At 44.9% G+C, this 72,089-nt stretch overlaps 2 protein-coding genes across 2 annotated transcripts; both read left to right on the top strand.

Moving 5' to 3' along the window:
* Positions 1–48,636: 48,636 nt before the first annotated feature.
* Positions 48,637–48,963, top strand: LOC109768779 (uncharacterized). The gene has a single exon (XM_020327502.1). It carries the CDS (start codon positions 48,637–48,639, stop codon positions 48,961–48,963), a length of 327 nt encoding a protein of 108 aa, XP_020183091.1.
* Positions 48,964–51,504: 2,541 nt separating this feature from the next.
* On the top strand, positions 51,505–53,034 carry LOC109768780 (aspartic proteinase nepenthesin-1-like). The gene has a single exon (XM_020327503.2). The coding sequence runs from the start codon at positions 51,554–51,556 to the stop codon at positions 52,907–52,909; it is 1,356 nt and encodes a 451-aa protein (XP_020183092.1). The 5' UTR covers positions 51,505–51,553; the 3' UTR covers positions 52,910–53,034.
* Positions 53,035–72,089: the final 19,055 nt, after the last annotated feature.

Here is a 72,089-nt window from a genome sequence, read left to right as displayed (position 1 = left end):
TTCGATTAGCATGAAACCGGAGAACTTTCATAAATCACTAAGTTACCTCAATGGGGATTTGAATGTCCCCAACAATAAGCATTTCATATTTCTTTTTGACAGTACGTAGAGGTATTTGAAAACTTCCAATAGTGATTGTCGGAGATTTTTCAATAACATTAATACCATTCACTTGGAATTGTTTCTTCGGAAAGTGCACCGTATGCTCATTACCATTGATATGAAAAGTGACCTTGCTTTTATTGCAATCAGTAAGATCCCCTGCAGTATTCAAGAAGGGTCTACCAAGGATAATCGACATGTTGTCGTCCTCGGGCATCTCAAGTATAACAAAGTCAGTCAACATAGTAACATTAGCAACAAAAACGGGCACATCCTCACAGATACCGATAGGTATGGCAGTTGACTTGTCAGCCATTTGCAAAGATATTTCAGTAGGTGTGAGTTTATTCAAGTCAAGTATTTTATATAAAGAGAAAGGCATAACACTAACAACAGCTCCTAAGTCACACAAAGTGGTTTTCACATAATTGTTTTTGATAGAGCAAGGTATAGTTGGTATTCCCGGATCTCCAAGTTTTTTAGGTACTCCATCTTTAAAAGTGTAATTAGCAAGCATAGTGGAGATTTTCAACTTCCGGTATTTTTCTCTTGTTTGTGATGATGTCTTTCGTATACTTTGCATAAGGAGGCATTTTCAAGATATCAGTCAAGTGAGTACGCAAAAAGACTGGTCTCAACATTTCAGCAAAGCGTTAAAATTCTTCATCATCATTCTTTTTAGTTAACTTGGGTGGAAAAGGCATAGGTTTCTGAACCCACGGTTCTCTTTCTTTACCGTGTTTCCTAGCCACAAAGTGTCTTTTATCATATCTTTTATTCTTGGGTTGTGGGTTATCAAGATCAAGAGGTGGTTCTATCTCAACATCATTATCTGGTTCTTTTTCATTATTTGTTTGAGTGTCTTCATGAACCTCATCATTATCTTTTTCATTATCACTAGGTGAGTGTTCATTACCAGATTGAGTTTTAGCATCAGGAAGTTTCATTTTCATTATCAGGAGGTTTTTCTATTTCAAGTTCACAAGAAGTGTACAAAGTCCTATCATTTTTCTTTTTCTTTTTAGAAGGACCAGGTGCACTAGTGTTATTTCTTTGTGAATCTCGTTCAATTATTTTTGGGTGTCCCTCAGGATAAAGTGGTTCCTGAGTCATTTTACCTCCTCTAGTTGCAACTCTAACAGCAAAGTCATGCATATTATGATTCATTTCATCGAGTAATTCTCTTTGTGATTTAGCAACTTGTTCTAGTTGAGTTTTAACCATAGAAGCATGTTTTCCAACACCTCTAACATCATTTCATATTCTAAATAACAAGTCACTCAAGCGAGAAATCATATCAGAATTGTATTTCAATTGTTTCATAACTTTTGCATTTAAGTGATCTTGTTTTCTAATATAGTTTTCAAACTCATAAAGGCATTGGCTAGGATGCATATTGTGAGGATTGTCATTTTCATTGAACTTCATAAGAGAATTTACCTCTACCACCTTAGGCAATGGTGGTGTATTAAGCCCATGTATTTCTTCAATAGGAGGTAAATTTTTAACATCCTCAGCTTTAATACCTTTTTCCTTCATAGATTTCTTTGCCTCTTGCATATCTTCAGGACTGAGATATAATATAACCCTCTTCTTTGGAGTGGATTTAGCCGATGGTTTGGGAAGAGTCCAATCATCATAATTTTTCAATATATTATTCAGTAATTCTTCAGCTTGAGCAATAGTTCGTTCCCTGAAAACACAACCAGCACAACTATCTAGGAAATCCCTAGAAGCATCGGTTAGTCCATTATAGAAGATATCAAGTATTTCATTTTTCTTAAGAGGATGATCAGGCAAAGCATTAAGTAACTGGCAAAGCCTCCCCCAAGCTTGTGGGAGACTCTCTTCTTTTGTTTTCACAAAGTTAAATATTTCCTGTAAGGCATCTTGTTTCTTATGAGCAGGAAACTATTTTTCAAAGAAGTAATAAATCATATCCTGGGGACTACGCACACAACTAAGAGTAAGAGTATTATACCAAGATTTAGCATCACCTTTAATGAGAAAGGAAATAATTTGAGAATAAAGTAATAGCGAGTTTTCTCATCATGAGTAAAAAGGGTGGCTATATCATTCAACTTAGTAAGATGTGCCACAACAGTTTTAGTTTCATAACCATGGAAAGGATCAGATTCAACCACAGTAATTAACTCTGGGTCCACAGAGAATTCATAATCCTTGTCATCAATAAAGATTGGTGCAGTAGCAAACTTAGGATCATACTTCATTTTAGCATTCAGAGATTTTTCTTTATACTTGCATAGTAATTTCTCTAGATCATCTCTATCATTGCAAGCAAGAATATATCTAGTTGCTTCTTCACTCATAACATAACCTTTCGGTACCTTAGGCAACTCATATCTAGGAAGGCTAGTTCTAGCAGGTGTTTCAGGAGTTCCAGTTTCAACCTCATCATCAGATTCAACAACATCATGTTGTATTACTCTAGCAATTTGTGCATCAAGAAAATCACCAAGTGTCACATAATCATTATCAAGCAAGGTACTAGCATCATCATAAGCATTATCCATAGCAGAAGTAGCATCATTGATAACTCGCGACATATCAAAATTAATAGCATGTGGTGGTGTTGCAAGTTTACTTAAAACAGAAGGTGAATCTAAAGCAGAACTGGATGGCAGTTCCTTACCTCCCCTCGTCTTTGAGGGAAGTATCTTAGTCTTTGGATCCTTGAGATTCTTCATAGTGATAATATGATAATAATCCCAAGTGACTCAAAAAATATAGCTATGCTCCCCGCAACGGCGCCAGAAAAAGGTCTTGATAACCCACAAGTATAGGGGATCGTAACAGCTTTCGAGGGTACAATATTCAACCCAAATTTATAGATTCGACACAAGGCGAGCCAAAGAATATTTGAAGGTATTAGCAGCTGAGTTGTCAATTCAACCACACCTGGAGATTAATTATCTGCAACAAAGTGATTAGTAGCAAAGTAGTTTGATAGTTTTGATAATAGTAACAGTAGCAATGGTAACGGTAAAAGTGACAGCAGTAATTTTGTAGCAAGTGTAACAGTGATGATAGCAGTAGTAACTTAGCAAGAACAATATAAGATAAATTCGTAGGGATTGGATCGGTGACTCATTGGATGATATTCATCATGTCACAGTTATAATCTAGGGCGATACAACACTAGCTCCAGTTCATTGATATAATGTAGGCATGTATTCCGTAAGTAGTCATACGTGCTTTATTAAAAGAACTTGCATGACATCTTTTGTCCTACCATCCCGTGGCAGCGGGGTCCATATTGGAAACTAAGGGATATTAAGGCATCCTTTTAATAGAGAACCAGAACAAAGCATTAACACATAGTGAATAAACGAACTCCTCAAATTACGGTCATCACTGGGAGTGGGCCCGGTTGTTGTCACTCCGGGGTTGCCGGATCATAACATGTAGTAGGTGACTATAACTTGCAAGATCGGATCTAAAACATGGATATAATGATGAATTCATAAACGGTTCAGATCTGAGTTCATGGCACCCGGGCCCAAAGTGACAAGCATTAAGCATAGCAAAGTCATAGCAACATCAATCTAAGAACATAGTGGATACTAGGGATCAAGCCCTAACAAAACTAACTCGATTACATGATGAATCTCATCCAACTCCTCACCGACCAGTGAGCCTACGAAGGAATTACTCAATCCCGGTGGGGAGCATCATGGAATTGGCAATGGAGATTGGTTGGTGATGACGAAGAACGAAGATCCCCCTCTCCGAAGCCCCAAACGGACTCCACATCTGCCCTCCCGAGGAAGAACAGGGCTTGGCGGCGGCTCCGTCTCGTGGATCGCGATAATTCTTTCTCCCTGATTTATTTCTGGAAATATGTGATTTTATAGTATCAGTGGGGTCGTCAGCGGGGCCACCAGGTGGGTACAACCCACCTGGGCGCGCCAGGAGAGGGGGCGCGCCCTGGTGGGTTGTGCCCAACCAGGGGCCCCTCTCCGGTGGGTCTTGGCTCTAGAAATTCTTATTATTGATATAAAAAATCCTCGCAAAGTTTCGTTCCATTCCGAGAACTTTTATTTCTGCAGAAAAACAACACCATGGTAGTTCTGCTGAAAACAGCGTCAATCCGGGGTTAGTTTCATTCAAATCATGCAAATTAGAGTCCAAAACAAGAGGAAAAGCGTGAGAAAAATTAGATACGTTGGAGACGTATCAGAGACACCTGTAGAGCATCTTTATAATCACCCAGTTATGTTGTGACGTTTGATAGCACACAAGGTGTTCCTCCGGTATTCGGGAGTTGCATAATCTCATAGTCAGAGGAACATGTATAAGTCATGAAGAAAGCAATAGCAATAAAACTAATTGATCATAATGCTAAGTTAACGGATGGGTCTTGTCCATCACATCATTCTCTAATGATGTGATCTCGTTCACCAAATGACAACGCATGTCTATGGTCAGGAAACTTAACCATCTTTGATTAAAGAGCTAGTCTAGTAGAGGCATACTAGGGACATTCTGTTTGTCTATGTATTCACACATGTACTAAGTTTCCGGTTAATACAATTCTAGCATGAATAATAAACTTTTATCATGATATAAGGAAATATAAATAACAACTTTATTATTGCCTCTAAGGCATATTTCCTTCAGTCCCCCACTTGCACTAGAGTCAATAATCTAGATTACAAAGTAATGATTCTAACACCCATGGAGTCTTCGTGCTGATCATGTTTTGCTCATGGAAGAGGCTTTAGTCAACGGGTCTGTAACATTCTGATCCGTATGTATTTTGCAAATCTCTATGTGTCCCTCCTTGACTTGATCACGGATGGAATTGAAGCGTCTCTTGATGTGTTTGGTTCTCTTGTGAAATCTGGATTCCTTCGCCAAGGCTATTGCTCCAGTATTGTCACAAAAGATTTTCATTGGACCCGATGCACTAGGTATTACACCTAGATCGGATATGAACTCCTTCATCCAGACTCCTTAATTTGCTGCTTCCGAAGCAGCTATGTACTCCGCTTCACACGTAGATCCCGCCACGACGCTCTGTTTGGAACTGCACCAACTGACAGCTCCACCATTCAATATAAATACGTATCCGGATTGTGACTTAGAGTCATCCAGATCAGTGTCAAAGCTTGCATCGACGTAACCATTTACGACGAGCTCTTTGTCACCTCCATAAACGAGAAACATATCCTTAGTCCTTTTCACGTATTTTAGGATGTTCTTGACTGCTGTCCAGTGATCCACTCCTGGATTACTGTGGTACCTCAATGCTAAACTAATAGCAAGGCATACATCAGATCTGGTACACAACATTGCATACATGATAGAACCTATGGCTGAGGCATAGGGAATGACTTTCATTTTCTCTCTATCTTCTGCAGTGGTCAGGCATTGAGTCTGACTCAACTTCACACCTTGTAACACAGGCAAGAACCCTTTCTTTGACTGATCCATTTTGAACTTCTTCAAAACTTTATCAAGGTATGTGCTTTGTGAAAGTCCAATTAAGCGTCTTGATCTATCTCTATAGATCTTGATGGCCAATATATAAGCAGCTTCACCAAGGTCTTCATTGAAAAATTCTTATTCAAGTATCCTTTTATGCTATCTAGAAATTCTATATCATTTCCGATCAATAATATGTCATCCACATATAATATAAAAAATGCTACAGAGCTCCCACTCACTTTCTTGTAAATACAAGCTTCTCCAAAAGTCAGTATAAAACCATATGCTTTGATCACACTATCAAAGCGTATATTCCAACTCTGAGATGCTTGCACCAGTCCATAAATGGATCGCTGGAGCTTGCAGACTTTGTTAGCACCTTTAGGATCAACAAAACCTTCTGGTTGCATCATATACAACTCTTCTTTAAGACAACCATTAAGGAATGCAGTTTTGACATCCATTTGCCAAATTTCATAATCATAAAATGCGGCAATTGCTAACATGATTCGGACAGACTTAAGCATCGCTACAGGTGAGAAGGTCTCATCGTAGTCAACCTGAACTTGTCGAAAACCTTTCGCAACAAGTCGAGCTTTGTAGACAGTAACATTACCGTCAGCGTCAATCTTCTTCTTGAAGATCCATTTATTCTCTATTGCTTGCCGATCATCGGGCAAGTCAACCAAAGTCCACACTTTGTTCTCATACATGGATCCCATCTCAGATTTCATGCCCTCAAGCCATTTCGCGGAATCTGGGCTCATCATCGCTTCCTCATAGTTCGTAGGTTCGTCATGGTCAAGTAACATGACTTCCGGAACAGGATTACCGTACCACTCTGGTGCGGACCGTACTCTGGTTGACCTACGAGGTTCGGTAGTAACTTGATCTAAAGTTTCATGATCATCATCATTAGCTTCCTCATTGATTGGTGTAGGAATCACTGGAACTAATTTCTGTGATGTACTACTTTCCAATTCGGGAGAAGGTATAATTACCTCATCAAGTTCTACTTTCCTCCCAATCACTTCTTTCGAGAGAAACTCCTTCTCTAGAAAGGATCCATTCTTAGCAACAAATATCTTGCCTTCAGATATGTGATAGAAGGTGTACCCAATAGTCTCCTTTCTGTATCCTATGAAGACGCATTTTCCGATTTGGGTTCGAGCTTATTAGGTTGAACCTTTTTCACATAAGCATTGCAGCCCCAAACTTTAAGAAACGACAGCTTAGGTTTCTTGCCAAACCACAGTTCATATGGTGTCATCTCAACGGATTTAGATGGTGCCCTATTTAACGTTAATGCAACTGTGTCTAAGGCATAACCCCAAAACAATAGTGGTAAATCGGTAAGAGACATTATAGATCGCACCATATCTAATAAAGTACTGTTACGATGTTCAGACACACCATTATGCTGTGGTGTTCCAGGTGGCGTGAGTTGCGAAACTATTCCACATTGTTTCAAATGAAGACCAAACTCATAACTCAAATATTCACCTCCACGATCAGATCGTGGAAACTTTATTTTCTTGTTACGATGATTTTCCACTTCACTCTGAAATTCCTTGAACGTTTCAAATGTTTCAGACTTATGTTTCATCAAATAGATATACCCATATCTGCTGAAATCATCTGTGAAGGTCAGAAAATAACGATACCCGCCGCGAGCCTCAACACTCATCGGACCGCATACATCAGTATGTATTATTTCCAATAAGTTTGTTACTCGCTCCGTTGTTCCGGAGAATGGAGTCTTAGTCATCTTGCCCATGAGGCATGGTTCGCAAGCATCAAGTGATTCATAATCAAGTGATTCCAAAAGCCCATCAGCATGGAGTTTCTTCATGCGCTTTACACCAATATGACCTAAACGGCAGTGCCACAAATAAGTTGCACTATCATTATTAACCTTGCATCTTTTGGCTTCAATATTATGAATATGTGTATCACTACAATCAAGATTTAAAAAAAATAGACCACTCATCAAGGGTGCATGACCATAAAAGATATTACTCATGTAAATAGAACAACCATTATTCTCCAATTTAAATGAATAACCGTCTCGCATCAAACAAGATCCAGATATAATGTTCATGCTTAACGCTGGCACCAAATAACAATTATTTAGGTCTAAAGCTAATCCCGAAGGTAGATGTAGAGGTAGCGTGCCAACGGCGATCACATCGACTTTGGAACCATTTCCCACGCGCATCGTCACCTCATCCTTAGCCAACCTTCGTTTAATCCGTAGCCCCTGCTTTGAGTTGCAAATATGAGCAATAGAACTAGTACCAAATACCCAGGCGCTACTACAAGCATTAGTAAGGTACACATCAATAACATGTATATCAAATATACCTTTCACTTTGCCATCCTTCTTATCCGCCAAATACTTGGGGCAGTTCCGCTTCCAGTGACCAGTCCCTTTGTAGTAGAAGCACTTAGTCTTAGGCATAGGTCCAAACTTGGGCTTCTTCACTTGAGCAGCAACTTGCTTGCCGTTCTTCTTGAAGTTCCCCTTCTTCCCTTTGCCCTTTTTCTTTAAACTAGTGGTCTTGTTAACCATCAACACTTGATGCTCCTTCTTGATTTCTACCCCCGTAGCCTTTAGCATCGCGAAGAGGTCGGGAATTGTCTTATCCATCCCTTGCATATTATAGTTCATCACGAAGCTTTTGTAGCTTGGTGGCAGTGATTGTTAGAACTCTGTCAATGACTTATCATCAGGAAGATTAACTCCCAATTGAGTCAAGTGGTTGTGGTACCCAGACATTCTGAGTATATGTTCACTGACAGAACTATTCTCCTCAATTTTGCAGCTGTAGAACTTATTGGAGACTTCATATCTCTCAATCCGGTCATTTGCTTGAAATATTAAATTCAACTCCTGGAACATCTCATATTCTCGATGACGTTCAAAACGTCATTGAAGTCCCGATTTTAAGCCGTAAAGCATGGCACACGGAACTATCGAGTAGTCATCAGCTTTGCTCTGCCAGACGTTCATAACGTCTGGAGTTGCTCCTGCAGCGGGTCTTGCACCTAGCGGTGCTTCCAGGATGTAATTCTTCTGTGCAGCAATGAGGATAATCCTCAAGTTACGGACCCAGTCCGTGTAGTTGCTACCATCATCTTTCAACTTAGCTTTCTCTAGGAACGCATTAAAATTCAAAGGAATGGTAGCACCGGCCATTGATCTACAACAACATAGACATGCAAAAACTATCAGGTAATAAGTTCATGACATATTAAAGTTCAATTAATCATATTACTTAAGAACTCCCACTTAGATAGACATCCCTCTAGTCATCTAAATGATCACGTGATCCATATCAACTAAACCATGTCCGATCATCACGTGAGATGGAGTAGTTTTCAATGGTGAACATCATTATGTTGATCATATCTACTATATGATTCACATTCGACCTTTCGGTCTCAGTGTTCCGAGGCCATATCTGCATATGCTAGGCTCGTCAAGTTTAACCCGAGTATTCTGCATGTGCAAAACTGGCTTGCACCCGTTGTATGTGAACGTAGAGCTTATCACACCCGATCATCATGTGGTGTCTCGGCACGACGAACTGTAGCAACGGTACATACTCAGGGAGAACACTTATACCTTGAAATTTAGTGAGAGATCATCTTATAATGCTACCGTCGTACTAAGCAAAATAAGATGCATAAAAGATAAACATCACATGCAATCAAAATATGTGACATGATATGGCCATCATCATCTTGTGCCTTTGATCTCCATCTCCAAAGCATCGTCATGATCTCCATCGTCACCGGCTTGACACCTTGATCTCCATCGTAGCATCATTGTCGTCTCGCCAACTATTGCTTCTACGACTACCACTACCGCTTAGTGACAAAGTAAAGCAATTACATGGCGATTGCATTTCATACAATAAAGCAACAATCATAAGGCTCCTGTCAGTTGCCGATAACGGTTACAAAACATGATCATATCATACAACAATTTATATCTCATCACGTCTTGACCATATCACATCACAACATGCCCTGCAAAAACAAGTTAGATGTCATCTACTTTGTTGTTGCAAGTTTTAGGTGGCTGCTACAGGCTTCTAGCAAGAACCGTTCTTACCTACGCATCAAAACCACAACGATTTTTCGTCAAGTGTGCTGTTTTAACCTTCAACAAGGACTGGCCGTAGTCAAACTCGATTCAACTAAAGTTGGAGAAACACACACCCGCCAGTCACATGTGTGCGAAGCACGTCGGTAGAGCCAGTCTCATGAACGCGGTCATGTAATGTCGGTCCGGGCCGCTTCATCCAACAATACCGCCGAATCAAAGTAAGACATTGGTGGTAAGCAGTATGACTATTATCACCCACAACTCATTGTGTTCTACTCGTGCATATATCATCTACGCATAGACCTGGCTCGGATGCCACTGTTGGGGAACGCAGTATTTCAAAAAATTTCCTACGATCACACAAGAACTATCTAGAAGATGCATAGCAACGAGACGGGAGAGTGTGTCCACGTACCCTCATAGACCGAAAGCGGAAGCGTTTAGTAACGCAGTTGATGTAGTCGAACGTCTTCACGACCCAACTGATCCAAGTACCGAACGTACGGCACCTCTGTATTCAGCACACGTTCAGTACGATGACGTCCCTCGAACTCTTGATCCAGTTGAGGACGAGGGAGAGTTCCTTCAGAACGACGGCGTGGCGACGGTGATGATAAAGTTACTGGCACAAGGCTTCGCCTAAGCACTACGACAATATGACCGAGGTGTTAAACTGTGGAGGGGGGCACCGCACATGGCTAAGACAATAGATCTTGTGTGTTCTAGGGTGCCCCCTTGCCTCCGTATATAAAGGAGGAGAGGGGGAGGCCACCCGGCCCATGTAGGGCGCGCCAAGAGAGAGGAGTCCTACTAGGACTCCAAGTCCTAGTAGGATTCCACTTGGTGGAAAGGGGAAGAAGGAAGGGAGAGGGAAAGGGGGGCCGCACCCCTCCCCTAGTCCTATTCGGACTCCCCATGGGGGGGCACGCGCCACCTCCTCGTGGTCTGCCCTCTATCTCTCTCTCCTAAGGCCCATGTTGGCCCATTACTTCACCGGGGGGTTCCGGTAACCCCTCCGGCACTCCATTTTTACCCGGTACCTCTCGGAACTCTTCTGGTGTCCGAATAACATCGTCCAATATATCATTCTTTATGTCTCGACCATTTCGAGATTCCTCATCATGTCCGTGACCTCATCTGGGACTCCGAACAACCTTCGGTCATCAAATCACATAACTCATAATACAAATCGTCATCGAACATTAAGCGTGCGGACCCTACGGGTTCGAGAACTATGTAGACATGACCGAGACACATCTCCGGTCAATAACCAATAGAGGAACCTGGATGCTCATATTGGCTCCTACATATTCTACGAAGATCTTTATTGGTCAAACAGCATAACAACATACGTCATTCCCTTTGTCATTGGTATGTTACTTGCCCGAGATTCGATCGTCGGTATCATCATACCTAGTTCAATCTCGTTACCGGCAAATCTCTTTACTCATTCCGTAATGCATCATCCCGTAACTAACTCATTAGTCACATTGCTTGCAAGGCTTATAGTGATGTCCATTAGCGAGAGGGCCCAGAGGTACCTCTCCGATACACGAGTGACAAATCCTAATCTTGATCTATGCCAACTCAACAAACACCTTCGGAGACACCTGTAAAGCATCTTTATAATCACCCAGTTACGTTGTGACGTTTGATAGCACACAAGGTGTTCCTCCGGTATTCGGGAGTTGCATAATCTCATAGTCAGAGGAACATGTATAAGTCATGCGGAAAGCAATAGCAATAAAACCAAACGATCATAATGCTAAGCTAACGGATGGGTCTTGTCCATCACATCATTCTCTAATGATGTGATCCCGTTCATCAAATGACAACACATGTCTATGGTTAGGAAACTTAACCATCTTTCATTAACGAGCTAGTCTAGTAGAGGCATACTAGGGACATTCTATTTGTCTATGTATTCACACATGTACTAAGTTTCCGGTTAATACAATTCTAGCATGAATAATAAACTTTTATCATGATATAAGGAAATATAAATAACAACTTTATTATTGCCTCTAGGGCATATTTCATTCAGTTATACTCGAACATCAATACAGGAAAACATGCTCTAATTTATTTCTCATGTACAAAAACACATGCTCTAATTTAATGTCTCGACTAAAGGGATACAAGAATGCTTACTTGTTAAACACTTCACACGTGTCGTTGAGTAGCATGTCACACTTCGGTAATTCACTAAAATGTGCCCTACACCATGAATGTGGATCAATTGCCTCTAAGTACTTATATGCCTCCAAGTTTAGTTCCTTATCCATGTTTTTTCTCCAATCAATCAAGTTATAAGACCTAGCAATTTCACATAGCTTGTCCTTTAATATCTCTCCCTCTTGTTGCTTGTTGATGTTCTGATAGAGGTGCCTCACACAAAACCTATGCTCCGACTGTGGGAACTCTTAATTCACTGCATCGATCAACCCCTTCTGCCTATCACTCATAATGGTCCAAGGTGATGTATTTTGTTGTATTCTAAGATTTTCAGTTAGTGTTCTAAGAAACCATTTCCATGTTTCCATGTCCTCTACTTCAACATTGGCCATGGCAATAGGAAAAATACAATCATTAGGATCTAAACCCACAATTGGCAACAGCATTGGCTCGTTATTTTGGTTTAAACAACTAAGTTCCTTATGCTTGTTTTCGGTCAGATAGCTCGACCATAGTGGTGATCAAGGTGGTGCTAGAACACCAAGACCACAACTTCTAGCATTCAAAATGATGCCACCTCATGTGTAGGTCTTCAATTTATTTTTCTTGGGGAAATGCCTTATAAATGGATCTTTTGCTGGTAAATCAAAATGAACATTTCCCTCAAACACACTTATCATAGCTTTGATAGTCCTTAGAAAAGGGCTACCGAGAATTATAGGAGCAACTGGATCTTTAGGCATATCTACTATAACAAGACCAATCATGACAGGGCAATCATTAATTCGAACTATAACTCCATGCTTAATGCCTACTGCCTGAGTAAAAGTAGAGTTAGCCATATTCAGTATAATCTCAGTATTAGCATAATGACCAAGATTGAGACTATGATAAACAGATTTGGGGATAGTGGAGACACTTGCCCCTAGGTCACATAAAGCACTGAAGTTATTAAATCATATCTCAATCTCTATAGTAGGTTCGAAAGCATCCTCTTGCTTAGTTCGTAACTTACTGAATAACTTTTTTATTTCTTCATCAAGTTCACGTACCTTGGCTGCAACTTGTTCAACAAATACTTTATATGCCTCATCGTTAGTTACCTTCGATAGTGGATACTTCATGGATATCATCTTGACAAAATCTACAACAGTATAATTATACTCTGGCACATGACTTATGTCAAGTACCTCAGCTTTCTCTTTGTTGCTTCTTGTAATTTTAAGTTCTTCAACCGGGTTAATTAGGCTCCGGTTTACCTCCAAACTTGGCCAAAATCAAGGCTTGGCTCTCTGCTATCTCTGCCACTTGTGCCTCCATATTCTTAGATCTGGCTTCAAGTATCTGCACGTCATTTTTTAGTCCAACGACCTTACCGGCAAATTGACAGAGTAAGTTATCATGGTTCTTCAAGATATTCTTGAAGTTTTCATTCGTCTCAGCCTGGCTAGAAATAGACCGTTTAAGAGTTTCTTCAAGAGTATTCCTATTTCTACCATTAGCTCCATTAAAATTATTTGATGCTCCTCCATTATTAGGATAAGGAAGTTTAGGAGCATAACTAATATTTTTCCAATTAGTGTCCATATTATCTATAGCCCTTTTCCTAGTAGTGTGCCTTGGCCTACAATGCCTTAATCAGATATGGGAGCATAAGATGGCCAACATATTGTGTTTCTGCAATTCTTTTACGAAGAGCCATCTTTACCATGATCATCTGCCTGATCTTATCAAATGCTTGCCACAACAAAATCCATTTCACTGACTTGAAATTTGCATTGAAACACTCAGTGAGGTTATTGGTCACATAGTGTACTTTGCAGATTTCATTGAATTTGCTTCTTGACCACAGCTTTCCATGATGTTCATCCATGTACTCCTTCACCAAAGGATTATGAGCATGCAACACTCTCAAATGGTGCTCATGCTTCCTCAAGCTGCATGTGTATGATGCTGGCCATAGATTCTCATCATAAACTTTGCCTTTGAATTTCTTTTTAAAATTCTGCGCTACGTGTCGCATATATTCCCTGTGTTCCACTCCAGGGATACAATTTCTACTGCAGTTTCTAAACCCTTGCAAGCATCTGTGTGTATAACTAAACCTGAGGGTTTACCTATAATGTTGCGCAACTGCTGTAGAAACCAAACCCAACTCTCCTCACTCTCTACCTCCAGCACACCAAATGCAACTGGGAATAGCCAGTTGTGTCCATCAACTACAGAAGCTGCTGCTAGCTAGCCTCTCCATCTTCCATTCAAAGAAGTCGCATCGACAGCCAAATAGGGCCTACAACCATTTAGAAACCCCTGCCAGCAAGCCTTGAAACAAACAAAAGCCCTCCTGAAGCACTCCTTCTCTATTGCCTTCCCTTTTAATTTGTACTTAACTGTATGCTTGTCAATCTCTACAACACTCCCTGGACTAGCCGTCTCCACTTCAGCTTTGAAGGTGTAAAGCAACTGAAAACTCTCATTCCATGGACCATTAATCCTATCAAGAGCCCTTTCCTTAGCATAGAAAATCTTCATGTATTGTACATTAATCTTGTACTTCTCAAATAGCTTCCCATGGAGTACTGTTGGACCAATTGTTGGTGTTTCCCTCACCCAATCCAAGATTGCATCTGCCACCCACCTAGTCTTTGCATGCTTAGATTTGTCCTTTCCCCCTCCCCCTCCAGGTGGGCAAGTGTGCCCGTGTGGGTTGATTTTTATCTGAAACAAAATGAAAAATGATGTCAAATACAATTAAGAAATAGTACACATTATCTGAATATAGAATGGATAAATAATCTGATAACAATATTCAGTTGTAATACCTGAATCAATTTGCTCTTTCGCATAGTGGATGCATGCAACCTCCACCTACACCTATCATAAGGGCAATGAATAGTGAATCTTCCTGGCTCACTCCTATCAACCTCATAAGAGTTTTCAGTGAGAATGCAATATGTAGTCACTGCATTACGACAGTCCACCATCGATTCGAATACGGTTCCTGGAGTAAGGTCAGGATTCTCCCTGTTCCACTCAATTGTTGGCATGTCCTCACCATCATATTATTGTAAAACTAAGGAGTCGATGTTCTCCTCCCTCTCTTCATCATCAGTGTCATCAAATCTAGCACGGTTGCTAGGCTCCTTTGCATATTGATCTTCCCCTGCCTGTTGACTGACTCTATCTACCATTTCAGGGAATAGAATCTCATCCTCATCATCATGTCGAGGCACTTCCTTGTCAGGCTCTTCATCTGCTTCTACATCAGGTGCAGAAGGGAGAGGAGAAGTGGCAGAATTAGCAGCAGCCGACATGTTGTGGCTTTCAGAACCACTAGGTTTACTTGGTCTCGACCTACAAGGAGTGCGAGGAAGCTCGCTATTAGAAGAGACAGATGATGTCTGAACACCCTTCGGGATACGTTGTTTGCGTGCCTGAAGCACACCGATATGGATTTTACCGAAATGGCTGTCAGCATTCAAACTAAATAGCAATCCCAGATGCTCATCACAAGTTAACGGGAGAAATCTCTGCTCGATACTGTCGAAATATCTCAGTTCAACAGCATCGGCAGCGCTCCATGGATACTCACAACAGAGTGCCTCACGGAAATCTCTGAACGAAACGCTGGTTTCTACCACTTTAGGATAGAAAAATCCAGAAATCACACACGGTTTAGTTCCATGCAGCTTGCTAGTTTCCATTCTAATCGCCAGCCGAAAAGCAAGTGCATGATCAACCCTATTCGATTGAAATAATTTAAAGGGCGCAGTTAGGCTGAAAAATTTCAGATAAATTCCGCTGATTCATGCCAACGGTGGTCAAATACAGCCTAATTTATGGATCTCCTAATCAATTTGAGAGGAAAACGATGCTTACCCAGGTGGAATCCATGAATTATCAGCCTCTAATTTGACCCAATCATCTCCACGGTCGATGGGCCGGACGGGGTGCCCCCCCGACATCGCTTCCTAATCCTAGATGGGGAGAGAGGGTAGATGCGGCGGAGGCGGCACGACTACGCGGAGGCGGCACGACGGCGGCAGAGGCGGCACGACGGCGGCGGAGGGGGCGGCGCGGAAGCGACTGGATCTGATCCAGGTTACCGTGAGTGTTAGTTTCACGGCCCTACTTGTTACCACGTAACGGTCAAAATGTGGACTCCGCCCTACGCGGCCCCACTAGTCAGAGTTAACGGTCAAGCCATTGACCGGACGGCAACGTCCGTTGTGACCAGTTCTGAGGGTTTTGGGCAAGGGAGTGGGGAAAAGTGAGCAAAAGTTAAGAGTGTGGGGATGAATGAGTACAACTAATGAACCAGTGGCACAGAAGTAAAAATCCCTAACAAAATCATCATCTTTCACAATTATTTTTGATTCATTTTCATGAGGCACAACCATAATAGGAGCAACATTATTTGGGAGAGATACCTTTTTACCTCTCTTCTTTCTTCTTTTCTTCTTCTTCACCACATCATGTGTGGGTTCATTAAATCTTTTCAAGCTTCTTATTGATGAGATTGGTTGGATAAGAAGCTCCTCCTCGTTACCTGATTCATCATAATAAACACTAGGAGGGTTTTGGGAAATATTTTCCCTTTCATTAGTACTCTCTTCATATTCTATTTGTTTTCTTGACTTTAGATAGTTGGCAATATAAGGATTATCAATGCAATTTACCGCATAAAACATATAAATTTCTTCTAGATCAAAATCAAGAAATCTCTTGAGATTAAATTTTGGAATATCCTTAGTTATACGTTTCATTTCTTCATACCCCAAGAGAAGACTAAGCTCTTTATGATGCTCAAAGGTAATCAAGTAATCACAATTTTTGGACATGATTTGATCATGAAAGAATTTGCATTGGAGATTTAAATGACCATGTTCATTGCAAAGTTCACAAGGATGGCGGAAAAAATTAAATCTTTCAGCACAATCATCTAGCCTCTCTTGCAACCTTTTTGTTTCTAAATATTTATGCTTCTTACAAAATCTATCTTCCCTTTTTGGTGTGCAAAGGCAGTCCCAATTCATTCCGCAAAAAGTGACATGCTTATAAGAAACATTTTTGTCATGACTTGTGCAATCATCATTAGCATTTTGGATATTCAAAGAATTTATACTAACAACATTGCAATCATGCTCATCATTCAAATATTTTGTGCCAAGCATTTTATTGACTTCTTCTTCTAACAATTGAGCACAATTTTCCGAACCATCATTTTCAAGAAAGATATTATAAAGATGATCAATAATATGATGCAACCTCAATCCCATTTTTTATGTAGTTTTCTTTTATAAACCAAACTAGTGATAAACAAGAAACTAAAAGATTCGATTGCAAGATCTAAAGATATACCTTCATGCACTCACCTCCCCGGCAACGGCGCCAGAAAAGAGCTTGATGTCTACTATGCAACTTTATTCTTGCAGACACGTGTTGGGCCTCCAAGTGCAGAGTTTTGTAGGACAGTAGCAATTTTCCCTCAAGTCGATGACCTAAGGTTTATCAATCCGTGGGAGGCGTAGGATGAAGATGGTCCATCTCAAACGACCTTGCAACCAAATACAAGAAATCTCTTGTGTCCCCAACACACCCAATACAATGGCAAATTGTATAGGTGCACTAGTTCGATGAAGCGATGGTCATAAAAGTGTAATATTGATGGTAGAAATATATTTTTATAATCTGAATAAATAAAAACAGCATGGTAGCAATTAGTAAACGGGCACACAAACGGTATAGAAATGCTTAAAAATGAGGCCTAGGGTCCGTACTTTCGCTAGTGCAACCTCCCAACAATGCTAACATAGTTGGATCATATGATTATCCCCCAAAGTGTAATAAAGAATCACTCCCGAGTTCCTATTAGCGGGGAACAAAAGATAGATATTGTTTGTAGGGTACGAGACCACCTGAAAGCTATTCTTTTCGTTCGATCTATTCAAGAGTTCGTACTAAAATAACACAAGGCTATTTTTTCCATTCGATCTATCCTAGAGTTCGTACTAGAATAATGCCAAAGCAAATTCATATTCGTAATACTCAATCCATCACAAGGAACTACGAGGGGACCCCAAAGTTTCTACCGAAGAAAAACGTGCATCAACCCCTATGCATAGATTACCCCAATATCACCGCGGGAATCCGCGAGTTGAATGCCAAGACACATATCAAGTGAATCAATATGATACCGCAATCGTCACCTCAAGTATTCATACCGCAAGATATATATCATGTGTTCTCATCTCTGAATATTCAATCCGACAAGACAAAACTTCAAAGGGTAAAGATTCAATTCATCATAACAAGAGTATAGAGGGTAGAAACATCATACGATCCATCTATATTAACAAAGCGCATGATATAGATCACGAGAGAGAGAGAGAGAGAGAGAGAGAGAGATTAAACACATAGCTACTGGTACAAACCCTCAGCCCCGAGGGTGGACTATTCCCACCTCATCGTGGTGGCCGCCGGGATGATGAAGATGGCCACCGGAGATGATTCCCCCCTCCGGCAGTGTGCCGGAATGGAGCTAGATTGGTTTTCGGTGGCTACAGAACCTTGCGGCGGCGGAACTTCTGATCTAGGTTAACCCCGAAGGGTTTCGGAATATTTGGGAATTTCTAGTGCAAAGAAGGGGTGCGGGAGGCCACCGAGGTCGGCACAACCCACCTGGGCGCGCCAGGGGGGCCTGGCGCACCCTGGTGGGTTGTGCCCACCTCGGGGCACCCCCAGGTGCTTCTTTGGCCCATCGGGAGTCTTCTAGCCCATAAAAATTCTACGTGGAGTTTCGCGGTGTTTGGACTTCGTTTGATATTAGTTTCCTGCGATGTAAAAAACAAGCAAAAAACAGCAACTGGCACTGGGCACTGGTCAATAGGTTAGTCCCAAAAAATGATATATAGTTGCTATAAAAGGATTGTAAAAGACCCAAGAATGATAAAATAACACCATGAATACTTCATAAATTATAGATACGTTGGAGACGTATCAGTTATCACTAACTCATTGCGGACAGGAGGAGAAGTTTCTAAGGTGAATGATAAGAACATGCTAGTTCTCGAGAAAGCACGTCAATTATTTTCCCATCCTAGGGGGAATAATTTTGCTACACCTCATGTTGGAAATATGCCCTAGAGGCAATAATAAACTGGTTATTATTATATTTCCTTGTTCATGATAATTGTCTATTGTTCATGCTATAATTGTGTTATCCAGAAATCGTAATACATGTGTGAACACATAGACCATAACATGTCCCTAGTGAGCCTCTAGTTGACTGCTTGTTGATCAATAGATGGTTACGATTTCCTAACCATGGACATTGGATGTCATTGATAACGGGATCACATCATTAGGAGAATGATGTGATGGACAAGACCCAATCCTAAGCATAGCACTAGATCGTGTAGTTCGTTTGCTGAAGCTTTTCTAATGTCAAGTATCATTTCCTAAGACCATGAGATCGTGCAACTCCCGGGTACCGTAGGAATGCTTTGGGGGTACCAAACGTCACAACGTAATTGGGTGGCTATAAAGGTGCACTACAGGTATCTCCGAAAGTGTCTGTTGGGTTGGCTCGGATCGAGACTGGGATTTGTCACTCCGTATGACGGAGAGGTATCTCTGGGCCCACTCGGTATTGCATCATCATAATGAGCTCAATGTGACTAAGTAGTTAGTCATGGGATCATGCATTACGGAACGAGTAAAGTGACTTGCCGGTAACGAGATTGAACGAGGTATTGGGATACCGACGATTGAATCTCGGGCAAGTAACGTACCGATTGACAAAGGGAATTGTATACGGGATTACTTGAATCCTCGACATCGTGGTTCATCCGATGAGATCATCGAGGAGCATGTGGGAGCCAACATGGGTATCCAGATCCCGCTGTTGGTTATTGACCGGAGAGTCGTCTCGGTCATGTCTGCGTGTCTCCCGAACCCGTAGGGTCTACACACTTAAGGTTCGGTGACGCTAGGGTTGTATAGATATTAGTATGCGGTAACCCGAAAGTTGTTCGGAGTCCCGGATGAGATCCCGGACATCACGAGGAGTTCCGGAATGGTCCGGAGGTAAAGATTTGTATATAGGAAGTCCAGTTTCGGCCACCGGGAAAGTTTCGGGGGTCACCGGTATTGTACCGGGACCATCGGAAGGGTCCCGGGGGTCCACCGGGTGGGGCCACCTATCCCGGAAAGCCCCATGGGCTAAAGTGGGAAGGGAACCATCCCCTGGTGGGCTGGTGCGCCCCCCCATGGGCCTCCCCTGCGCCTAGGGTTGGAAACCCTGGGGTGGGGGCGCCCCACCTGACTTGGGGGCAAGTCCCCCCTTGGCTGCCGCCCCCCCCCCTTTGTGATGGGATCTCGAGGGGCCGGCGCCCCCCAGGGCCCCTATATAAAGGGGGAGGGAGGGCTGCGCACCCAAGCCCCTGGTGCCTCCCTCTTCCCCCCATAACACCTCTCCCTCTCGCTGAGCTTGGCGAAGCCCTGCCGAGATCCCCGCTGCTTCCACCACCACGCCGTCGTGCTGCTGGATCTCCATCAACCTCTCCTTCCCCCTTGCTGGATCAAGAAGGAGGAGACGTCTCTCCCAACCGTACGTGTGTTGAACGCGGAGGTGCCGTCCGTTCGGCGCTAGGATCATCAGTGATTTGGATCACGACGAGTACGACTCCATCAACCCCGTTCTCTTGAATGCTTCCGCTCGCGATCTACAAGGGTATGTAGATGCACTCCTCTCTCTCTCGTTGCTAGATGACTCCATAGATTGATCTTGGTGATGCGTAGAAAATTTTAAATTTCTGCTACGATCCCCAACAGTGGCATCATGAGCTAGGTCTATGCGTATTTTCTATGCACGAGTAGAACACAAGTTGTTGTGGGCGTTGATTTTGTCAATTTACTTTTCGTTACTAGTCTTATCTTGATTCGGCGGCATCGTGGGATGAAGCGGCCCTGACCGACCGTACACGTACGCTTACGTGAGACAGGTTCCACCGACTGACATGCACTAGTTGCATAAGGTGGCTAGCGGGTGTCTGTCTCTCCCACTTTAGTCGGATCGGATTCGATGAAAAGGGTCCTTATGAAGGGTAAATAGAAATTGGCATATCACGTTGGGGTTTTGGCGTAGGTAAGAATCGTTCTTGCTAGAAACCTATAGCAGCCACGTAAAAGTTTGCAACAACAATTAGAGGACGTCTAACTTGTTTTTGCAGCAAGTGTCATGTGATGTGATATGGCCAGAAGGATGTGATGAATGATATATGTGATGTATGAGATTGATCATGTTCTTGTTATAGGAATCACGACTTGCATGTCGATGAGTATGACAACCGGCAGGAGCCTAGGAGTTGTCTTAATTTATTTATGACCTGCGTGTCAACTGAAACGCCATGTAATTACTTTACTTTATTGCTAACCGTTAGCCATAGTAGTAGAAGTAATATTTGGCGAGACAACTTCATGAAGACACGATGATGGAGATCATGGTTTCATGCCGGTGACGATGATGAACATGGCGCCCCGAAGATGGAGATCAAAAGGAGCAAAATGATCTTGGCCATATCATGTCACTATTTGATTGCATGTGATGTTTATCATGTTTTACATCTTATTTTCTTAGAACGACGGTAGCATAAATAAGATGATCCCTCGCAAAAATTTCAAGAAAGTGTTCCCCCCTAACTGTGCACCATTGCGAAAGTTCATTGTTCCGAAGCACCACCTGATGATCGGGTGTGATAGGTTCTAACGTTCGCATACAACGGGTGTAAGCCAGATTTACACACGCAATACACTTAGGTTGACTTGACGAGCCTAGCATGTACAGACATGGCCTCGGAACACAAGAGACCGAAAGGTCGAACATGAGTCGTATAGCAGATACGATCAACATAAAGATGTTCACCGATGATGACTAGTCCGTCTCACGTGATGATCGGACACGGCCTAGTTGACTCAGATCATGTAACACTTAGATGACTAGAGGGATATCTGTCTGAGTGGGAGTTCATTAATAATTTGATTAGATGAACTTTATTATCATGAACTTAGTCTAAAAATCTTTACAATATGTCTTGTAGATCAAATGGCCCACGCTAATGTTGCCCTCAACTTCAACGCGTTCCTAGAGAAAACCAAGCTGAAAGACGATATTAGCAACTACACGGACTGGGTCCGAAACCTGAGGATTATCCTCATAGCTGCCAAGAAAGCATATGTCCTTGAAGCACCGCTAGGTGATGCACCTGTTTTCCCAGCAACTCAAGACGTTCTGAACGCCTGGCAGTCGCGTAGTGATGATTACTCCCTGGTTCAGTGCGGCATGCTTTATAGCTTAGAACCGGGGCTCCAAAAGCGTTTTGAGCAGCACGGAGCATATGAGATGTTCCAAGAGCTGAAAATGGTTTTCCAAGCTCATGCTCGGGTCGAGAGATATGAAGTCTCCGACAAGTTCTACAGTTGTAAGATGGAGAAGAATAGTTCCGTCAGCGAACACATACTCAAAATGTCTGGGTTGCACAACCGCTTGTATCAGCTGGGAGTTAATCTCCCAGATGATGCGGTCATTGACAGAATCCTTCAGTCGCTCCCACCTAGCTACAAGAGCTTTGTGATGAACTTCAATACACAGGGGATGGAAAAGACCATTCCTGAGGTATATTCAATGCTGAAATCAGCGGAGGTGGAGATCAAACAGGAACATCAAGTGTTGATGTTGAATAAAACCACTAAGTTCAAGAAAGGCAAGGGTAAGAAGAACTTCAAGAAAGACGCCAAGGGAGTTGCCGCGCCCGGTAAGCAAGCTGCCGGGAAGAAGACAAAGAATGGACCTAAGCCTGAGACTGAGTGCTTTTATTGCAAGGGAAACGGTCACTGGAAGCGGAACTGCCCCAAGTACTTAGCGGATAAGAAGGCCGGCAATACCAAAGCTATATGTGATATACATGTTATTGATGTGTACCTAACCAGTGCTCGTAGTAGCTCCTGGGTATTTGATACCGGTGCGGTTGCTCATATTTGTAACTCAAAGCAGGAGCTGCGGAATAAGCGGAGACTAGCGAAGGACGAGGTGACGATGCGCGTCGGGAATGGTTCCAAGGTCGATGTGATCGCCGTCGGCACGCTACCTCTACATTTACCTACGGGATTAGTTTTAAACCTCAATAATTGTTATTTAGTGCCAGCTTTGAGCATGAACATTGTATCTGGATCTCGTTTAATGCGAGATGGCTACTCATTTAAATCCGAGAATAATGGTTGTTCTATTTATATGAGAGATATGTTTTATGGTCATGCCCCGCTGGTCAATGGTTTATTCTTAATGAATCTCGAACATGATGTTACACATATTCATAGTGTGAATACCAAGAAATGTAAGGTTGATAATGATAGTCCCACATACTTGTGGCACTGCCGCCTTGGTCACACTGGTGTCAAACGCATGAAGAAACTCCATGCAGATGGACTTTTGGAGTCTCTTGATTATGAATCATTTGACACGTGCGAACCATGCCTCATGGGCAAAATGACCAAGACTCCGTTCTCCGGAACAATGGAGCGAGCAACCAACTTATTGGAAATCATACATACTGATGTGTGCGGTCCAATGAGCATTGAGGCTCGCGGTGGCTATCGTTATGTTCTCACCCTCACTGATGACTTGAGTAGATATGGGTATGTCTACTTAATGAAACACAAGTCTGAGACCTTTGAAAAGTTCAAGGAATTTCAGAGTGAGGTTGAGAATCAACGTGACAGGAAAATAAAGTTCTTACGATCAGATCGTGGAGGGGAATATTTGAGTCACAAATTTGGCACACACTTAAGGAAATGTGTAATTGTTTCACAACTCATGCTGCCTGGAACACCTCAGTGTAATGGTGTGTCCAAACGTCGTAATCGCACTCTATTGGATATGGTGCGATCTATGATGTCTCTTACCGATCTAGCGCTATCATTCTAGGGTTATGCTTTAGAGACTGACACATTCACTTTAAATAGGGCTCCGTCGAAATCCGTTGAGACGACACCGTATGAATTATGGTTTGGAAAGAAACCTAAGCTGTCGTTTCTTAAAGTTTGGGGATGCGATGCTTATGTCAAGAAACTTCAACCTGAAAAGATCGAACCCAAGTCGGAAAAATGCGTCTTCATAGGATACCCTAAGGAAACCATTGGGTATACCTTCTACCTCAGATCCGAAGGCAAGATCTTCGTTGCCAAGAACGCGTCCTTTCTGGAGAAAGAGTTTCTCTCGAAAGAAGTAAGTGGGAGGAAAGTGGAACTTGATGAGATGACCCCTCTCAAACCGGAAAGTAGCACAGCACAAGAAAATGTTTCTATGGTGCCTGCACCGACTAGAGAGGAAGTTAATGATGACGATCATGATGAAGTTACCACAGAACTTCGTTGGTCCACAAGGACACGTTCCGCACCAGAGTGGTACGGCAAGCCTGTCCTGGAAATCATGTTGTTGGACAACGGTGAACCTTCGAACTATGAAGAAGCAATGGCGGGTCCAGATTCCAACAAATGGCTTGAAGCCATGCAATCCGAGATACGATCCATGTATGAAAACAAAGTATGGACTTTGACAGACTTGCCCGATGATCGGCGAGCGATAGAAAATAAATGGATTTTTAAGAAGAAGACAGACGCGGATGGAAATGTTACCATCTATAAAGCTCGACTTGTCGCTAAGGGTTATCAACAAGTTCAAGGTGTTGACTATGATGAGACCTTCTCACCCGTAGCGAAGCTGAAGTCCGTCCGAATCATGTTAGCAATTGCCGCATTCTACGATTATGAGATATGGCAAATGGATGTCCAAACGGCATTCCTTAACGGCTTTCTTAAGGAAGAATTGTATATGATGCAGCCGGAAGGTTTTGTCGATCCTAAGAATGCTACCAAAGTATGCAAGCTCCAGCGCTCAATCTATGGGCTGGTGCAGGCATCTCGAAGTTGGAACATTCACTTCAATGAGATGATCAAAGTGTTTGGGTTTACACAGACTTATGGAGAAGCCTGTGTTTACAAGAAAGTGAGTGGGAGCTCTGTAGAATTTCTCATATTATATGTGGATGACATACTATTGATGGGAAATGATATAGAATTCTTGGAAAGTATAAAGGCCTACTTGAGTAAGTGTTTTTCAATGAAGGACCTTGGAGAAGCTGCTTACATATTAGGCATCAAGATCTATAGAGATAGATCGAGACGCCTCATAGGTCTTTCGCAAAGCACATACCTTGACAAGATATTGAAGAAGTTCAATATGGATCAGTCCAAGAAGGGGTTCTTGCCTGTATTGCAAGGTGTGAGATTGAGCACGGCTCAATGCCCGACCACGGCAGAAGATAGAGAAAAGATGAATGTCGTCCCCTATGCCTCGGCCATAGGGTCTATTATTTATGCCATGCTATGTACCAGACCTGATGTAAACCTTGCCGTAAGTTTGGTAGGAAGGTACCAAAGTAATCCCGGCATGGAACACTGGACAGCGGTCAAGAACATCCTGAAGTACCTGAAAAGGACTAAGGATATGTTTCTCGTTTATGGAGGTGACGAAGAGCTCATCGTAAAGGGTTACGTCGATGCTAGCTTCGATACAGATCTGGATGACTCTAAGTCACAAACCGGATAAGTGTACATTTTGAATGGTGGGGCAGTCAGCTGGTGCAGTTGCAAGCAAAGCGTCGTGGCGGGATCTACATGTGAAGCGGAGTACATGGCAGCCTCGGAGGCAGCACATGAAGCAATCTGGATGAAGGAGTTCATTGCCGACCTAGGAGTTATTCCGAATGAATCGGGGCCGATGACTCTCTTCTGTGACAACACTGGAGCTATTGCCCTTGCCAAGGAGCACATGTTTCACAAGAAGACCAGGCACATCAAGCGTCGCTTCAACTCCATTCGTGAATATGTTCAAAATGGAGACATAGATATTTGTAAAGTACATACAGATTTGAATGTCGCAGATCCGTTGACTAAACCTCTTCCACGGGCAAAACATGATCAACACCAGAACTCTATGGGTGTACGATTCATCACAATGTAACTAGATTATTGACTCTAGTGCAAGTGGGAGATTGTTGGAAATATGCCGTAGAGGCAATAATAAAATGGTTATTATTATATTTCCTTGTTCATGATAATTGTCTATTGTTCATGCTATAATTGTGTTATCCGGAAATCGTAATACATGTGTGAACACATAGACCATAACATGTCCCTAGTGAGCCTCTAGTTGACTAGCTCGTTGATCAATAGATGGTTACAGTTTCCTGACGATGGACATTGGATGTCATTGATAACGGGATCACATCATTAGGAGAATGATGTGATGGACAAGACCCAATCCTAAGCATAGCACTAGATCGTGTAGTTCGTTTGCTGAAGCTTTTCTAATGTCAAGTATCATTTCCTTAGACCATGAGATCATGCAACTCCCGGATACCGTAGGAATGATTTGGGTGTACCAAACGTCACAACGTAACTGGGTGGCTATAAAGATGCACTACAGGTATCTCCGAAAGTGTCTGTTGGGTTGGCTCGGATCGAGACTGGGATTTGTCACTCCGTATGACGGAGACGTATCTCTGGGCCCACTCGGTATTGCATCATCATAATGAGCTCAATGTGACTAAGTAGTTTGTCACGGGACCATGCATTACGGAACGAGTAAAGTGAGTTGCCGGTAACGAGATTCAACGAGGTATTGGGATACCGACGATCGAATCTCGGGCAAGTAACGTACCGATTGACAAAGGGAATTGTATACGGGATTACTTGAATCCTCAACATCGTGGATCAACCGATGAGATCATCGAGGAGCATGTGGGAGCCAACATGGGTATCCAGATCCCGATGTTGGTTATTGACCGGAGAGTCGTCTCGGTCATGTCTGCGTGTCTCCCGAACCCGTAGGGTCTACACACTTAAGGTTCGGTGACGCTAGGGTTGTAGAGATATTAGTATGCGGTAACCCGCAAGTTGTTCGGAGTCCCGGATGAGATCCCGGACATCACGAGGAGTTCCGGAATGGTCCGGAGGTAAAGATTTGTATATAGGAAGTTCAGTTTCGGCCACCGGGAAAGTTTCGGGGGTCACCGGTATTGTACCGGGACCATCGGAAGGGTCCCGAGGGTCCATCGGGTGGGGCACCTATCCCGGAGGGCCGCATGAGCTGAAGTGGGAAGGGAACCAGCCCCTGGTGGGCTGGTGCGCCCCCCATGGGCCTCCCCCTGCGCCTAGGGTTGGAAACCCTGGGGTGGGGGGCGGCCCACCTGACTTGGGGGGCAAGTCCCCCCTTGGCCGCTGCCCCCCCCCTTTTGAGATGGGATCTCTAGTGGCCGACGCCCCCCCAAGGCCCCTATATAAAGGGGGGAGGGAGGGCTGCGCACCCAAGCCCCTGGTGCCTCCCTCTCCCCCCGTAACACCTCTCCCTCTTTGCTGAGCTTGGCGAAGCCCTGCCGAGATCCCCGCTGCTTCCACCACCACGCCGTCGTGCTGCTGGATCTCCATCAACCTCTCCTTCCCCCTTGCTGGATCAAGAAGGAGGAGACGTCTCTCCCAACCGTACGTGTGTTGAACGCGGAGGTGTCGTCCGTTCGGCGCTAGGATCATCGGTGATTTGGATCACGACGAGTACGACTCCATCAACCCCGTTCTGTTGAACGCTTCCGCTCGGGATCTACAAGGGTATGTAGATGCACTCCTCTCTCTCTCGTTGCTAGATGACTCCATAGATTGATCTTGGTGATGTGTAGAAAATTTTAAATTTCTGCCACGGTCCCCAACACCTCACGCATCAAGCAAATCATGCACAAGGAGATACCATGTGGGGAGGAGTGATCACCGTGTTGGCCAACTCCCTTGGCCTTAACTACAGTCATCTCCACCCCATTGTTGGTAACACCCTTGCTAACATTCATGTTCTTACTAGCACTGGTATGGTAGTAGTTTGTAATGGCCATCATTGTTTCAAAATTCCTGGAGTGGTGTACTTGTTATCCACACCTATGCCTAACCGTTTCTCCATTCAGAATGGACAATTGCATTATGTTGCACAGGAAGGAGATGCAACTTTTGACCAAGAAGGGCCAGAACCTGAAAAAGTAGATGAAGAAGAACTCTCCACCGATCAAGAGGAGGAGCAGACCCAACAAGACTACACCACCTACGCGGACCTCAGCAGGCTCGAGGGCTCTATTGATTATATGAGCAACCTCTCGCACCATCCCTTCCAGGCACGGCCACCTTCATGAACATGAACTTCTCCAACTGGAGCCAAGAGTGGGCTCTTGACCAACCGCCACAATGGTCTTGCCGGTTTAGGCTTGCAAGAACCTAAGCTTGGGGGAGGTTATCACCACTTCTACATCAAGATGTGGCAGTATTTGAATAAATTGTAATGATGTTGTACTTAAGCTCGAGGAGCTTCAAAACTCTCGTGTTGGTTTGTTCCAACACTTTGCTTTTTATTTGCTTTTGCTTTTTATTTTTTCCTTTCCAATTTTTCGGTTGCAAGTTAGTTTTCAAAAACACAAAAAGCAAAAAAGAATAAGCTTTGCTTTGCTCTTGTTCTTGTTCTTATTTAGCCCCTTGGAGTTCATTTGCATTTCGTTTTTAGAGGAGTTGATCTATGATAGGACAACGAGGAATGCAAGAGTAAGGAAGAGAAGTGTGCAAATTCGCAACCGTGAAGGTGTGTCCTACGACCCCCGTCTTTTGCACTTGGATACTTAAAGTAGATGTAGTAGTTGTATGTGTGATGTGTGTAGATGGGAGTGAGTCTTAATAGTTGATACAAAGGTTTTCTCTAGTAGCTGAAACAATTTTGTAGCCTTTGTTTTCTTTAGTTTGTACAACTAAGAATTGCGTGGGACAGTTTGAATGAAATGAAATTAACCAAGTATAACTTTGCACAAGAGAAAGTCTTTTAAGACTTGGGAGTTGAGAAATTGTAGTGGAAGTGATGTTTAACATGATCAACCCCATGTTATTAATTTTAATAAACTCGATAGCACTTGTGGATTAAATTTTCTAGAGGAACTTAGTTGAAAGGTGGGTGAGATTATGCCAAAAATATGTGTTGTATATCTCAACATGGTGTTACAGCCTCCGGCTGGTGTCATGGCCTTTGCTACTATATACACGTTTATGTGTGTAAAATGTGGCTTCGTCACCCTTCTTGATGTTATGTTGAGGACTTCGCTAGCCAATGAACGATGCACCAAGAGCGACATCTCGGATTTTGGCTATGAGTTTCTTACCGTACGTAGTGGCAACACTGCAAACGAATATTATTCGGCTTTCTCTTGAGTGGGTGTGTATGTGGTAAATAAAGGGGACTGATCAAAAGAGCTTGAAAGAGACACTATTGTTAAAGTTCCATAGTTCCCAAACATTAAGCCACAGCGAGAACCTATGCATGATCACTTATTTGGCATAATCTCCTTCACGTGACAATCAAAGTTCTAGCAAACAATGATTGAAACAAAGTGTTTAAGAGCCTAGAGGAAGAAACGATTGTGGGTGTGCTCAGGAGCACCTGAGCATCATGTTTTACTACATAATTTTTACTCCCTAACTTATGTTTTCATTGCTCTATCTTAAGAAACTCTAGCATGAATTCCCGGTAAGCAAGTGTTGTATAGATTAAATGAAATGAAGTCTGGCAAATTTGTTTTATCTAGTAGATCAGAAACTTTGTGTTGATTATCTTTTCTTCACTAACACTTGCACTATAACCATGCCACCGCTATATTTATAATAAGTTTTCAGGTCAAGAAGCGGAGGGATGAACGGTGTCCTGGACTAAGGGGTACTCACCACGTTGTCTCCCGACCAGCTGGATCGGGCCGATGACCCCCATGGCGGTTCACTCATGGGACACTTCGGGCAGCCCATGCCGCACACGAGGAAGATTCCACAAGGCTTGATGATCAAGACAAGGATTTCTCTCCACCAACATATTTGACTAGGACTCTTGTTATCCTAGGCCTCCGGTGCATTATATAAGCCGAGGCCAGGCTAGTCGATAGATCATTATGACATTATTCATCATACCCTCAGGTTTTAGACCACAACATATGATCTCGCGGTAGATCAACTCTGTACTTGATACTCCATCAATATAAACAAGAGAAGGACGTAGGGTTTTACCTCCATCAAGAGGGCCCAAACCTGAGTAAAACAACGTCTCCTTCGTTCCTGTTACCATTGATCCGAGAATCCACAGCTCGGGACCCCCTACCCCGAGATCTGCCAGTTTTGACACCGACAATGGTGCTTTCATTGAGAGTTCCGCTGTGTGGTCGGCAAAAGGATCAATGGCTCGCCTGCAGATCAACTGCGACATCGACGTCTTCATCGCCGCCTCGACTGGTCATGTTGGCTTGACCGAGGACTGTGCCCTATCTCCAATCATCATGTTCGGACGAGGGCCTTCATCAACATCAACTCCGATCTCTATCAAGATCATGGAGGAATCATCCATGGAGCTCGGGGGCGCAACATCAACATTTCCCTCGGGCGACTGTGCTGTTTTTTCGAACAGCGAACTTGTATCCTCTACCACCACCTCCTCGAGCACCGCTTTGATGATTCCTTTAGTGGAATTGTGCAGAATTGAGTCTACAACAACACTGTAAAATTTTGTCGCGTTCCGATGGAGCAATCTCCGCCGGTCTCCCATATACCGGAGCCCCGTCGAATTTGGACGGGAATCTGGATGAGTTTGGAGCGTGGTGTCCAGCACCTAGCTCGGACGTCCTTTGGAAGATCCAACCGTTGATCGGCTGCGGAATTCCTATATCTACCACCCCTTAAAATTTCAGCTCGATCCGACCGTCCAAACTCAGGGAACCTTCCGATTGGTGCATCACTTTTCAGATCTGTTTTCTGCGCGAGAACGAATCCGACCCGAGTTCATCTTTTTTATGAACGGGATTGCGGACATCCTTTTTGAAGGAAGTTTTGTATGGGGTATCATGTTTTGTTCCCAAACACATCCCAGTAATTTTAAAGTCTTTTTCAATATGATCTTCACCATCGCGCTGGTGTCAAACCAGCCTGACGACGTTGCTCCACGGCTGCCGACCTGCGCTAGACACGTCGTCGTTTTGTTGAGCCGAGCTCAACTTCTTTGGATCATCATCTCGGCAAGCCGAACAAGAGTTCGGCATCGCAAAGGATAAATCATCATCAACCTCGTCGCCCCACGGATTACATGGAGCGGGCACATCGGCATCGCCGCACGGTCACTTCATCAAGCCGGCATTGACCACGTCATGAGTTATGACCTGCATCGGCATGGCCGCACCGTTGCTTCTTCGAGCCAATGTCCATCGCGCTGAACTACTTCAACACCTCGGCTGACATGGCAGCTGCAACATTGTTGGAAATATGCCCTAGAGGCAATAATAAATGGTTATTATTATATTTCTTTGTTCATGGTAATTGTCTATTGTTCATGCTATAATTGTGTTATCCGGAAATCATAATGCATGTGTGAATACATAGACCACAACGTGTCCCTAGTAAGCCTCTAGTTGACTAGCTCGTTGATCAACAGATAGTCATGGTTTCCTAACTATGGACATTGGATGTCATTGATAACGGGATCACATCATTAGGAGAATGATGTGATGGACAAGACCCAATCCTAAGCATAGCTCAAAGATCGTGTAGTTCGTTTGCTAGAGCTTTTTCCAATGTCAAGTATCTCCTCCTTAGACCATGAGATCGTGCAACTCCCGGATACCGTAGGAGTACTTTGGGTGTGCCAAACGTCACAACGTAACTAGGTGACTATAAAGGTACACTACGGGTATCTCCGAAAGTGTCTGTTGGGTTGGCACGGATCGAGACTGGGATTTGTCACTCCGTATGACGGAGAGGTATCTCTGGGCCCACTCGGTAATGCATCATCATAATGAGCTCAATGTGACTAAGGAGTTAGTCACGGGATCATGCATTTCGGTACGAGTAAAGAGACTTGCCGGTAACGAGATTGAACAAGGTATTGGGATACCGACGATCGAATCTCAGGCAAGTAACATATCGATTGACAAAGGGAATTGTATACGGGATTGATTGAATCCTCGACATCGTGGTTCATACGATGAGATCATCGTGGAACATGTGGGAGCCAACATGGGTATCCAGATCCCGTTGTTGGTTATTTACCGGAGAGGCGTCTCGGTCATGTCTGCATGTCTCCCGAACCCGTAGGGTCTACACACTTAAGGTTCGGTGACGCTAGGGTTGTAGAGATATGAGTATGCGGAAACCCGAAAGTTGTTCGGAGTCCCGGATGAGATCCCGAACGTCACGAGGAGTTCCGGAATGGTCCGGAGGTGAAGAATTATATATAGGAAGTCAAGTTTCGGCCACCGGGAAAGTTTCGGGGGTCACCGATATTGTACCGGGACCACCGGAAGGGTCCCGGGGGTCCACCGAGTGGGGCCACCTATCCCGGAGGGCCCCATGGGCTGAAGTGGGAAGGGAACCAGCCCTTAGTGGGCTGGGGCACCCCCATGGGCCTTCCCCCTGCGCCTAGGGTTGGAAACCCTAGGGTGGGGGGCGCCCCACTTGCCTTGGGCGGCAAGTCTCCCCCCTGGCCGCCGCCCCCCCCATGCAGATGGGACTTGGCCGGCGCCCCCCCCTCCCAACGGGCCTATATAAAGGGGGGAGGGAGGGCAGCACTACTACAGCCTAGGGCGCCTCCCTCCTCCCCTGCAACACCTCTCCCTCTCGCAAAAGCTCGGCGAAGCCCTGCCGAGATCCCGCTACATCCACCACCATGCCGTCGTGCTGCTGGATCTCCATCAACCTCTCCTTCCCCCTTGCTGGATCAAGAAGGAGGAGACATCGCTGCTCCGTACGTGTGGTGAACGCGGAGGTGCCGTCGGTTCGGCACTTGGTCATCGGTGATTTGGATCACGGCGAGTACGACTCCATCAACCTCGTTCATTGGAACGCTTCCGCTCGCGATCTACAAGGGTATGTAGATGCACTCCTTTCCCCTCGTTGCTAGTATACTCCATAGATGGATCTTGGTGATGCGTAGAAAATTTTAAAATTCTGCTATGATCCACAACAGTGGCATCATGAGCCAGGCCTATGCGTAGTTACTATGCACGAGTAGAACACAAAGCAGTTGTGGGCGTAGATGTTGCCAATTCTTCTTGCCGCTACTAGTCTTATCTTATTTCGGCGGCATTGTGGGATGAGGCGGCCCGGACCAACCTTACACGTACGCTTACGTGAGATAGGTTCCACCGACTGACATGCACTAGTTGCATAAGGTGGCTAGCGGGTGTCTGTCTCCCCCACTTTAGTCAGAACGGATTCGATGAAAAGGGTCCTTATGAAGGGTAAATAGAAATTGGCATATCACGTTGTGGTTTTACGTAGGTAAGAAACGTTCTTGCTAGAAACCTATACAAGCCACGTAAAAACTTGCAACAACAATTAGAGGACGTCTAACTTGTTTTTGCAGCATGTGCTATGTGATGTGATATGGCCAGAAGATGTGATGAATGATATATGTGATGTATGAGATTGATCATATTCTTGTAATAGGAATCACGACTTGCATGTCGATGAGTATGACAATCGGCAGGAGCCATAGGAGTTGTCTTTATTATTTTGTATGACCTGCGTGTCATTGAATAACGCCATGTAAATTACTTTACTTTATTGCTAAACGCGTTAGCCATAGAAGTAGAAGTAATCATTGGCGTGACAACTTCATGAAGACACGATGATGGAGATCATGATGATGGAGATCATGGTGTCATGCCGGTGACAAAGATGATCATGGCGCCCCCGAAGATGGAGGTCAAAGGAGCAAAATGATATTGGCCATATCATGTCACTATTTGATTGCATGTGATGTTTATCATGTTTTGCATCTTATTTGCTTAGAACGATGGTAGTAAGTAAGATGATCCCTTATGATAATTTCAAGAAAGTGTTCACCCTAACTGTGCACCGTTGCGAAGGTTCGTTGTTTCGAAGCACCACGTGATGATCGGGTGTGATAGATTCTAACGTTTGCATACAACGGGTGTTGACGAGCCTAGCATGTACAGACATGGCCTCGGAACACACGCAATACACTTAGGTGGACTTGACGAGCCTAGCATGTACGGAGGACCGAAAGGTCGAGCATGAGTCGTATAGAAGATACGATCAACATGGAGATGTTCATCGATCTTGACTAGTCCGTCTCACGTGATGATCGGACATGGCCTAGTTAACTCGGATCATGTTTCACTTAGATGACTAGAGGGATGTCTATCTGAGTGGGAGTTCATTGAATAATTTGATTATATGAACTTAATTATCATGAACTTAGTCTAAAATCTTTAAAATATGTCTTGTAGATCAAATGGCCCATGTTGTCCTCAACTTCAACGCGTTCCTAGAGAAAACCAAGCTGAAAGATGATGGCAGCAACTATACGGACTGGGTCCGGAACCTGAGGATCATCCTCATAGCTGCCAAGAAAGATTATGTCCTAGAAGCACCGCTAGGTGAAGCACCAATCCCAGAGAACCAAGACGTTATGAACGCTTGGCAATCACGTGCTGATGATTACTCCCTCGTTCAGTGCGGCATGCTTTACAGCTTAGAACCGGGTCTCCAAAAGCGTTTTGAGAAACATGGAGCATATGAGATGTTCGAAGAGCTGAAAATGGTTTTCCAAGCTCATGCCCGGGTCGAGAGATATGATGTCTCCGACAAGTTCTTCAGCTGTAAAATGGAGGAGAATAGTTCTGTTAGTGAGCACATACTCAGAATGTCTGGGTTGCACAACCACTTGTCTCAGCTGGGAGTTAATCTCCCGGATGACGCGGTCATTGACAGAATCCTTCAGTCGCTTCCACTAAGCTACAAGAGCTTTGTGATGAACTTCGATATGCAGGGGATGGAAAAGACCATTCCCGAGGTATATTCAATGTTGAAATCAGCGGAGGTGGAGATCAGAAAGGAACATCAAGTGTTGATGGTGAATAAAACCACTAAGTTCAAGAAAGGCAAGGGTAAGAAGAACTTCAAGAAGGACGGCAAGGGAGTTGCCGCGCCCGGTAAGCCAGTTGCCGGGAAGAAGTCAAGGAATGGACCCAAGCCTGAGACTGAGTGCTTTTATTGTAAGGGAAGTGGTCACTGGAAGCGGACTGCCCCAAATACTTAGCGGACAAGAAGGCCGGCAACACCAAAGGTATATGTGATATACATGTAATTGATGTGTACCTTACCAGTACTCGTAGTAGTTTCTGGGTATTTGATACCGGTGCGGTTGCTCATATTTGTAACTCAAAACAGGAACTACAGAATAAACGGAGACTGGCAAAGGACGAGGTGACGATGCGCGTCGGGAATGGTTCCAAGGTCGATGTGATCACCGTCGGCACGCTGCCTCTACATTTACCTACGGGATTAGTTTTAAACCTCAATAATTGTTATTTAGTGCCAGCTTTGAGCATGAACATTGTATCTGGATCTCGTTTAATTCGAGATGGCTACTCATTTAAATCCGAGAATAATGGTTGTTCTATTTATTTGAGAGATATGTTTTATGGTCATGCCCCGCTGGTCAATGGTTTATTCATGATGAATCTCGAACGTGATGTTACACATATTCATAGTGTGAATACCAAAAGATGTAAAGTTGATAACAATAGTCCCACATACTTGTGGCACTGCCGCCTTGGTCACATTGGTGTCAAGCGCATGAAGAAGCTCCATGCAGATGGACTTTTGGAGTCTCTTGATTACGAATCATTTGACACGTGCGAACCATGCCTCATGGGTAAGATGACCAAGACTCCGTTCTCCGGAACTATGGAGCGACCAACCAATTTATTGGAAATCATACATACCGATGTGTGCGGTCCAATGAGTGTTGAGGCTCGCGGAGGATATCGTTATGTTCTCACTCTCACTGATGACTTAAGTAGATATGGGTATGTCTACCTAATGAAACACAAGTCTGAAACCTTCGAAAAGTTCAAGGAATTTCAGAGTGAGGTTGAGAATCAACGTGACAGGAAAATAAAATTCTTACGATCAGATCGTGGTGGAGAATATTTAAGTCACGAATTTGGTGCGCACTTAAGGAAATGTGGAATCGTTTCACAACTCATGCCGCCTGGAACACCTCAGCGAAACGGTGTGTCCGAACGTCGTAATCGCACTCTATTGGATATGGTGCGATCTATGATGTCTCTTACCGATTTACCGCTCTCATTTTGGGGCTATGCTTTAGAGACTGCCGCATTCACTTTAAATAGGGCTCCGTCGAAATCCGTTGAGACGACACCGTATGAATTATGGTTTGGGAAGAAACCTAAGCTGTCGTTCCTAAAAGTTTGGGGATGCGATGCTTATGTCAAGAAACTTCAACCTGAAAAGCTCGAACCCAAGTCGGAGAAATGCGTCTTCATAGGATACCCTAAGGAAACTATTGGGTATACCTTCTACCTCAGATTCCAAGGCAAGATCTTCGTTGCCAAGAATGGGTCCTTTCTGGAGAAAGAGTTTCTCTCGAAAGAAGTGAGTGGGAGGAAAGTGGAACTTAATGAGGTGATAGTCACCCCTTCCAAACCGGAAAGTAGCGCAGCGCGGGAAGATGTTCCTGTGGTGCCTACACTGACTGGGGAGGAAGTTAATGATGATGATCATGAAGCTTCGGATCAAGTTACTGCTGAACTTCGTAGGTCCACAAGGACACGTTCCGCACCAGAGTGGTACGGCAACCCTGTCCTGGAAATCATGTTGTTAGACAACGGTGAACCTTCGAACTATGAAGAAGCGATGGCGGGCCCGGATTCCGACAAATGGCTAGAAGCCATGAAATCCGAGATAGGATCCATGTATGAAAACGAAGTATGGACTTTGACTAACTTGCCCGATGATCGGCGAGCCATAGAAAATAAATGGATCTTTAAGAAGAAGACAGACGCGGATGGTAATGTGACCATCTATAAGGCTCGACTTGTCGCTAAGGGTTATCGACAAGTTCAAGGGGTTGACTACGATGAGACTTTCTCACCCGTAGCGAAGCTGAAATCCGTCCGAATCATGTTAGCAATTGCCGCATACTATGATTATGAGATATGGCAGATGGACGTCAAAACGGCATTCCTTAATGGCTTCCTTAAGGAAGAACTGTATATGATGCAGCCAGAAGGTTTTGTCGATCCTAAGAATGCGAACAAAGTATGCAAGCTCCAGTGCTCAATCTATGGGCTGGTGCAAGCATCTCGGAGTTGGAACATTCGCTTTGATGAGATGATCAAAGCGTTTGGGTTTACACAGACTTATGGAGAAGCCTGTGTTTACAAGAAAGTGAGTGGGAGCTCTGTAGCATTTCTCATATTATATGTGGATCAGATACTATTGATGGGAAATGATATAGAATTCTTGGAAAGTATAAAGGCCTATTTGAATAAGTGTTTTTCAATGAAGGACCTTGGAGAAGCTGCTTATATATTAGGCATCAAGATCTATAGAGATAGATCAAGACGCCTCATTGGTCTTTCACAGAGTACGTACCTTGACAAGATATTGAAGAAGTTCAATATGGATCAGTCCAAGAAGGGGTTCTTGCCTGTATTGCAAGGTGTGCAATTGAGCACGGCTCAATGCCCGACCACGGCAGAAGATAGAGAAAAGATGAGTGTCATCCCCTATGCCTCGGCCATAGGGTCTATTATGTATGCCATGCTGTGTACCAGACCTGATGTAAACCTTGCCGTAAGTTTGGTAGGAAGGTACCAAAGTAATCCCGGCATGGAACACTGGACAGCGGTCAAGAATATCCTGAAGTACCAGAAGAGGACTAAGGATATGTTTCTCGTTTATGGAGGTGACGAAGAGCTCGTCGTAAAGGGTTACGTCGATGCTAGCTTCGACACAGATCTGGATGACTCGAAGTCACAAACCGGATACGTGTATATTTTGAATGGAGGAGCAATAAGCTGGTGCAGTTGCAAGCAAAGCGTCGTGGCGGGATCTACATGTGAAGCGGAGTACATGGCAGCCTCGGAGGCAGCACAGGAAGCAGTCTGGATGAAGGAGTTCATTACCGACCTAGGGGTGATTCCCAATGCGTCGGGGCCGATGACTCTCTTCTATGACAACACTAGAGCCATTGCCCTTGCGAAGGAGCCCAGGTTTCACAGGAAGACCAGGCATATCAAGCGTCGCTTCAACTCCATTCGTGAAAGTGTTCAAAATGGAGACATAGATATTTGTAAAGTACATACGGACCTGAATGTAGCAGATCCGTTGACTAAACCTCTCCCTAGAGCAAAACATGATCAACACCAGGACGCAATGGGTGTTCGATTCATCACAATGTAACTAGATTATTGACTCTAGTGCAAGTGGGAGACTGTTGGAAATATGCCCTAAAGGCAATAATAAATGGTTATTATTATATTTCTTTGTTCATGGTAATTGTCTATTGTTCATGCTATAATTGTGTTATCCGGAAATCGTAATGCATGTGTGAATACATAGACCACAACGTGTCCCTAGTAAGCCTCTAGTTGACTAGCTCGTTGATCAACAGATAGTCATGGTTTCCTGACTATGGACATTGGATGTCATTGATAACGGGATCACATCATTAGGAGAATGATGTGATGGACAAGACCCAATCCTAAGCATAGCTCAAAGATCGTGTAGTTCGTTTGCTAGAGCTTTTCCCAATGTCAAGTATCTTCTCCTTAGACCATGAGATCATGCAACTCCCGGATACCGTAGGAGTAATTTGGGTGTGCCAAACGTCACAACGTAACTGGGTGACTATAAAGGTACACTACGGGTATCTCCGAAAGTGTCTGTTGGGTTGGCACGGATCGAGACTGGGATTTGTCACTCCGTATGACGGAGAGGTGTCTCTGGGCCCACTCGGTAATGCATCAACATAATGAGCTCAATGTGACTAAGGAGTTAGTCACGGGATCATGCATTGCGGTACGAGTAAAGAGACTTGCCGGTAACGAGATTGAACAAGGTATTGGGATACCGACGATCGAATCTCAGGCAAGTAACATATCGATTGACAAAGGGAATTGTATACGGGATTGATTGAATCCTCGACATCGTGGTTCATACGATGAGATCATCGTGGAACATGTGGGAGCCAACATGGGTATCCAGATCCCGTTGTTGGTTATTGACCGGAGAGGCGTCTCGGTCATGTCTGCATGTCTCCCGAACCCGTAGGGTCTACACACTTAAGGTTCGGTGACGCTAGGGTTGTAGAGATATGAGTATGCGGAAACCCGAAAGTTGTTCGGAGTCCCGGATGAGATCCCGAACGTCACGAGGAGTTCCGGAATGGTCCGGAGGTGAAGAATTATATATAGGAAGTCAAGTTTCGGCCACCAGGAAAGATTCGGGGGATACCGGTATTGTACCGGGACCACCGGAAGGGTCCCGGGGGTTCACCGGGTGGGGCCACCTATCCCGGAGGGCCCCATGGGCTGAAGTGGGAAGGGAACCAGCCCTTAGTGGGCTGGGGCACCCCCATGGGCCTTCCCCCTGCGCCTAGGGTTGGAAACCCTAGGGTGGGGGGCGCCCCACTTACCTTGGGCGGCAAGTCTCCCCCCTGGCCGCCACCCCCATGCAGATGGGACTTGGCCGGCGGCCCCCTCCCAGCGGGCCTATATAAAGGGGGGAGGGAGGGAAGCACTCCTACAGCCTTGGGCGCCTCCCTCCTCCCCTGCAACACCTCTCCCTCTCGCAGAAGCTCGGCGAAGCCCTGCCGAGATCCCGCTACATCCACCACCACGCCGTCGTGCTGCTGGATCTCCATCAACCTCTCCTTCCCCCTTGCTGGATCAAGAAGGAGGAGACGTCGCTGCTCCGTACGTGTGTTGAACGCGGGGGTGCCGTCCGTTCGGCACTCGGTCATCGGTGATTTGGATCACGGCGAGTACGACTCCATCAACCTCGTTCATTGGAACGCTTCCGCTCGCGATCTACAAGGGTATGTAGATGCACTCCTTTCCCCTCGTTGCTAGTATACTCCATAGATGGATCTTGGTGATGCGTAGAAAATTTTGTCGCGTTCCGATGGAGCAATCTCCGCCGGTCTCCGATATACCGGAGCCCCGTCGAATCTTGACGGGAATCTGGATGAGTTTGGAGCGTGGTGTCCAGCACCTAGCTCGGACGTCCTTTGGAAGATCCAACCGTTGATCGGCTGCGGAATTCCTATATCTACCACCCCTTAGAATTTCAGCTCGATCCGACCGTCCAAACTCAGGGAACCTTCCGATTGGTGCATCACTTTTCAGATCTGTTTTCTGCGCGAGAACGAATCCGACCCGAGTTCATCTTTTTTATGAACGGGATTGCGGACATCCTTTTTGAAGGAAGTTTTGTATGGGGTATTATGTTTTGTTCCCAAACACATCCCACTAATTTTAAAGTCTTTTTCAATATGATCTTCACCATCGCGCTGGTCAAACCAGCCTGACAACGTTGCTCCACGGCTGCCGACCTGCGCTAGACACGTCGTCGTTTTGTTGAGCTGAGCTCAACTTCTTTGGATCATCATCTCGGCAAGACGAACAAGAGTTCGGCATCGCAAAGGATAAATCATCATCAACCTCGTTGCCCCACGGATTACATGGAGCGGGCACATCGGCATCGCCGCACAGTCACTTCATCAAGCCGGCATTGACCACGTCATGAGTTATGACCTGCATCGGCATGGCCGCACCGTTGCTTCTTCGAGCCAATGTCCATCGCGCCGAACTACTTCAACACCTCGGCTGACATGGCAGCTGCAACGTCTCCTTACCGACCTGCTCCGTCACCTCGTCTAGACCGAGGGCTTCGCCATCCCTTCATCAACCTACTCCGGAGACTTCGACGTCGTTAGCCGACCAGCTTCGTCACGTTAGCTGGACCGGGGGCTTTGCCTCGGCAAGCCAACCTTTACCAGCATCGCCATGCCGTCGCTTCACCGCCCATCAGGCAATGGGTGTGCGGATCGAGTCCCCATTTGGGAGTCACTTTTCTTCGAACTGCTACAACAAATAAACCAGGTGCTATTAATCCTAGCAATTTTTGCTTGTTTGGGTTTATTTTTTCCAAGGAATTATTAGTCTGGTTTGTTCCATCATCTATACACAGGTCTATCTAATGGCGGCCGTATCAACGACAGTCGCGTGGTGGTTCGATAAGTTTCCATACATAGTTCGGTGAACGCCGCATCGGGAACTCGGACCGACCTGTGAATTCAGGCTTTGCCACGCCTTTACCGCCTCACGCTGACGCCCTGCATCGACATTGACTTCGGCGCCAGGCCACTTATTTTTAAATAAATTATCTTGCGTAAATTAATTACGCGAGGATTTTTATATTTTTATATTATTATTGTTGGCCTGCACTATTTTACATATTCAGGTAATGGACTTCGACTGCGTCAGCTGGTCTCGTCGGCAAGCCGACGCCGTCGTCCCAATCGGCGTAACTCGGCTCGCGTGATCACCTTGCCGGCCGTGTTGCCATACTGACGTGTTCGGTTTCCTCAAGGACTTCGGCATCGCCGAGAGAGCTCTACCTCATCGAGCGTTTGGTGCACAGTAAATGATTTGGGTCTGGCAGTGTTGTCACCTCGGCATACTGACATACCACGTCACCTCAACTGGACGGGGGGCTTCGTCAACACTTCATTAACCCACGCCGGGGACTTTGGCATCACTCTGCCGGCCTGCATTGGTGGTGCTATGTCACCACTTCAGAGTGCCGAGCTCTTCGGGACCGGCTTGCTGGGATGGAACCTTGTCCCGCGTCAAGCTTGGACCGCGTCATCAATGCCGAACACATTAACCAGCTAAGTCGCTTTCATGCTCAAAGTTTTCAATTTTTAACTTGTGTTCGGTTCGACCATGGTCATATACGTTGTTCATTAAAAGAAGCTCCCCTTACCCATGTTAAGTGTGGGCTCTTCAAATTTACACGAGTCGTTCTATGATAATGTGTTTTCATCTTGGTCGTTGCAAAGTCTTTTTCTACCGCTCCTTTTTTGACTCGAGTGTATGGTCAATAGCCTGATAGCCTAGCTTCTCTCTAAAGCCGCTCGAGTTTAGTTCGCTAAACTGGCCTCGGAGAACCACTCCGCCTTCGGGATAAGGAGCATGAAGCCGTAGGCTGACCCGCTTGAAGTCTTGAGATCGGATGTGTCATGTTAAAGCACGGCAGAAGCACAATTTTTTTTAAAGACCAATTTCCAGATTGGCACCAAAATGTCGGTTTAGTCCGGACGTCAAGCTTTTACATAAGTTTTTGGCTTTTCGAGCCTATGGCACTTTTAAACTATTGGGGTGTTTCCAACGTAAGTCTCATAGTGCAACGTCGGACACCTTTAGAGATTCTGCAAAAATATTCTCGGATATTGCTATATATGTATCGGTTTCTAATTGTGTCTTTGGTCAATAGTTGGGTTGCCCGGCTCCTGTGCTTGCCTCCTACGTTCCGCTTTGTTCGGCTAGGTGTGCAAAGGGAGAACCACTGCGATTGTGCTTCCAGCTCGCATGGTTAAGCACCTCAGTGGAGAAAGCCGAAAACTGACTGTCACAATAAGCGTAAACTGGTCAGTGATCTGATGACTGTGTTAAATGACGGGCCGTTCATAACATTGGCCAAAGTGTTTATGGCTTGACCTCGGCTGTCGCCGAATACTAACCAGGGGCTAGTAGCCGGCCTCCCAACTTTAAGCTCCTATGACTAAGTGAAAGTTATAAAGCCTGTATATCTGATTGCCTCGTTTTCGCTAACACAACCGCCTTCGAGCACCGAGACGTCAGCTAAGGGTTGTTTGTTATTGCGGAAACACCCTGCGTAGCATCTACAAGGGGGTGGAAGCCGACGATGGGCCACTTTCAACTGATAAACGGTCGCAACGGAGTCAAAATAAACATATCATCGGCATTTGTATTTAATATACAAGGGCCACCTTCCGTAATCATCGTTATAAAGCCATAAATATGCATCAATTTGACTTAAGATTTCAGCCAAACTGGGTTGCCTGGCTCCTGTGATTACCCCTATGTTCCCGATTGTTCGGCTAGGAGGTAAAGGGAGCACCTCTGTGATTGTTACTTCCGGGTCATCCGTGTTAGTACCTCAGACTGGGAGAAGCCGAAAGCTAGCCATCTTAAAGAATATAATTGGTCGGCAACGACGGAAGTGAAAATTTTGGTCCATTAAAAGCCACAGAGATCGGGAACTTACCCTGAACTAAATCCTCAATATTTTTCTCCTCCATCGATCGGAGTTGAGGTTTCATGATCATAGTCGGCATGACAACCCAAAGAAAGGAACCGATAGCGGGATTATTTTCTTTGGGAGATGTTTGATAAGTCTCCAACGTATCTATAATTTTTGATTGTTCCATGCTATTATATTATCTGTTTTGGATGTTTAATGGGCTTTACTAAGCACTTTTATATTGTTTTTGGGACTAACCTATTAACCGAAGGCCTAGTGCAAATTGTTGTTTTTTGTCTATTTCAGTGTTTCGCAGAAAAGAAATATCAAACAAAGTCCAAACGGAATGAAACCTTCGGGAGAGTTATTTTTGGAACAAACGTGATCCAGAGGACTTGGAGTGGACGTCAAGAAAGAAGCAAGGAGGCCACGAGGCAGGGAGGCGCACCTGCCCCCCTGGGCGCACCCCCCACCCGCGTGGGCCCCTCGCAGCTCCACCGACCTACTTCTTCCTCCTATATATACCCATATACCCCAAAAACATCCAGGAGCACCACGAAACCCTATTTCGACCGCCGTAACCTTCTGTACCCGTGAGATCCCATCTTGTGGCCTTTTTTGGTGCTCTGCCGGAGGGGGAATCGATCACGGAGGGCTTCTACATCAACACCATAGCCTCTCCGATGATGTGTGAGTAGTTTACCACAGACCTTCGGGTCCATAGTTGTTAGCTAGATGGCTACTTCTCTCTCTTTGGATCTCAATACAAAGTTCTCCTCGAGCTTCTTGGAGATCTATTCGATGTAACTCTTTTTGCGGTGTGTTTGTCGAGATCCGATGAATTGTGGGTTTATGATCAAGATTATCTATGAACAATATTTTAATCTCCTCTGAATTCTTTTATGTATGATTTTTTATCTTTGCAAGTCTCTTCGAATTATCAGTTTGGTTTGGCCTACTAGATTGATCTTTCTTGCAATGGGAGAAGTGCTTAGCTTTGGGTTCAATCTTGCGTTGCTCAATCCCAGTGACAGATAGGGAAATGACACGTATTGTATTGTTGCCATCGAGGATAAAAAGATGGGGTTTATATCATATTGCTTGAGTTTATCCCTCTACATCATGTCATCTTGCCTAATGAGTTACTCTGTTCTTATGAACTTAATTCTCTAGATGCATGCTGGATAGCGGTCGATGTGTGGAGTAATAGTAGTAGATGCAGAATTGTTTCGGTCTACTTGTTACGTACGTGATGCCTATATACATGATCATGCCTAGATATTCTCATAACTATGCACTTTTCTATCAATTGCTCGACAATAATTTGTTCACCCACTGTAATACTTATGCTATCTTGAGAGAAGCCGCTGGTGAAACCTATGGCCCCCGGGTCTATTTTCCATCATATAAGTTTCCAATCTATTTTTACTTTGCAATCTTTACTTTCGATCTATATCATAAAAATACCAAAAATATTTATCTTATTATCTCTATCAGATCTCACTTTTGCAAGTGGCCGTCAAGGGATTGACAACCCCTTTATCGCGTTGGTTGCAAGGTTCTTATTTGTTTGTGTAGGTACGAGGCGGCTTGTGTGTAGTCTCCTACTGGATTGATACCTTGGTTCTCAAAAACCGAGGGAAATACTTACGCTACTTTGCTGCGTCACCCTTTCCTTTTCAAGGGAAAAACCAACGCACGCTCAAGAGGTAGCAATGTTTCTTACATCAAATAGTAATATAACATTATCTCTGCATACCTTTGTTTATAAAACCATATCGCTGGATTGCCTTGTTTGTCGTAAACCTTTGCCCTTGTAAAGGCTTTATAAAGTAGGACAAACACTCCCCGGCTTCTGGCCGAGGAGGTTGAAGCCGATGGCCGGTCAACAAAGTTTTGTACAATGCAGATCCGAGCATTAATGATGTAAAGTACTTGGATACATAGAATCATTACACATAATTTGTAATTTTACTCTGGATACCGATCCTTAATTCGTCCACCCGTGCCCGCATTAAAGCTCAGGGGCTACTTGGCTTCGGGCTTATCATTCAGTAATATTAAAGGGGCACATCGATCCCCTGATCTGGTGTTGCCACCCGACCAGTGTCTCGGGGGCTACTACATTGCCTATTCAATGCAGAAAACTCAAAGTGCTCAGTGTTCGGCTGGACCGGACAATGCGCAAACGCGTCTTCGGACAACAATAGGTACCATCTGGGACTTATCCGGCATCAAGCTAATATATTATGGTGACTTCTCAAAACCCTATCTCAAGGGCCCGTTCGCCGATCACTATTTCCTCTAATATATTACACCGCGTTTCTATTCCTAAGTATGCTGCCGAGCTCGGAATTGATCCCCAGGCTGATTTTACGAATCGACCTGAGTCTCAGGGGCTACTAGGGTCAGCAGTTTGATTTTATCCTTCAGGTGCATCCTGGATATTAGGCCAACACGCACCTTGAGGGCTACTAGCTATACATCTCGGCAGAGAATACATTGCACAATTCGGAATCAAATTCACAAAAATCAGCCCATGGTCGGGGTGGTGCACCACCTCGGATACAGTCCGGCGTTGGTGCTCGACTGCAAAAGATACTTCGGAAGCAGTCCGGCATAAAGCTCGGTTGCAAGTGGCTGGCTCCATAGAGGGCATCTCCGGCATTAAGTTCATTTGAACTCTTTTAACTTTTTCAAGACCAAGGTAATATATGACACCTCGGATACAGTCCAGCGTTGGAGCTCGGAAGCGGTCCGGCGTTGGTGCTCGGCTGCAAAAGACACCTCGAATGCAGTCCGGCGTTGGAGCTCGGACGCGAGGGGACACCGCCGCACGGGAAACACTTCAAACCCGAGGTGGGCGTAAAAATAACAAGGCATTGATAACGGCCGATAACATAAAGGCGCTCCTCGGATACCCGATGCGTAAAATCTTCGAATTTACTTCCGTGATCCTCAAGATCAAAGATAAGAAGATTTGTTGAACCTATTTTCAAGACCGACACCGAAGATGAAAAACAGTTTGGAAGAGCCGAAGAGCGTCCCCAACTTCAAGACCGGTTCAGGGGGCTACTGACGGTGTCTTGGACTAAGGGGTACTCACCACATCGTCTCCCGACCAGCTGGATCGGGCTGAGGACCCCCATGGCGGTTCACTCATGGGCCACTTCGGGCAGCCCATGCCGCACACGAGGAAGATTCCACAAGGCTTGATGATCAAGACAAGGATTTCTCTCCACCAACGTATTCGACTAGGACTCTTGTTATCCTAGGCCTCCGGTGCATTATATAAGCCGAGGCCAGGCTAGTCGATAGATCATTATGACATTATTCATCATACCCTCAGGTTTTAGACCACAACATATGATCTCGCGGTAGATCAACTATGTACTTGATACTCCATCAATATAAACAAGAGCAGGACGTAGGGTTTTACCTCCATCAAGAGGGCCCGAACCTGGGTAAAACATCGTCTCCTTCGTTCCTGTTACCGTTGATCCGAGAATCCACAGCTCGGGACCCCCTACCCCAAGATCTGCCGGTTTTGACACGGACAGGGATATCTACGCATATCGAGCGTATGCGAACCAAAACATTCTCATTATTTTGGTTTAAATAACTAAGTACATTATGCTTTGAATTTCTCTCTATGTTGCTCGAGGACAATAAAGTTTAAGCTTGAGGGAGTTGATGAGTGATATTTTTACACTCATTTCAACCTTGTTGAAACCGAATTATTTCATTAAAAGAGAGATATTCGCTCTGATATTGCCACTAATGACTAATGAATGCAAAGGATTCCACAAATCCTCTCTTTGATATTTTTTCCATTGGAAATGGGCTAAAAAGGGAAGAAATCACGTGGGAGAAAGGAAAGAAAGGAAAATGGAGAAGAAACAAGTCATCAGGAGGCGTCAGAAAGCAACCAAGACCAAAGACGGCGTTCCATGCGACCACACGCGCTCACATGAGCAGTCGTTTGGCATGGAAACCGAGGTAGGTCGTCCACCTGAATAAATTTTATAAAGGGGACCCGTCAAAATGTCAACAGAAAGGGGAGAAAGAGGAGAGTCGAGCATAGCCATAACATGTTCATCATCATCTTCATCCACAACCCCTAGCCGCCGCGATTTTCACCTCCATAGTCATCTCCACCACCATATATAGTGCTCTCTCATCTAGTTCATACTTGTAATCATGCATCGCACAAGGCATCCATTGTAAGACATATTGCATCAATCAATCCCAAGATGTGTTCTTCACTGTTTTCTTCTCGCGATCTGATCTCCATGTGTGAGTAGTTCGGTATATATGGTATGGCATGAGGCATGAGCCTTGCAACCCCGAGTATTTGGTGAAGGGATCAATGGAAGTCTTTGACACAACGTCTCGTATGTGTGAAATAAAATTGCTTCGTGAAGTGTCTCTTGTCTGGTCCGCAATCTTCATACCTGCAGGTACCCAGGATCATGGAGATTGAGCACCAGTGAGGCTAGGAGCAAGGGGACTGTGAAGTGTTATACCGAACACCGGTGATAGTAAGGTTTAGTAGAGTAACATGGATCATATCCTTAGGGATTCATGAAGTGTGGTCATTAAACGTCCAATGCTTTTGTATGATATTATTATCTTAATTATCGGGGCAACCCCGCGAGACAGATAGGGCCTTCGGTAAGACAACTGATTCTTGATGCAAGACTTGTGCCGGTCAAGATGTTATTTGGACACATCCCCCACTCCAATACGAAGCAAGCACCTCTTGATGGGTGACTTGCCGAGCACAAACTAATATCATTTTTATCCCAACACCAATATATGGTTGTAAGCATTAAAACCTCATTCTCGTACCTTCTTTTTATTATAAGTGTTTGAATCACAATTTGCTCGCTGATTTGGTCAAAAGCTGGATTTTTACACTTTGGAAAAAGCTTGCTAGAGACCATTCCTTCAAGGAAGTCTTCCTCTCGCGGGTTCGATACCCAGGGTCACCTCTAGGGAAATAGGTGCGGGATACCCTTTCTTCTTCCAATACCGGATCAATAAAAAGGAGATATCAAAGCACAGCCTGCGCAGGCGGTCCATAGAGGTGAATGCCACCATCCCTCCCGCTCCTCAGTTCATGCACTGGTCTGAGAAGCCGGTCACCTGGAGATGGGAGGACTACCCGGCTATGATGCTCACACCGGGTGGCTACGCCCTCGTACTCGACCCCACTTTCACTTCAGAGAAGCGCACCTGCCACTTCACGCGGGTTCTCATCGACGGCGGTAGCAGCAACACCTTCCTCTATCGCGACGCCATGATCAAGCTGGGCCTCAAGGAGAAGCGATTGTAGCCTAGCCGGACGGTTTTCCACGACATCATGTCGGGGCTCTCTTGCTCCTCCATCGGGCAAGATCCGGCTGGATGTGTTGTTTGGCGACCCGCACAATTTTCGCCGTGAGCCGACCTAGTTCGAGGTGGTGGATCTAAGAAGCCCCTACCACGTGCTTTTGGGCTGGCCCGCGCTGGCCAAGTGCATGGTGGTGCCCCATTACGTCTACCTAAAGTTGAAGATGTCGGGTCCCAAGGGCATCATCGCCGTAGAAGACGACTACAGAAAATCCGTTAAGTGCGCGGAAGCCGGCTCCAAGCTAACTGAGTCTCTAGTCATTGCAGAGGAGAAGCGCCAGCTAGACCTGCTCGTGGCACTATCCCGCGAGCAGCCGGCCGTGCCGGATCCTCCTTCCCTACAGTCGGCCAACAAGGCGACCTTCCAACCGTCCAAGGACACCAAGCAAGTTCCACTTGACCCGGCCAACCCAGCCCAGTGCGTCACTGTCAGCACCCACCTCGACAGAAAATAGGAAGGCTCCTGGGCAGTGTCAAGAATCTAGCACAAGCCCAGGTTGACATTCATTCGGAGGCACATTCATTTCTAACGCGCATAACCATACCTACCTAGGCTCCTGGGATTAGACAGTGCCTAGTTGATCAGAGTAGCACACATGTCTAAAACTCCTAGTTATGGTGATAAAAATAAGAGGCATGTGAAAACAAGCTAGGGTCTTCCCTAGATAAGGCAAATGTGACCGCACTAAGATAAGTTCAGTTTTGTGGCACCATGACTTGACCAAGCCAAAGAAGGGGTCGACTAATAAACAAGTTCATGTATGTTCAAGTGGCAAGTCAGAGGTCAAAGTATATAGAACAACCAATGACCGCAACCATAACCCCTCCTTGGCTTGGTGCCGCCATGCAACAAGGTCTGCAAGGTGATAAAGCGGGGTTACAAAGATTGGTTGAAATTTTATCTAACCTCCCATCTTGATTAGCAAGTTTATACTTGTTATAATCTTTCCTTCATTTACATCCAATATGAATTGGTCCAAGTCATAGTCATATTCACTTACCATATGAAATGGTTTGAACTCCAGTCCAAATAAATTCCCAAAAGACGATCCAAATCAAAATTCAACCAAATCCACATGAATGAAATTCAAAGAAAAGGAAGATGCAAAAAAATTGGGGTGTTGCATTTTTCCTATGTACAATTAAATGACCATACATTTTTGTAGTATTCAATATGTATTTGGACATTTTATTTATGTGTTCTTTCTATTCCCACGTTTTAGAAATCCCATGAATAAAGAAAAAAAAGGGTAGCAGCCTAAGGCCAAAGAACGAAGTAGATGCCAGAGCAGAGCGGACGGCTGGTACAGTATACTGTACACATAGCCGAAAAACTTGTAATTGATATCCGAAGGTAAGTCCGAAGGAATTTTCTTGCACCAGATGCGGATGCTATTTTGAACATACCGTTCAGATCGGCTGGTGGTCAGGATTACCTTGCTTGGGACTTGGAGAGGTCCGGTGTCTATTCTGTTAAAACGGCCTATCGTGCTCTAGTGACTCGGAAAGAGTGTTCAGCTCTAGAGGAAGGAACGATAGCGGAGACTTAAACTTCAGATAGACCCATGTGGATCGCCTTGTGGAAACTGAAGGTTATCCCCAGAGTCCGTGTGTTTTGGTGGCGGGTCTTACGTGGAATTCTGCCGAACTACGCTACCCTTCAGCATCGTCATATTAGGATGACGGCAGTGTGTGATCTATGCAAGGCGGCAGTGGAAGACTTGCGACATGCACTGATAAATTGTTCACATGCCCGGCTGTTTTGGGCAGCAGCCAGAGACTTCTTGGGTCTCAAATTACCAAGGCTACACCCTGCCACTTGGGCGAGGGATGTGCTGATGGACGACATCATCGAAAACCAAGACAGATGCAAAATTGTTACTATTATGCATGCAATATGGTCCGATCGAAATCGATGGACTCATGACAAGGTGTCATATGATCCAGTGCAGGCGGTAAAATTAGTTCGTGATGATCTTATTATGCTTGACATTCCGAAGCCTTCACGCGGTGTGTCGGGGGCCCAGTGGCGTCTGCCTGATGTGGGGTGGATCAAGATCAACACGGATGGTGCTATCAACAGCGAAGCTCGGTGTGCAGGAGGGGCCGGGATAGCCCTTTCTCACCTGCCGTTTATCGGAGCTTGGAGTAAACCTTTCCAAGGGGTGACAGATCCCCTCATTGCCGAAGCCTTAGCTCTACGGGAGGGAGTCATCTTCGCTCAGCTATGTGGGTTCTCACATGGGGTGATGGAAACTGATTGTTTAGAGGTTGTCAACCTCTGGTCGTCGCACGACAGTTTGAGGTCAATTGTTGCGCCTATTCTAGATGATATTGGGGAGAAGTCTACAAGTTTTATCTCTTTTTCTGTTAGATATGTTTCAAGGGATGCTAATGCTATGGCAGACCTATGCGCCAAACAGGCATGTTCCTTATTGGTTTCAGACTGTTGGCTGGAGGGCTGTCCATCCTTTCTCCTTAGTAGCCTGAGGGCAGATTGTAATCATATGACAATTATGCAATAAAGCTCCCCAAGTTCGTAGCAAAAAAAAGGTAAAAACAGTACTTCCTATGTTTCTTTTTAATCTGCATATAAGATTTGGTCAAAGTTAAACCTTGTTAACTTTGACTAAGTTTATAGAAAAAAATATTGAGATTCACAATATGAAATCAATATTGTTAGATGCATCATGAAATTAATTTTCATACCATACAGCTTCAGTGTTTTAGATGTTGATTTTTTTTTCTACAAAGTTGGTCAAACTTTATAAAGTTTGATTTTGACCAAATCTTATATACAGACTAAAAGAAATGGAGGGAGTACAATAGATCGGTCTACACATGCCTGGCAAAGAACATCTTTAAGCTGTTGTACTGACGTCAAATGCCGCCATGGTGATCACTGCCGTATCTCCAACTCTAGCTTCAGTGGCCTAAAGATATACAGTACAAAGTCAGAGTGGTAGATGTGCTATATATACGTGATATATCATATATCCCTCCATCCGAGGTAGAATAGAGCGGCCACAACCCACACTTAGATCGATGGCCATGGCGATCAAGAGCACTCTCCAATGCGTAGTGTTCCTGATGGCGCTCATCACGACCCACCTGATACCGCCTGCCGATGCTGATGCGGGCAGCCCAAAAGTTGCCATGGCTAGCTCGGGCGCTGGTTCAAGCTTCCGGCTGGTAGCCCACCATGACTATGCGCTGCGCGACGACGGCTTCCTCCACGTCCAGAGCCGGCTGGACGACCTTCTTCCATCGGAGGCGAACGTCACCACCCTCCGCCCACCAGTGGCCTCGCCGATCGATATGGCCTTCAGCGTGGTCGTTGGCTTGGGCTCGGGCAAAGGCCGGCACGACTACAACCTCAAGCTCGACGCCTCGGGTAGCCTGATGTGGCTGCAGTGCAAGCCCTGCAATCCGAAGCAGCCACAGCGCGGCCCCCTGTTCGACCCCAAGGCCTCGTCCACCTTCCAGCAGGTCGCCGGCACGAGCCAGATCTGCCACCCGCCGTACCCCATGGAGCCCGCGGGGCAGCAGTGCGCCTTCCACCTGTCCGGCGAGCACGGCATGTCGGTGCACGGCTTCGTGGCCTTGGAGAACCTCACCATGGGGCCAGAGTCCATGAAGGAGTTCGTCTTCGGGTGCGCGCACTCGGCCGAGCACTTCAACAGCCAGCGCACCTTCGCGGGCGTCGCCGCCATGGGTAAGATGCCCACCTCCCTCGTCATGCAGGTGGCGGCGCGTGGGCAGACGCGGTTCTCGTACTGCCTCTTCTCCGGCGGGGCGAGCCGGCATGGCTTCCTCCGGTTTGGCGCCGACGTGCCGAGCCGGCCGGGCCTCCGAACGACCAAGATCCTCCCGGCGCTGGACGCGCACGAGTCGCAGTACTACGTGAGCCTCGTGGGCATCAGCCTGGACGCTAAGAGGCTCACGCGGATCAGGCCGGAGATGTTCGCCCGGCGGCGCGGCGGGCAGGGCGGGTGCGTGATCGACCCCGGCACGCCGCTGACGGTGCTGGCCCGGGAGGCGTATCGCGTCGTGGAGGACGCCGTCTGGAGTGACCTGCGGCGGAATAGGGCCGAGCGCATCCAGCGGCAGGGCTACGGGTTGTGCGTCCGCAAGACCGCGGAGATCAAGCGGCACCTCCAGTCGCTGTCCTTCCACTTCGCGGAGGAGACGGCGAGGCTGGTCGTCAAGCCGGAGGAGCTGTTCACGGCGGTGGAGGGCAGGCTCCACGGTCCCGCCCTGTGCTTTGCCATGAGCCCGGGCGAGCGGACGGTCATCGGCGCGCTGCAGCAGGTGGACACAAGGTTCGTGTACGACCTAAAAGACGCTAAACTGTCCTTTGCGTCGGAGCCGTGTTCTCAGGACACCGCCGGTGTGGATTGAACTGAATGAACCAGCAGGCACCGGTGCTTCCCATGGACATTCGACATGGGTACCCGCTAGCCAGTTGCTTGTAAATTCCATTGAATAAAGGGAAACGCTCACAATCCAAAATTCCATTGAATAAAGGGAAACGCTCACAATCCAGAATCCACCGTTAGAGCATCTACAACCGGATATGTCAAACATTTTAGATTCTTAAATCCATACAAAGACATGCAAACGACTAGCTACTCCTCGTCGGAGATGTCGACGATCTCCGTGCCCGGTTCTGGCAGCATGGGCGGCAGCTGCAGATCCGGCTGCTCAGCCCCAGCCTCCTCTTCCTCTATTCCGGCGTCGAGTTCGGCGAAGAGCGCTCGGACGCCACCTGCTCCTACCGGAGGAACGCCCGGTTGGCCTCCACATAGGCCTAATCCTGAATGGACTCCAGGATGGCCTGCTGCTCCGCATCTCCTCCGATTGGGCGACGGCGAACTCCGCCTTCGCCTGCTCCATGTTGAAGCCCGGCAGCTTCGGCTCCGCCTTCTCCACCTCCATCGGAGCCAGCTCCTCTCCCTCCTCTTCCCCGAACTCCTCCTCCAGTTCTGGCGAGTCCGGAGGCAGCCCGGCAGCAATGTGGGCGGCGCACGCGGCTTGTCTCACCCGGATCTCCTGCTGAATCTCGTACTGGTGCTCCCGCGTGAGCAGTGCGTAGTAGGTGATCTTCCTCCGGACCATGGCGGAGCGCCGGAGCGTGGGCAGATCGCCGGAGTGAGAGAGGGACGAGGTGGATTGGCTTGGAATGGCAACGCGAAGAGGGGGGAGGTGGATGGGCTAGAGTTGCGGGACGTCGACTGGCTTAAATAGATGAATTTGGTCTCTGGCGGTGAGCTGAAGCAGCGCCACGTGACGTTGACGCCACGGTGACGAAGGAGGTGTCCGTCGGACCGCTGGGTTCCGAGCGAGTCCACGTGTTACCCCTTAGTCAGTCCTATGTGGTGGACGCGTCCGAACGCGCCCGGGCGCCCCATATACGCCCATATTTTGGCTGGATATGAGGGATGTCGGTCAGTCCGGACCTTTGAGACCCATTTGAAGGGACCTTCTGGATTGAAAAATTGTGACCGGTCAGTGACGGGCGGCCCACCTGAATATACGAGGTTGGTTTAGGGATGCTCTTACCTTTATGCATCGCCGGCAGCAGTGCTTTCCATGGACATTCGACATGGGTAGGTGTTCGGGAACATAGTATTTCAAAAATTTCCTACGATCACGCAAGATCTATCTAGGAGATGCATAGCAATGAGATGGGAGAGTGTGTCCACGTACCCTCGTAGACCGAAAGCGGAAGCGTTTAGTAACGCGGTTGATGTAGTCGAACGTCTTCACGATTCAACCGATCCAAGTACCGAACGTACGGCACCTCCGTGTTCAGCACACGTTCAGCACGATGACGTCCCTCAAGCTCTTGATCCAGTTGAGGACGAGGGAGAGTTCCGTCAGCACGACGACATGGCGACGGTGATGATGAAGTTACCGGCGCAGGGCTTCGCCTAAGCACTATGACGATATGACCGAGGTGTTAAACTATGGAGGGGGGCACCGCAGACGGCTAAGACAATTGATCTTGTGTGTTCTAGGGTGCCCCCTGCCTCCGTTTATAAAGGAGGAGAGGGAGAGGCCGGCCGGCCCCTGTAGGGCGCGCCAGGAGAGAGGAGTCCTACTAGGACTCCAAGTCCTAGTAGGATTCCACTTGGTGGAAGGGGGAAGAAGGAAGGGAGAGGGAGAGGGACAGGGAAAGGGGTGTCGCGCCCCCTCCCCTAGTCCTATTCGGATTCCCCAAGGGGGGCGCCACCTCCTTGTGGCCTGCCCCTCTCTCTCCCCTAATGCCCATGTTGGCCCATTACTTCCCCAGGGGGGCTCCGGTAACCCTTCCGACACTTTGATAATTACCCGGTACCTCCCGGAACTCATCCGGTGTCCGAATAACATCGTCCAATATATCATTCATTATGTCTCGACCATTTCGAGACTCCTCGTCATGTCCGTGATCTCATCCGGGACTCTGAACAAACTTCTGTCATCAAATCACATAACTCATAATACAAATCACTGGTACGCGTCGGTCCTAAACAAACGGTCTTTAACCCCTTTCCGCGGCGGCATTTGGAACCGTGGCCAAGTGAGTGTGGGCGATAGGGGGGTCCTTCCCACACGACCCAGAAACCGTCGGGGATATGCCCTCCTGGCACACACGCTCGGCAAAATGAGGTCGCGTGCGACCGGCGAGCGCTCAAATACGGAAATACATACAGTAGAGCTAAAAAATACAATTATACCGCGAAATGGTTTCCGTTCGCAAGTACATCCCACACAGTCAGTCCCCGCTAAACGTTTCCGTTCGTATGTATATCCCACACAGTCGCTCCAAGGAAAATGTTTCCGTTCACAGGTACATCACACACAATTTTCGCGTTAAATCGTTTGCGTTATTGAATGTATCACACATGGTCCGTAGAAAAAACTGTGTGGCAAAGACTGTCCATTACACACAGTTTTTATGTGGTAAACGTTTGCGCAAGGTGGCCTAACGCAAACAGTTTTCAAGAGAAAGTCGTGTGTGATTGTTCATTGATCCAACACGGTTTATTCCTAGAAACTGTGTGCGTTTCCTGAGGTCATCGCCCACAGTATTTTTTCAACAACCGTTTGCAATAGCAAAACCCAATTAGCAGGCTAATTCGCCATTAGCATGCTAATTATCTGATTATTCATAATCCATTTATTAATCTAATTGACATTTCATATTAAGCACACAATATATTTTATTTCCATATTAAGGAAGCAGAATTTCATAATTGAAATACATCAGAGTACAACATGATATAGCTCCAACACTCAGTTACCCCATTACACAACTGCACCAGTAGCAAGTTCCACATGCAACTTGTAGAACCTTTCGAAATTAGCATCATAGGCGGTATATAGATAGATGCATCTCATCTGGAAAACTGCTGAAGCGAAAGGCGAATATTGAGCCTTCATTCATGTTGAAGGTCTTTGGAACTTTAGGCCAGTGCATGTGGATGATTGACCGTCCGTCCTTCGTCCTCTTTAGGAAAACTTCAATATTGAACCATGGGTGTTGTATGAAAACCTTCCTCGCCTCTTGACCATAGAGGTGGTTTGAGAGATAATCGTAAGTGAACTGCTTTGGAAAGGTCTGAAAACAAGGATGTGCATAAATATCTTCTCTATATTGGAAATGGGGCAAAGGAATAAAAAAAGGCAAGGTATAATAGTTAGTACCATCTTGTAGTGAACTGATGTCTTCTTCATTATGCAGACAAAGATCTTGTTGTTTTTTGTCGCTAATTTCTTTATCCTAACAATCTTTCTGAGTTTCTTGATTTGATTGATATTCATGGACAACTCATTTCCCCATATGCAAAAAGGGTCGAACAGTGGGTCAAAACCTTTGACAACAGGACCTACATGTGGAAGACCAAATTGTTACCAAAATATTAGAATGGTTCCTGCAATTGCATAATAATGTGATATTAGAGAACGGACCATGCACGTGCTAACCTCGATTGTAAACCTCAGTGTTTCCCATTGTTTCCCTGCAACACATATAAGGTAGTTAGTCATCAGGTTAAGTAAGGGTTCGCATGCTATCAGTAAAATATGTTGATGAAAAATAAGCACATTGCAGATTCATCAGATTAATTCAAGCCACACGGAAAACCCATTTACCCAAACCAAGCATGATTAAGAATTAGGAAATATAACACTTGTATAGGTTTCTCATGTATTAAGTGCAGCCAAATTCGATTTATTCCTCACATACACAACAATACAAAATTCTACCCACGACAATTGGACATCGCATTGCATAATTGAACCAAGCAGTTAACTAAACACCACAACAAATGAACCAAACATTAACTGAGCACCACATTGCACAATATAACATACTCCTAATAGAAGATCAGACAGTTAACCAAACAGTTAATTACAGCCAATTGTAGCAATTGTATTTGTTTCTCATGTATTTACTACTGCCAAATTTAATTTATTCCTCACATGGTATACAATAACAGAATGAACCCACAACTATTGAACATCGCATTGCAGAATTGAACCAAATAGTTAACTAAACACCACAACACAAATGAACCAAACGTTAACTGAGCACCACATTGCACAATGTATAACCAAACCAAGCATGCTTGACAACTTGGAAATATAGCAATTGTATTCATTTCTCATGTATTTTGTAAAGATAAATTCGATTTATTTCCCACATGGAAGACAATAAAAAATTGCAGCCTGAAGAATTGAAAATCACATTTGCATAATTGAAACAAACAGTTAACTGAAGATGACAACTAATTAACAAAATAGTTAATAAGTGAGCACCACACTGCACGACATATAAAACATATACACTAGAGCAACATATTGCATGGTAAAATTAGATAGCACAATTTACTAGAATTTGTGAAGGAAAGGCAGGAGCAGCACATGCAACGGGTAAACCGAGCATGCTTAACCGGCGTAGCTAGAAAATGGCAAGGTGCTCCTCCAAGATCTGGGGGTCGGCACGAATGGCAGCCATCGCGCCCTCATCCGCGTGTGCGGCCGCGATTTGCTTCTCCGCTGCCAAATGCTCCTTGAGATCCTGGCTATACTGCGTGCACCATGGCTTAGGGTGGCGCTTATTTGGTAGATGGGTTGGTGATTTGGGTGGAAGGTGTCGCGCTTGCGCCGGCGGTCGGGGCATGTGGGATGTGGAAGGAGGAGGAGGAGGATACGGGTCGGGTGTGGATTACTGATACGTCTCCAACGTATCTATAATTTTTTATTGTTCCATGCTATATTATATTCTGTTTTGGACATTATTGGGCTTTATTATACACTTTTATATTATTTTTGGGACTAACCTATTAACCGGAGGCCCAGCCAGAATTGCTGTTTTTTGCCTATTTTAGAGTTTCGCAGAAAAAGAATATCAAACGGAGTCCAAACGAAATGAAACCTTCGGGAACGTGATTTTTGGAACGAACATGATCCAGAGGACTTGGACCCTACGTCAAGACATCAACCAGGAAGGCACGAGGTAGGGGGGCGCGCCTACCCCCTCTGGGCGCGCCCTCCACCCTCGTGGGGCCCATGTTGCTCCACCGACGTACTTCTTCCTCCTATATATACCTACGTACCCCCAAACTACCAGATACGGAGCCAAAAACCTAATTCCACCGCCGCAACCTTCTGTACCCGTGAGATCCCATCTTGGGGCCTTTTCCGGAGCTCCACCGGAGGGGGCATCGATCACGGAGGGCTTCTACATCAACACCATAGCCTCTCCGATGATGTGTGAGTAGTTTACCTCAGACCTTCGGGTCCATAGTTATTAGCTAGATGGCTTCTTTTCTCTTTTTGGATCTCAATACAATGTTCTCCCCCTCTCTTGTGGAGATCTATTCGATGTAATCTTCTTTTGCGGTGTGTTTGTTGAGACTGATGAATTGTGGGTTTATGATCAAGTTTATCTATGAACAAATTTGAATCTTCTCTGAATTCTTTTATGTATGATTGGTTATCTTTGCAAGTCTCTTCGAATTATCAGTTTGGTTTGGCCTACTAAATTGATCTTTCTTGCAATGGGAGAAGTGCTTAGCTTTGGGTTCAATCTTGCGGTGTCCTTTCCTAGTGACAGTAGGGGCAGCAAGGCACGTATTGTATTGTTGCCATCAAGGATAACAAGATGGGGTTTATATCATATTGCATGAATTTATCCCTCTACATCATGTCATCTTACTTAAAGTGTTACTCTGTTCTTTTGAACTTAATACTCTAGATGCATGCTGGATAGCGGTCGATGTGTGGAGTAATAGTAGTAGATGCAGGCAGGAGTCGGTCTACTTGTCGCGGACGTGATGCCTATATATGTGATCATACCTAGATATTCTCATAACTATGCTCAATTCTGTCAATTGCTCAACAGTAATTTGTTTACCCACCGTAATACCTATGCTCTCGAGAGAAGCCACTAGTGAAACCTATGGCCCCCAGGTCTATTTTCCATCATATTTAATCTTCCGACAACAAGCTATTTCTGGCGCCGTTTTTATTTTGCTTTCTTTACTTTGCATCTTTATCATAAAAATACCAAAAATATTATCTTATCATATCTATCAGATCTCACTCTCGTAAGTGACCGTGAAGGGATTGACAACCCCTTTATTGCGTTGGTTGCGAGGATTTATTTGTTTGTGTAGGTGCGAGGGACTCGTGCGTGGCCTCCTACTGGATTGATACCTTGGTTCTCAAAAACTGAGGGAAATACTTACGCTACTTTACTGCATCACCCTTTCCTCTTCAAGGGAAAACCAATGCAGTGCTCAAGAGGTAGCAAGAAGGATTTCTGGCGCCATTGCCGGGGAGGCTTACGCAAGGTCAAGTCAAGATTTGGACTCCTGCCAATGAGCCATTTCTGACGCCGTTGCCGGGGAGTCTACGCAAAAGTCAACATACCAAGTACCCATCACAAACCCTTATCTCCCGCATTACATTATTTGCCATTTGCCTCTCGTTTTCCTCTCCCCCACTTGACCCTTGCCGTTTTATTCACCCTCTCTTTTCCGTTCACCTCTTTTTCGCTTGCTTCTTGTTTGCTCGTGTGTTCGATTGCTTGCTTGTCATGATGGCTCTTTCCAGATTTGGTGATCCTCACCTTAAAAGGTTAGAAGAAATCGAAAGCAACATTAGGAGTTTTATGGTCTTAAATTTTGAGCATAATAATTCTTTAGAAACAAGCTTAAGGAACAAAAAAGCTTTATGGGTTATATGAATAAAGAGCTCGATGATATGTCTAAAGAATTTGACGGTTTGAAATCTCAGATTGCTCATCTTGAGAAGTTAATAGCTGAGGTTTCGGATAAGCAGGCCACTTTAGTTAATAAGATGGCCGCTAAGCCGGATTTTTTTTGGGAAAATAAAGATGAAGATCTAAAAATTATTGATGTGTCCCCTATTAAATCTTTGTTTTGCAATATGAATCTTGATAATGATGGGACTGAATATGATCCACCTTTAGCTAGAAGGCGTTCCAAAAATTCGGAGTTTTTAGATCTTGATGCTAAAATTGATAAAAGTGAGATTGAAGAAGTTAAAACTCTTGATATTAAAGAACCCACTATTTTGGATTTCAAGGAATTTAATTATGATAATTTCTCTTTGATAGATTGTATTTCCTTGTTGCAATCCGTGCTAAATTCTCCTCATGCTTATAGCGAAAATAAAGCTTTTACCAAACATATCGTTGATGCTTTGATGCAATCGTATGAAGAAAAACTTGAGTTGGAAGTTTCTATCCCTAGAAAACTTTATGATGAGTGGGAAACTACTATTAAAATTAAAATTAAAGATCATTAATGCTATGCTTTGTGTGATTTGGGTGCTAGTGTTTCCACGATTCCAAAGACTTTGTGTGATTTGTTAGGTTTCCGCGAATTTGATGATTGCTCTTTAAACTTGCACCTTGCGGATTCCACCATTAAGAAACCTATGGGAAGAATAAATGATGTTCTTATTGTTGCAAATAGGAATTATGTGCCCATAGATTTTATTGTTCTTGACATAGATTGCAATCCTTCATGTCTATTATTTTTGGTAGACCTTTCCTTAGACCGATTGGTGCAATTATTGATATGAAGGAAGGGAATATTAGATTCCAATTTCCGTTAAGGAAAGGCATGGAACACTTCCCTAGAAAGAAAATAAAATTACCTTATGAATCTATTATGAGGGCCACTTATGGATTGCCTACCAAAAATGGCAATACCTAGATTTATCCTTGCTATTATGCCTAGCTAGGGGCGTTAAACGATAGCGCTTGTTGGGAGGCAACCAAATTTTATTTTTAGTTTTTTGCTTTTTGCTTCTGTTTAGGAATAAATATTTGATCTAGCCTCTGGTTAGATTTGTTTTTATGTTTTATTTAGTGTTTGTGCCAAGTTTAACCTATAGGATCTTCTTGGATGATAGTTATTTGATCTTGCTGAAAATTCCAGAAACTTTCTGTTCACGAAAATAATTGTTAAAAATCACCAGAACGTGATCAAATATTGATTCCAATTGCTCCTGATCAATAAACAAATTTTATAGGTCTTCCTATTTTGGCTGAATTGTTGGAGTTCCAGAAGTTTGCGTTAGTTACAGAGTACTACAGACTGTTCTGTTTTTGACAGATTCTGTTTTTCGTGTGTTGTTTGCTTATTTTGATGAATCTATGGCTAGTAAAATAGTTTATAAACCATAGAGAAGTTGTAATACAGTAGGTTTAACACCAATATAAATAAAGAATGAGTTCATTACAGTACCTTGAAGTGGTGTTTTGTTTTCTTTCGCTAACGGAGCTCACGAGATTTTCTGCTGAGTTTTGTGTTGTGAAGTTTACAAGTTTTGGGTAAAAGATTTGATGGATTATGGAACAAGGAGTGGCAAGAGCCTAAGCTTGGGGATGCCCATGGCACCCCAAGATAATCTAAGGACACATAAAAGCCAAAGCTTGGGGATGCCCCGGAAGGCATCCCCTCTTTTCGTCTACTTCCATTGGTAACTTTACTTGGAGCTATATTTTTATTCACCACATGATATGTGTTTTGCTTGGAGTGTCTTGTATTATTTGAGTCTTTGTTTTTTAGTTTTCCACAATCATCCTTGCTGTACACACCTTTTGAGAGAGACACACATGATTCGGAAATTGTTAGAATACTCTATGTGCTTCACATATATCTTTTGAGTTATATAGTTTTTGCTCTAGTGCTTCACTTATATCTTTTAGAGCATGGTGGTGGATTTGTTTTATAGAAAATATTGTTCTCTCATGCTTCACTTAGATTATTTAGAGAGTCCTACAAAACAGCATGGTAATTTGCTTAATTATGATAGGCATTCAAGATTAGTAAAAAAAATCTTATGAGTGTGTTGAATACTACGAGAATTTGATGCTTGATAGTTGTTTTGAGATATGGAGATGGTGATATTAGAGTCATGCTAGTTGAGTAGTTTTGAATTTGAGAAATACTTGTGTTAAAGTTTGTGATTCCCGTAGCATGCACATATGGTGAACCGTTATGTGATGAAGTCGGAACATGATTTATTTATTGATTGTCTTCCTTATGAGTGGCGGTCGGGGACGAGCGATGGTCTTTTCCTACCAATCTATCCCCCTAGGAGCATGCGCGTAATACTTTTCTTTGATAACTTGTAGATTTTTGCAATAAATATATGATTTCTTTATGACTAATGTTGAGTCCATGGATTATACGCACTTTTCTTCCTTCCACCATTGCTAGCCTCTCTAATACCGTGCACTTTTCGCCAGTATCATACACCCACCATATACCTTGCTCAAAACAGCCACCATACCTACCTATCATGGCATTTCCATAGCCATTCCGAGATATATTGCCATGCAACTTACCACCGTTTCGTTTACTATGACACGCTCCATCATTGTCATATTGCTTCGCATGATCATGTAGTTGACATCGTATTTGTGGCAAAGCCACCGTTCATAATTCTTTCATAGATGTCACTCTTGATTCATTGCATATCCCGGTACACCGCCGGAGGCATTCACATAGAGTCATATTTTGTTCTAAGTATTGAGTTGTAAGTAAATAAAAGTGTGATGATCATCATTTTTAGAGCATTGTCCCAAGTGAGGAAAGGATGATGGAGACTATGATTCCCCCATAAGTCGGGATGAGACTCGGAACTAAATAAAAAAAGAGGCCATAAAAAAGAGAGGAAAGGCCCAAATAAAAAAATGTGAGAGAAAAAGAGAGAAGGGATAATGTTACTATCCTTTTACCACACTTGTGCTTCAAAGTAGCACCATGATCTTCATGATAGAGAGTCTCCTATGATATCACTTTTATATACTAGTGGGAAATTTTCATTATAGAAGTTGGCTTGTATATTCCAATGATGGGCTTCCTCAAAATGCCCTAGGTCTTCGTGAGCAAGCGAGTTGGATGCACACCCACTTAGTTTCTTTTGTTGAGCTTTCATACACTTATAGCTCTAGTGCATCCGTTGCATGGCAATCCCTACTCACTCACATTGATATCTATTAATGGGCATCTCCATAGCCCGTTGATACGCCTAGTTGATGTGAGACTATCTTCTCCTTTTTTGTCTTCTCCACAACCACCATTCTATTCCACATATAGTGTTATGTCCATGGCTCACGCTCATGTATTGCGTGAAGATTGAAAAAGTTTGAGAACATCAAAAGTATGAAACAATTGCTTGGCTTGTCATCGGGGTTGTGCATGATTTAAATACTTTATGTGGTGAAGATAGAGCATAGCCAGACTATATGATTTTGTAGGGATAACTTTCTCTGGCCATGTTATTTTGAGAAGACATAATTGCTTAGTTAGTATGCTTGAAGTATTATTATTTTTATGTCAATATTAAACTTTTGTCTTGAATCTTTTGGATCTGAATATTCATTCCACAATTAAGAGAATTACATTGAAATTATGCCAAGTAGCATTCCACATCAAAAATTTTGTTTTTATCATTTACCTACTCGAGGACGAGCAGGAATTAAGCTTGGGGATGCTTGATATGTCTCCAACGTATCTATAATTTTTTATTGTTCCATGCTATATTTTATTCTGTTTTGGACATTATTGGGCTTTATTATATAGTTTTATGTTATTTTTGGTACTAACCTATTAACCGGAGGCCTAGCCCAGAATTGCTGTTTTTTTGCCTATTTCAGAGTTTCGCAGAAAAAGAATATCAAGCGGAGTCCAAACGGAACGAAACCTTCGGGAATGTGATTTTTGGAACGAACGTGATCCAGAGGACTTGGACCCTACGTCAAGACATCAACCAGGAAGGCACGAGGTAGGGGGGCGCGCCTACCCCCTGGGCGCGCCCTCCGCCCTCATGGGGCCCACGTTGCTCCACCGACGTACTTCTTCCTCCTATATATACCTACGTACCTCCAAACTACCAGATACGGAGCCAAAAACCTAATTCCACCGCCGCAACCTTCTGTACCCGTGAGATCCCATCTTGGGGCCTTTTCCGGAGCTCCCCCGGAGGGGGCACCGATCACGGAGGGCTTCTACATCAACACCATAGCCTCTCCGATGATGTGTGAGTAGTTTACCTCAGACCTTTGGGTCCATAGTTATTAGCTAGATGGCTTCTTTTCTCTTTTTGGATCTCAATACAATGTTCTCCCCCTCTCTTGTGGAGATCTATTCGATGTAATCTTCTTTTGCGGTGTGTTTGTTGAGACCGATGAATTGTGGCTTTATGATCAAGATTATCTATGAACAATATTTGAATCTTCTCTGAATTCTTTTATGTATGATTGGTTATCTTTGCAAGTCTCTTCGAATTATCAGTTGGTTTGGCCTACTAGATTGATCTTTCTTGCAATGGGAGAAGTGCTTAGCTTTGGGTTGAATCTTGCGGTGTCCTTTCCTAGTGACAGTAGGGGCAGCAAGGCACGTATTTTATTGTTGCCATCGAGGATAACAAGATGGGGTTTATACCATATTGCATGAATTTATCCCTCTACATCATCTCATTTTACTTAAAGCGTTACTCTGTTCTTTTGAACTTAATACTCTAGATGCATGCTGGATAGCGGTCGATGTGTGGAGTAATAGTAGTAGATGCAGGCAGGAGTCGGTCTACTTGTCGCGGATGTGAAGTCTATATACGTGATCATACCTAGATATTCTCATAACCATGCTCAATTCTGTCAATTGCTCAACAGTAATTTGTTTACCCACCGTAATACTTATGCTCTCGAGAGAAGCCACTAGTGAAACCTATGGCCCCCGGGTCTATTTTCCATCATATTTAATCTTCTGACAACAAGCTATTTCTGGCGCCGTTTTTATTTTGCTTTCTTTACTTTGCATCTTTATCATAAAAATACCAAAAATATTATCTTATCATATCTATCAGATCTCACTCTCGTAAGTGACTGTGAAGGGATTGACAACCCCTTTATTGCGTTGGTTGCGAGGATTTATTTGTTTGTGTAGGTGCGAGGGACTCGTGCGTGGCCTCCTACTAGATTGATACCTTGGTTCTCAAAAACTGAGGGAAATACTTACGCTACTTTACTGCATCACCCTTTCCTCTTCAAGGGAAAACCAATGCAGTGCTCAAGAGGTAGCTATTACCTGCCTGGATAGACGAGGCCGAGGAGCATGAAGGAGGGTCGCCGACGAGGAGGCGGCGCTGCAAGCAAGGAGTGAAGGTTTCAACTTGGAAAGGAAGGCGGAAAGAGGGGAAATGTGGCTTTTGGTAAGGGGGAGGGGGCGGGGAGGCAGATATTTTCATGGAAGCCGAAAATTTGGAATCGCTTCAGCCAAAAAACTGGTGCGCAAAGTGTCATCAGACACGGTCCCTTATTCAGAACTGTGTACGATATGTGGACATCAGAAACGATTCAGATAGCTTAACCCGTGTGTGCTGAGTTTGAACATCAAAAGTTTTGGTTCGAATTTCCATGGTTACAGTGGTCATCCACGTCATTGCATAATTTGGATACACAAAGGAGACTATAGCACACCCACACTTCTTAATCGAGCAAGTTCAGCAATTAAACAGAGCTAGCTGACCTAAACATTACTCTAACAAATTAAAGATCGGCGCTCTTGATTAAACAAAAGAAAGAGTACTACTATGGCTGGTGCTCGTCGATCTCCGCCGCCGCCTCCATGTCCAGCTCGCGCCCGACGGTCTCCTAGGGAAGGGGCTCCATGGCATCCATCGCACCATACTCGGCAAGCATCTCGCCATCCGCGTCCGCCATCTCTTTGGAAAAGGCCGCCACGAGCTGGGCGTGGGCGGACGCGATCTGGGCATGGACGGGCTCCGTCGTCGCAAGGTATGCGGCGGAGGAACGGACGGCTGCTCGAACGCTCTCGGCGATTGCCAGCTCTTTGGCCGTGGGTTGCCGACCGTTGTTGAAGAAGCTTCGTTTGATTTGTGCGGTGACCGCCAGGAGCTGGGCGTGGACGGCCTCGACATGGTCGTGGGCGGCCTCCATCAGGGCTAAGGCCGCCGCTGTAGAACGGACAGCTGCTGTGCCGCTCTCGCCAGTTGCTATCCCCGAGGCAAATGTTGCTGCCGCCACCTGAGAAGCAACAGCGGCCGTTTGGGCTGCCTTTGCCGCCCGGTCGTAGATTGCGGCCGCGCTCATGCACCTTGTTAGCACGCGCATGGCCGCGCTCATGCACCTTGTTAGCACGCGCATGGCCGCTGCGGCCTCGACATGGTCGTGGGCGGCCTCCATCAGGGCTAAGGCCGCCGCTGCAGAACGGACAGCTGTTGTGCCGCTCTCGCCAGTTGCTATCCCCGAGGCAAATATTGCTGCCGCCACCTGAGAAGCAACAGCAGCCGTTTGGGCTGCCTTTGCCGCCCGGTCGCAGATTGCAGCCGCGCTCATGCACCTTGTTAGCACACGCATGGCGGCTGCGGCCGCGCACTCGCTGGAGTGGGCCATCGCAGTTGCCCTCACGACGCGGGTCCACGTGCCCATCTTTCACTGGCGACGATTGAACAGTGAAATGATATTTGGGGTGCGAACTAGTGTGCTTGAGACACTGACTGTGGACTGTAGCTGAAGCACCTTCTCGTGTAAGCCATAGGCGTACTATACACCGACGGTGCTCCAGGATATTTTTTGTTGCATCTCACACGATTGCTGATAATAAACTGTGTGCGATCTACTTGATTTGAATTACATAATGGGGTCACAGCGGCAATGGACGGTGTTTGAATTGCTAGACCTTTTATCTGGAGTGAACATGCAACTATATGTGTGTCGTAAAAGAATTGGAATTATTCAGGGTTCGTTTGAACAATTTATACATTAAATTGGTTTTCTAGCCCTTTCAGGTGCACAATTCAAAATTAAACTACATGCACATGCTCCAGTGCATATAAATTGGTTGAAAAATCAAATATGTGTCCTTGGGTGCATGCTTAGGTCCCCTGCAAGAAATGGGAATGAAGTTCAAACACCAGGGCACCGTCGATTGCCGGCAAAACATTGAGATTACTGGTTTTTAAATTCTAGTAAATCCAAAACTCGTCTGAAATTCATGAAACTTGGCATGCTATCATGGAGAAGCATCAACATGCCATGGTAAATTTTTTGTCCCATCAACATGCACCGTTATTCTAGTAAATCCAACAAACGAGTTTTGGATTTACTAGAATTTAAAAACCAGGCATCTCAATGTTTTGCCGGCAATCAACGGTGCCCTGGTGTTTGAAATTCATTCCCAATGCTTGCATGGGACCTAAGCATGCACCCAAGGACACAGATTTGATTTTTTCACCAATTTATATGCACTGGAGCATGTGCATGTAGTTCAAATTTGAATTATGCACATAAATGCATTGAAAACTCAGTTAATGCATAAAAATGTCCAAACGAACCCCGAAAAATCACAAAAATTCACACAACACTCCTGTTGTTCTATGTTGACACGAGAACAAATTTGAAAGCAATAAGATGTTGGAAATATGCCCTAGAGGCAATAATAAATGGTTATTATTATATTTCTTTGTTCATGATAATTGTCTATTATTCATGCTATAATTGTGTTATCCGGAAATCGTAATACATGTGTGAATATATAGACCACAACGTGTCCCTAGTAAGCCTCTAGTTGACTAGCTCGTTGATCAACCGATAGTCATGGTTTCCTGACTATGGACATTGGATGTCGTTGATAACGGGATCACATCATTAGGAGAATGATGTGATGGACAAGACCCAATCCTAAGCATAGCTAAAAGATCGTGTAGTTTCGTTTGCTAGAGCTTTTCCAATGTCAAGTATCTTTTCCTTAGACCATGAGATCGTGCAACTCCCGGATACCGTAGGAGTACTTTGGGTGTGCCAAACGTCACAACGTAACTGGGTGACTATAAAGGTGCACTACGGGTATCTCCGAAAGTGTCTGTTGGGTTGGCACGGATCGAGACTGGGATTTGTCACTCCGTCTGACGGAGAGGTATCTCTGGGCCCACTCGGTAATGCATCATCATAATGAGCTCTATGTGACTAAGGCATTAGTCACGGGATCATGCATTGCGGTACGAGTAAAGAGACATGCTTGTAACGAGATTGAACAAGGTATTGGGATACCGACGATCGAATCTCGGGCAAGTAACATACCGATTGACAAAGGGAATTGTATACGAGATTGACTGAATCCTCGACATCGTGGTTCATCCGATGAGATCATCGTGGAACATGTGGGAGCCAACATGGGTATCCAGATCCCGCTGTTGGTTATTGACCGGAGAGGCGTCTCGGTCATGTCTACATGTCTCCCGAACCCGTAGGGTCTACACACTTAAGGTTCGGTGACGCTAGGGTTGTAGAGATATGAGTAAGCGGAAACCCGAAAGTTGTTCGGAGTCCCGGATGAGATCCCGGACGTCGAGGAGTTCCGGAATGGTCCGGAGGTGAAGAATTATATATAGGAAGTCCAGTTTCGGCCACCGAGAAAGTTTCGGGGGTTATCGGTATTGTACGGGGACCACCGGAAGGGTCCCGGGTGTCCACCGGGTGGGGCCACCTGTCCCGGAGGGCCCCATGGGCTGAAGTGGGAAGGGAACCAGCCCATAGTGGGGGGCGCCTCACATGCCTTGGGGGGCTTGGCACCCCCTTGGCCGCCACCCCCCCCATCAGATGGATCTTGGCCGGCACCCCCCCCCCCCTCCCAGGGGGTCTATATAAAGGGGGGGAGGGAGGGCAGCAACATTACAGCCTTGGGCGCCTCCCTCCTCCCTTGCTACACCTCTCTCTCGTAGAAGCTCGGCGAAGCCCTGCCGACATCCCGCTGCATCCACCATCACGCCGTCGTCCTGCTGGATCTCCATCAACCTCTCCTTCCCCCTTGTTGGATCAAGAAGGAGGAGACGTCGCTGCACCGTACGTGTGTTGAACGCGGAGGTGCCGTCCGTTCGGCACTCGGTCATCGGTGATTTGAATCACGGCGAGTACGACTCCGTCATCCACGTTCATTGGAACGCTTCCGCTCGCGATCTACAAGGGTATGTAAATGCACTCCCTTCCCCTCGTTGCTAGTATACTCCATAGATGCATCTTGGTGAGCGTAGGAAAATTTTAAAATTATGCTACGATTTCCAACAGTGGCATCATGAGCCAGGCCTATGCGTAGTTACTATGCACGGGTAGAATACAAAGAAGTTGTGGGCGTTGATGTTGCCAATTCTTCTTGCCGCTACTAGTCGTTTCTTGTTTCGGCGGCATTGTGGGATGAAGCGGCCCGGACCGACCTTACACGTACGCTTACGTGAGACATGTTCCACCGACTGACATGCACTAGGTTCATAAGGTGGCTAGCGGGTGTCTGTCTCTCCTACTTTAGTCGGAACGGATTCGATGAAAAGGGTCCTTATGAAGGGTAAATAGAAATTGGCAAATCACGTTGTGGTCATACGTAGGTAAGAAACGTTCTTGCTAGAAACCTACAAACCACTAAAAAACTTGCAACAACAATTAGAGGACGACTAACTTGTTTTTGCAGCATGTGTTATGTGATGTGATATGGCCAAAATATGTGATGAATGATATATGTGATGTATGAGATTGATCATATTCTTGTAATAGGAATCACGACTTGCATGTCGATGAGTATGACAACCGGCAGGAGCCATAGGAGTTGTCTTTATTATTTTGCCTGACCTGCATGTCATTGAATAACGCCATGTAAATTACTTTACTTTGTTGCTAAACGCGTTAGCCATAGAAGTAGAAGTAATCGTTGGCGTGACGACTTCATGAAGACACAATGATGGAGATCATGATGATGGAGATCATGGTGTCATGCCGGTGACGAAGATGATCATGGTGCCCCGAAGATGGAGATCAAATGAGCCTAATGATATTGGCCATATCATGTCACTATTTGATTGCATGTGATGTTTATCATGTTTTTGCATCTTATTTGCTTAGAACGACGGTAGTAAGTAAGATGATCCCTTATAATAATTTCAAGAAAGTGTTCACCCTAACTGTGCACCGTTGTGAAGGTTCGTTGTTTCGAAGCACCACGTGATGATCGGGTGTGATAGATTCTAACGTTCGCATACAACGGGTGTTGACGAGCCTAGCATGTACAGACATGGCCTCGGAACACATGCAATACACTTAGGTTGACTTGACGAGCCTAGCATGTACAGACATGGCCTCGGAACATGGAGGACCGAAAGGTCAAGCATGAGTCGTATAGAAGATACGATCAACATGGAGATGTTCACCGATCTTGACTAGTCCGTCTCACGTGATGATCGGACACGGCCTAGTTAACTCGGATCATGTCTCACTTAGATGACTAGAGGGATGTCTATCTGAGTGGGAGTTCATTGTGTAATTTGATTAGATGAACTTAATTATCATGAACTTAGTCTATAATCTTTACACTATGTCTTCTAGATCTAATGGCCAACGTTGTCCTCAATTTCAACGCGTTCCTAGAGAAAACCAAGCTGAAAGATGATGGCAGCAACTATACGGACTGGGTCCGGAACCTGAGGATCATCCTCATAGTAGCCAAGAAAGATTATGTCTTAGAAGCACCGCTAGGTGATGCACCAATCCCAGAGAACCAAGACGTTATGAACGCTTGGCAGAAGCGTGCTGATGATTACTCCCTCGTTCAGTGCGGCATGCTTTACAGCTTAGAACCGGGTCTCCAAAAGTGTTTTGAGAAACATGGAGCATATGAGATGTTCGAGGAGCTGAAATTAGTTTTCCAAGCTCATGCCCGGGTCGAGAGATATGAAGTCTCCGACAAGTTCTTCAGCTGTAAAATGGAGGAAAATAGTTCTGTAAGTGAGCATATACTCAGAATGTCTGGGTTGCACAACTGCTTGACTCAGCTGGGAGTTAATCTCCCAGATGACGCGGTCATTGACAGAATCCTCCAGTCGCTTCCACCAAGCTACAAGAGCTTTGTGATGAACTTCAATATGCAGGGGATGGAAAAGACCATTCCTGAGATATATTCAATGCTGAAATCAGCGGAGGTGGACATCAGAAAAGAACATCAAGTGTTGATGGTGAATAAAACCACTAAGTTCAAGAAGGGCAAGGGTAAGAAGAACTTCAAGAAGGACGACAAGGGAGTTGCCGCGCCCGGTAAGCCAGTTGCCGGGAAGAAGCCAAGGAATGGACCCAAGCCCGAGACTGAGTGCTTTTATTGCAAGGGAAGTGGTCAGTGGAAGCGGAACTGCCCCAAATACTTAGCGGACAAGAAGGCCCGCAACACCAAAGGTATATGTGATATACATGTAATTGATGTGTACCTTACCAGTACTCGTAGTAGCTCCTGGGTATTTGATACCGGTGCGGTTTCTCATATTTGTAACTCAAAACAGGAACTACGGAATAAACGGAGACTGGCGAAGGACGAGGTAACGATGCGCGTCGGGAATGGTTCCAAGGTCGATGTGATCGCCGTCGGCACGCTACCTCTGAATCTACCTACGGGATTAGTTTTAAACCTTAATAATTGTTATTTAGTGCCAGCTTTGAGCATGAACATTGTATCTGGATCTCGTTTAATTCGAGATGGCTACTCATTTAAATCCGAGAATAATGGTTGTTCTATTTATTTGAGAGATACGTTTTATGGTCATGCCCAACTGGTCAATGGTTTATTCTTGATGAATCTCGAACGTGATGTTACACATATTCATAGTGTGAATACCAAAAGATGTAAAGTTGATAACGATAGTCCCACATACTTGTGGCACTGCCCCCTTGGTCACATTGGTGTCAAGCGCATGAAGAAGCTCCATGCAGATGGACTTTTGGAGTCTCTTGATTACGAATCATTTGACACGTGTGAACCATGCCTCATGGGTAAGATGACCAAGACTCCGTTCTTCGGAACAATGGAGCGAGCAACCAACTTATTGGAAATCATACATACCGATGTGTGCGGTCCAATGAGTGTTGAGGCTCGCGGAGGATATCGTTATGTTCTCACTCTCACTGATGACTTAAGTAGATATGGGTATGTCTACCTAATGAAACACAAGTCTGAAACCTTTGAAAAGTTCAAGGAATTTCAGAGTGAGGTTGAGAATCAAC

The sequence above is a fragment of the Aegilops tauschii genome, chromosome 4 (genome assembly GCF_002575655.3).
Source record: "Aegilops tauschii subsp. strangulata cultivar AL8/78 chromosome 4, Aet v6.0, whole genome shotgun sequence".
Lineage (NCBI taxonomy): Eukaryota > Viridiplantae > Streptophyta > Magnoliopsida > Poales > Poaceae > Aegilops > Aegilops tauschii.
This window is presented reverse-complemented; position numbering and strand designations above follow the sequence as displayed.

Bases quoted from the DNA above. Each gene is read 5' to 3' on its own strand.
- LOC109768779 (XM_020327502.1), top strand. From the start codon at position 48,637: ATGGTGGTGCCCCATTACGTCTACCTAAAGTTGAAGATGTCGGGTCCC.
- LOC109768780 (XM_020327503.2), top strand. From the start codon at position 51,554: ATGGCCATGGCGATCAAGAGCACTCTCCAATGCGTAGTGTTCCTGATG.